Source organism: Triticum aestivum, chromosome 7B (assembly GCF_018294505.1).
Source record: "Triticum aestivum cultivar Chinese Spring chromosome 7B, IWGSC CS RefSeq v2.1, whole genome shotgun sequence".
NCBI classification, from domain to species: Eukaryota; Viridiplantae; Streptophyta; class Magnoliopsida; order Poales; family Poaceae; genus Triticum; species Triticum aestivum.
In genome coordinates this window covers 728,132,620-728,204,708 of record NC_057813.1, presented here as the reverse complement: position 1 = coordinate 728,204,708, position 72,089 = coordinate 728,132,620, and the positions used below count along the sequence as shown (strand labels likewise).

The 72,089-nt window shown below is 46.9% G+C and overlaps 2 protein-coding genes across 2 annotated transcripts; both read right to left on the bottom strand.

The window, feature by feature from the left end:
- Positions 1 to 24,996: 24,996 nt before the first annotated feature.
- Positions 24,997 to 30,595, bottom strand: LOC123160790 (cysteine-rich receptor-like protein kinase 6). Its single transcript, XM_044578622.1, has 7 exons — positions 30,447 to 30,595; positions 30,159 to 30,322; positions 29,797 to 30,061; positions 28,082 to 28,337; positions 27,822 to 27,972; positions 27,558 to 27,746; positions 24,997 to 25,194 (listed from the first exon to the last, which is right to left on the bottom strand). The coding sequence occupies exons 2-7, from the start codon at positions 30,300 to 30,302 to the stop codon at positions 25,132 to 25,134; spliced, it is 1,068 nt and encodes a 355-aa protein (XP_044434557.1). The 5' UTR covers positions 30,303 to 30,322; positions 30,447 to 30,595; the 3' UTR covers positions 24,997 to 25,131.
- A 15,099-nt stretch (positions 30,596 to 45,694) lies between these two features.
- LOC123157172 (mediator of RNA polymerase II transcription subunit 15a) lies at positions 45,695 to 57,003 on the bottom strand. Its single transcript, XM_044575420.1, has 10 exons — positions 56,706 to 57,003; positions 56,031 to 56,142; positions 54,699 to 54,801; positions 50,466 to 51,686; positions 49,626 to 49,696; positions 47,589 to 49,031; positions 46,660 to 47,001; positions 46,284 to 46,469; positions 46,120 to 46,208; positions 45,695 to 46,042 (listed from the first exon to the last, which is right to left on the bottom strand). The coding sequence occupies exons 1-10, from the start codon at positions 56,849 to 56,851 to the stop codon at positions 45,844 to 45,846; spliced, it is 3,912 nt and encodes a 1,303-aa protein (XP_044431355.1). The 5' UTR covers positions 56,852 to 57,003; the 3' UTR covers positions 45,695 to 45,843.
- Positions 57,004 to 72,089: the final 15,086 nt, after the last annotated feature.

Here is a 72,089-nt window from a genome sequence, read left to right as displayed (position 1 = left end):
CCGCTACAGGGCGCGGTCGCCATCGGACCCGCTCGCCGGCGTCGAGGTGGATAAGGACGCCGACGCCACGCCCCCTCAGTCTCTCCTCCCACTCGCCCCCACTCTCCCCTCAGTCCCTGCGCCTTCCCCCTCATATCCACCTCGCTCTCCCCCTCATTCCCCACCACGCCCGAACACCGCCATGGACCCGCCGCCGTGAATCACGCGGCCACAGTCATCGCCTCGCCGCGCCTGCGTGTCCGTCATCACCGCGGTCGTATTCCTCGTTGACCGGTGGCCACAGCTGGAGCTCGGAGGCGCTGCTGCAACGCCCCCCTTCTTCCACATCTCCGGTCGCCGCTGTTCTTCCCCAACTCCGGCGACACCCCTCTACTGCTACTAAGCTACCACGGGCCATCTTGCGTGTCGCACGGTGAGCTCCACCGCCTCCTACTCCTCCTCGTTAAGCCCCTCACGCCCCGCCGTGGATCTCGTCGCCGACGAGTCTCCGGTGACCAAATGCTCACGGGCGTGTTGCCATTGAACTCATCGCGTCGAGTAGGGCCCGACTAGCTCTCCCGTTTGCCCAATAACGCGCCGCAGCGCCATTTCCTCTCACGGCTGAACGCCGGCGTCCGCCACGCCGCTCGCCGTCGTGGCTACACGGCAACTCCGGCCGCGGTATCCCTACCGTTCGACGCGGCTTCGTCTCTGCATTCGAACGCACCCAACCGCACGTAGAACCACGCCCCACAGCCCCGTCATCGAACACGCCCGAACCCTGACGTCCGCCCCGCTCGTCGCCGGCAACGCTGCGGCCCTCCTCTGGCCAAGCCACCGCCCCTTCCAATGCGCCACGGCGCGGGCGTTCGAATGAGCCTAACCCCGCTCCTCCCCGAGCCCCGTAGAGCGCTTCCGGCCAACTCCGGCGTGGGGCCGCCATTATTTTGGTCGCCGGAGTTAGCTCCGGCGCGTCTCCGGCGGGTGCCGAGCTGGCACCCACGTGGCACCGCCTCGGGCCACTGACTGGTGGGGCCAGGTCCCCCTGTTGACCAGTTGACTGAGTCAACTGCTGACTGGGACGCCCCTGTCTCACTGACCTATGGGCCCCACCTTAATAACAAATAAAAATAAATAGATAATTTGCTAATTAATTAAATTAGTTAATTAAACACTAACCTCTCACTGACTACCGGGCCCCACCTGCTAATTAACCCATTTTGTTAGTTTAAACCCTTTGTTAATGCCCCTGACAATGACATGTGGGTCCTACTGGACCCACCTGTTTGTTTGACTTGTCAACCGACCTGTTGACCTGCTGACATCACTCTGATGGCATGCCTACGTCATCATTCACTGTTTTGGATAATGATAGAATTAAATAAATAATTAAAATCAGAAAATGATTTAAATCTTTGGAAAATCATATCTTTTAATCCGTAACTCGGATGAAAATACTTTCTACATGAAAGTTGCTCAGAACGACAAGACGAATCCGGCTTTGCAGCCCGTTCGTCCGCCACACACCCCTAGCATACCGAACACGCAACTTTCCCCCTCCGGTACCTCTGCCCGAAAACGCGAAACACTGGCGATACTTTCCCGGATGTTTTCCCCCTTCATCGGTATCACCTACTACCGCGATACGGCACACCTAGCATCGTTACTTGTCATGTCATGCATTCATATGCATCTGTTTGCATTGTATTCATTGTTTCTTCCCCCTCTTCTTTCCAGTAGACTACGAGATCGACGCTGCTGCTGCCCAGTTCGACTACGGAGTTGACGACCCCTCCTTCTTGCCAGAGCAACCAGGCAAGCCCCCCCCCCTTGATCACCAGATATCGCCTATTCTTCTCTATACTGCTTGCATTAGAGTAGTGTAGCATGTTACTGCTTTCCGTTAATCATATTCTTTTGCATAGCATGTCATTGTTGCTACAGTCATTGATACCTTACCCGCAATCCTATATGCTTAGTATAGGATGCTAGTTTATCATCATTGGCCCTACATTCTTGTCAGTCTGCCTTGCTATACTATTGGGTCATGATCACTCGAGAGGTGATCACGGGTATATACTATATATATATATACATACTATAGATGGTGACTAAAGTCGGGTCGGCTCGAGGAGTACCCGCGAGTGATTCACGGATTGGGGGCTGAAAGGACCTTTATCCCGACGGCCCTCTGTGTGGATCTTTGTGGCGGAGCGACAGGGCGGGTTGAGACCACCTGGGAGACAGGTGGGCCTGGCCCTGTCGGCGTCCGCGGTTATTTCATAATAACACGCTTAACGAGATCTTGGTATTTGATCTGAGTCTAGCCACTGGCCTATACGCACTAACCAACTACGCGGGAAAGTTATGGTCACTCGACATCATGGTATCAGCCGAAGCCTTCGTGACGTCAGCGACTAAGCGGCGCGCGCCAGATTGGACCGCGTAACGTGACTTCCTTTGTAATGGAGGTTGCTAGGTCTGCTTCCGGCCGCCCACGCAACGTGCAGGTGTTCAATGGGTGATGGGCCCAGACCCCTGCGCGTATAGGATTTAGACCAGCATGCTGACCTCTCTTTTGTGCCTAGGTGGGGCTGCGACGTGTTGATCTTCCGAGGCCGGGCATGTCCCAGGAAAGTGTGTCCGGCCAAATGGGATCGAGTGTGTTGGGTTATGTGGTGCACCCCTGCAGGGAAGTTAATTTATTCGAATAGCCGTGTCCCTCGGTAAAAGGACGACCCGGAGTTGTACCTTGACCTTATGACAACTAGAACCGGATACTTAATAAAACACACCCAGATAAGTTCCACAGACAACTCGGTGATCGCTTTTCCACAGGGCGACAAGGGGAGGATCGCCGGGTAGGATTATGCTATGTGATGCTACTTGGAGGACTTCAATCTACTCTCTTCTACATGCTGCAAGACGGAGGCTGCCAGAAGCGTAGTCTTCGACAGGATTAGCTATCCCCCTCTTATTCTGGCATTCTGCAGTTCAGTCCACTGATATGGCCCTTTACACATATACCCATGCATATGTAGTGTAGCTCCTTGCTTGCGAGTACTTTGGATGAGTACTCACGGTTGCTTTGCTCCCTCTTTTCCCCCGTTTTCCTCTTCTTCTTGGATGCCGCAACCAGACATTGGAGCGCAGGAGCCAGACGCCACCGTCGACGACTACTACTACTCTGGAGGTGCCTACTACTACATGTAGGCCGCTGACGATGACCAGGAGTAGTTAAGAGGATCCCAGGTAGGAGGCATGCGCCTCTTTCGATCCGTATCCCAGTTTTTGCTAGCCATCTTATGGCAACTTGTTTACTTATGTCTGTACTCAAATATTGTTGCTTCCGTTGACTCGTCTATGATCGAGCACTTGTATTCGAGCCCTCGAGGCCCCTGGCTTGTATTATGATGCTTGTATGACTTCTTTATGTTTTAGAGTTGTGTTGTCATATCTTCCTGTGAGTCCCTGATCTTGATCGTACACGTTTGCGTGCATGATTAGTGTACGATTGAATCGGGGGCGTCACAAGTTGGTATCAGAGCCGACTGCCTGTAGGAATCCCCCTTCCACACTCCTTGGCCAAAGTCGAGTCTAGTCACTACAAAACTTTTACTAACATGGCTGTGTGCCTTACGGGCCCACGTCGCCCTTGGGGGGTATTAGGATCTTTTACTCCTCGACCTTTACTCGGGGGCTCTAAACTCTCTCCTACTCGGGTTAAACGAATTTTACTAACTCTGACATTAGGATCCCGTTACCACGTTCACCCCAAAGTTGGATAAGCTATAGTTATTCTGTAGGATAGTATTTTGAATAGTGCCCATATTGTCATTTGACTCCATTGAAACATCTTTGTTTTCAGATGGAACCCACGAGGCAGGTCGTGCGCCACACGGCGGCCATTGGTGCCTCAGGATCACCTGTTGTGCTAGCTGAGATGATGACCTATTTGGGTTATTGCTGGCACCCTGAGTACACCATCTACGAGGAGTACCAGGACTTTCACCAGGAGCAGTACCGTGCCATCGTCCACCTCTACTCTCGGGAGTATGAGTCCACTACCGTGCTGCACACCGCTCATGGTGTTGGAGTGACCATCGAGATGGCAGTCCACGATGTTGCTCATGCTGCTCTAACACGTCTTCGTGGAGAGTATCGGGCATTGGACACTTCCCCTTTCACGCACATTCCTATCGCATCTGGCGTTGGTGCGGAGGGATACTACACTGCTGCCTACTCCACCGTCACCCGAGAGCCCTTCCACCATCAGCACCTGGTTCTGCATGCTGATGGGCTGGACCGAGCTAACAGAGCTCTTCGCCATGAGTTGTACACCACTAGTCAGCACCTTTCCAGGGCTCTGATGCTGTTGCACCCCTTTGTCCGGTCTGGACAGTTGCCGCATTCTACGATCTACCCAGCCAGGACCGTGATGCCCCACGGTGTCGGTTGGCCAGAGGTGGGAGGCTACTCTCCTGCACTTGGTCCTCTTCTGCCACCTGAGCGTTGGGTTCTACACCAGAGTATCCGCGGCCCCCAGGCCACTGACGTGGAGGACTATCCGTTGCCTCACTACCAGCTATCAGGCTACAGCTACCTTCACAATACCTCCTTGGACTGATGTAGTCTTGCTTATTAGTATTAGATGCATTCGCGAGCCTGCGTGCCGCCTATGATGACTTAGTCTATGTACTGAACTCTGTGTACTGAACTCTATGTCCGACCCCTTTTGTAAGTTATGCCGACTACTATGTGGTATCTGTCGTGCTCCTTTCATTATGCATGTTTCATCATGAATGATTCTTTTCTATGCAAATTTCTCAATGCTGAACTACCCCTGTTATATATTAGCAGGATGGTTAGACCAGCTGGTCGTGGTCGTGGCGGCAGCGCCCCACCACCGCCTGAGTACATGGCTGGTATGGTCCAACAGCTCAAGATGAATCGCCAGTTCATGGAGAATATGATGGCTCAGTTCCCTCGCCCCCAATATGAACGAGCAGCAAGCCCAAGTGACTCTGCAGGATTTTATGCGCCTCAACCCAACAGTGTACCGCAGCTCAACTCAGCCGCTGGATGCTGATGACTGGCTCCTTGACATCACCTATGAGATGGAGTCTGCTGAAGTAGCCCCTGCCCGCTATGTCACATTTGCTTCCTTCTTTCTGAAGGGACCCGCAACTCAATGGTGGGACAGCCACAGGTGTACTCTGCCAGTAGGGACAATCGTCACCTGGCCAGACTTTCAAGCTGCCTTCCATGCCCGCTTCATTCCTCAGGGGATCATGGACAGGAAGAAGTGTGAGTTCCGCAACCTCACCCAGGGCAACAAAACTGTGGAAGCTTATCAGCGGGAGTTTCTGGACTTATCCCGCTATGCTGAAGAAGACATTGCAACTGATGCTCGCAGACAGGAGAAGTTCTGTGACGGCCTTCAAGCAGACATCAAGCTAGCACTTCTAGTGCATGACTTTGCCGATTTCGCCACCTTGGTGAATAAGGCCATCAATGTCGAGACTGGTCTGCAGGAACACCCGAGCTCTCAAAGGTGCAACCATGACACGGGCTCATCTTCGGGCCCGCCCTCGCAGAAGCGTAAGATATGGATCTCGAACAGCATGTACCGTCCAAATGCACCTGCCCCAAGGCAGACCTATGCTGCACCTCGGCTGCCTCCTCCACCATCTAGGCAGCCAAGGCTTCCAGCTCCACCACCCGGAGCACCTATTCCCACTCCCAATAATGGTTTGTGCTACAAGTGTGGTCAACCAGGTCACCTTGCCAGGAACTGCTATCAGAATCAGAACCAGAATCAACTGGCCCTTCCAGCAGCTGGCCGTGGAAACAACCAGGCCCGCAACAACAATGCCAAGTCCTATGGTCGTGTTCATGCCAACCACGTTGACCTCAATGAAGCTCAAGACCAGCCTGCTACTGTGATGGGTACACTCCTCGTAAATTCAGTACCAGCATCCGTTTTATTTGATACTCGTGCATCGCATTCATTCATGTCAGAAGATTTTGCATACTTGCACGACATTAAATGTGAGGACATGAACACTTCTCTATTAGTGCACACCCCTGCGGGCCAATGTCGGACCTCCATGATTTGCAACGACGTCCCCGTTGAAATCGAAGGACTGGAATTCCTTGTCTCTCCCATCGTACTGAAGTCCTGTAGCATTGACCTCATTCTGGGAATGAATTGGTTAAAAGCGCATACTTCTTCTATAGTTTGCGCCACTAAGACCGTCCATCTGCTACACCCTTCTGATGAAATAATTAGCTACAATGCTCATCTGGTTCAGAATGCTGAGGCAAGGATTTATGCCTTGAACGCATTGAACGTTTCACCCCTCGAGGGCATTGAAAACATTCCTGTTGTTCGCGAATTCCAAGACGTATTTCCTGAAGAACTTCTAGGGATTCCCCCTGCTAGAGCTGTCGAATTCATCATCGACTTGAAACCAGGCACCACTCCTATAGCCAAATAGCCCTACAAGATGCCGCCGCATGAACTCATTGAGCTTAAGGAGGAAATCGACAAATCTCTTCGAAGTGGTTTAATTTGCCCAAGTTGCTCTCCTTGGGGAGCACCTTCTCTCTTTGTCAAGAAGAAGGATGGGACAAACCGATTGGTCCAGGACTACCGCCCTATTAACCAGGCTACCATTCAGAACAAATATCCTCTTCCTCGGGTCAATGATCTATATGATCAACTGGCTGGTTCGTCGGTGTTCTCTAAACTCGACTTGAGGTTGGGTTACCACCAGATCCGTGTTCGTGAAGAAGATATCCCGAAGACCGCATTTGTGACCTGCTATGGTTCATACGAGTACACCGTCATGTCTTTTGGAATAACCAATGCTCCAGCCACCTTCTCTTGTTTGATGAACTATATCTTTATGGAATACCTTGACAAGTTTGTCGTGGTTTATCTGGATGATATCCTTGTATATTCCAAGAATGAAGAAGAACATGCTGAACATCTTCGTCTTGTTCTGGAAAAGCTTAGAGAGCATCAACTCTATGCCAAGTTCTCCAAGTGTGAGTTCTGGCTTCCCGAAGTAACCTATCTTGGGCATGTCATTTCCAAGGATGGTATTGCCGTCAACCCCGAGCGGGTTCAGGCTATCCTCGATTGGACTCCTCCGAAGAACCTTAAGCAAGTCAGAAGTTTTCTCGGTCTCGCCAGCTATTGCCGTCGATTCATCGAGAACTTCTCCAAGATCGCCAGACCTCTGACTAACCTGTTGCATAAGGGCGTCAAGTTCCAATGGACAGACAAATGTCGGGAAAGCTTCCAGGCACTCAAAGACAAGTTGACTTCTGCCCCAGTACTAGCTCCACCTGATACTAAGAAGGACTTCGTCATTTACTGCGACGCTTCTCGTCAAGGATTAGGTTGTGTCCTAATGCAGGAGCGCAAAGTGGTTGCTTATGCCTCTCGGAAATTGCACCCTCACGAAGAGAACTACCCAGTTCACGACCTCGAACTTGCTGCTGTCATTCATGCACTGAAGCAGTGGCGACATTACCTTCTCGGTAATCGTTGCGAGATCTTCACCGACCACCAAAGTCTGAAGTATCTGTTTACTCAGCCAGACCTGAACCTCCGTCAGCAGAGATGGATGGAGATTGTTGCAGACTTTGACTTGGGTATTTCCTATACCCCAGGCAAGGCTAATGTAATGGCTGATGACTTGAGCCGCAAGTCTTACTGCAACCACCTCCAGATTCACAAAGTTCAGCCCTCACTTGTTGAAGAATTCAGAAAGCTGAACCTCCATATAGTTCCTCCGGGTGCACTCGCTCCCCCTCCTGAGGAGTTTCGCACGATGAATCTCCGTGTTGTTTCCCAGGGTTCCCTCTATACCCTGGCTGTCGAACCCGATCTCGTGAGCTCCATCAAGACAATACAGGGTTATGACTCTGAAGCCCACAAGATTAAGCGCGACCTCAAAGAAGGAAAGCCCTCATTCTTCACTATTGCTGATGATGGCGCCTTGTACTTCAAAGGCCGCCTAGTGGTGCCGTGTAAGGAGAAGAACCTGATTATGACTCAGAAAGTTATGAAAGAATCTCATGATACGCCTCTATGTATCCATCCTGGTAGTACAAAGATGTACCAGGACATTCGTCAAAGATTCTGGTGGTCTAACATGAAGCAAGACATTGCTCGCTATGTTGCTGAGTGTGACGTTTGCCGTCGTATCAAAGCAGAACATCAAAGGCCTGCTGGAACTCTGCAACCTATCTCTATTCCTGAATGGAAATGGGACCATGTTGAAATGGACTTCGTCATCGGTTTTCCCAAATCGCAGAAAGGTAATGATGCTATTCTTGTCGTCATTGACTGGCTTTCTAAGGTTGCACATTTTCTGGCTATCAAAGAGACTATCACTGCTGGTCAGCTGGCAACCCTCTACATGTCCAGAATTGTCTCATTACATGGTATTCCACTGGTAATCAGTTCAGACCGTGGCAGCTTATTCACTTCAAGATTCTGGGCAAGTTTCCAAGAAGCTATGGGAACTCATTTGTCATTCAGTACTGCGTTTCATCCGCAGTCGCAAGGGCAAGTTGAACGTGTCAACCAAATTCTCGAAGACATGCTTCGAGCTTGTGTTATTTCCTTCGGCAAGAAATGGGAGGAATCTCTCCCGTATGCTGAGTTCTCTTATAATAATAGCTATCAAGCTAGTCTGAAGATGGCCCCCTTCGAAGTGTTATATGGATGAAAGTGTCGAACCCCTCTGAACTGGTCAAAAACTGGGGAACGTCCACTCTTTGGTCCGGATATTATCCAACATGTCGAAGAACAAGTCCGCATTATTCGCGAAAATCTCAAGGCTGCTCAGTCGCGTCAGAAGAGTCAGTATGACCGTAAACATAAGGACATGGTCTATCAGCCTGGCGAAAAGGCCTATCTTCGAGTTACACCAATGAAGGGTGCTCACCGCTTCGGGATCAAGGGCAAGCTAGCTCCTCGCTATATTGGCCCATTCACTATTCTGGAAAGGCGTGGAAAAGTGGCTTATCAACTGGAGCTTCTGTCGAACCTTTCTCAGGTTCACGATGTGTTCCATGTGTCACAGCTCCGCCGTTGCTTCAAGGACCCAATCCGAGGAGTGGATCATGAAGTGCTCGAATTGCAACAGGACCTATCCTATAAAGAGCATCCGGTCCGCATTCTCGACCAAGCTGAACGCCGCACACGCCAGAAGGCGATCAAGTTCCTCAAAGTCCAGTGGTCGCACCATTCTGAAGATGAAGCCACTTGGGAACGCGAGGATCGCCTGTGTGATGAATACCCCGCACTGTTTCCTTCTACCTCCTAAATCTCGGGACGAGATTTCTTGTAGTGGAGGAGATTTGTAACGCCCAGATAATTAGGCTATAGTAAAACTCTCATGATGATGCCATGTCATCTATGTTACTGTTGCTAATTAAGTCGTAGTTCAAAAACATTGCAAATTCAAAAATGGATTAGTGACAAACACCCAATGTTTTCAAAAGCCAAAACAAAAATGTTCGGTGGGTGCCAAATATTGCAATGGTAATTATGGTGAAGTAAACACATTTTTAAAAAATGCCTAAATACTTTAAAATGAAATAAAACAGAATAGGAAATAAATAAAAAGAAAAGTGAAAATAAAACAAAGGAGAACCCCCCCCCCCTCCCTACTGGGCCAATCGGCCCAGCTGCTAGCTAGGCCGGTCCCAAACCGGCCAACCCACCCGCACGGCCACAGCCCCTGCCCCCCTGGCCCGCAACCAGCCTGGTCGGCCCAGCCGGTCCCGCTCCCCGCACCGCACCCCCTTCATGTTCCTCGGTCGCGTGCCGCTACAGGGCGCGGTCGCCACCGGACCCGCTCGCCGGCGTCGAGGTGGATAAGGGCGCCGACGCCGCGCCCCCTCGGTCTCTCCTCCCACTCGCCCCCACTCTCCCCTCGGTCCCTGCGCCTTCCCCCCTCAGATCCACCTCGCTCTCCCCCTCATTCCCCACCACGCCCAAACACCTCCATGGACCCGCCGCCGTGAATCGCGCGGCCACAGTCATCGCCTCGCCGCGCCTGCGTGTCCGTCATCACCGCCGTCGTCTTCCTCGTCGACCGGTGGCCACAGCTGGAGCTCGGAGGCGTTGCTGCAACGCCCCCCTTCTTCCACATATCCGGTCGCCACTGTTCTTCCCCAACTCCGGCGACACCCCTCTGCTGCTACTAAGCTACCACGAGCCATCTTGCGTGCCGCACGGTGAGCTCCCCCGCCTCCTACTCCTCCTTGTTAAGCCCCTCACGCCCCGTAGCTAGCTGCCGCCGTAGCACCCGAGCGCCCCGCCGTGGATCTCGTCGCCGACGAGTCTCTGGTGACCAAATGCTCACGGGCGTGTTTCCATTGAACTCACCGCGTCGAGTAGGGCCCGACTAGCTCTCCCATTTGCCCAATAACGCGGCGCAGTGCCATTTCCTCTCACCACTAAACATCGGCGTCCACCGCGCCGCACGCCGTCGTCGCTACAAGGCAACTCCGGCCGCGGTACACCTACCGTTCGACGGGGCTTCGTCTCTGCATTTGAACGCACCCAACCGCACGTAGAACCACGCCCCACAGCCCCGTCGTCGAACTCGCCCAAACCCCAACGTCCACCCCGCTCATCGCCGGCGACGCTGCAGCCCTCCTCCGGCCAAGCCACCGCCCCCTTCCAATGCGCCACGGCGTGGGCATTCGAATGAGCCTAACCCCGCTCCTCCCCGAGCCCCGTAGAGCGCTTCCAGCCAACTCCGGCGTGGGGCCGCCATTATTTTGGTCACCGGAGTTAGCTCCGGCGCGTCTCCGGCGGGTGCCGAGCTGGCACCCACGTGGCACCGCCTCAGGCCACTGACTGGTGGGCCCAGGTCCCCCTATTGACCAGTTGACTGAGTCAACTGCTGACTGGGCCGCCCCTGTCTCACTGACCTATGGGCCCCACCTTAATAACAAACAAAAATAAATAGATAATTTGCTAATTAATTAAATTAGTTAATTAAACACTAACCTCTCACTGACTACCATGCCCCACCTGCTAATTAACCCATTTTGTTAATTTAAACCCTCTGTTAATGCCCCTGACAATGACATGTGGGTCCCACTGGACCCACCTGTCTGTTTGACTTGTCAACCGACCAGTTGACCTGCTGACATCACTCTGATGTCATGCCTACGTCATCATTCACTGTTTTGGAAAATGATAGAATTAAATAAATAATTAAAATTAGAAAATGATTTAAATCTTTGGAAAATCATATCTTTTAATCCGTAACTCGGATGAAAATACTTTCTACATGAAAGTTGCTCAGAACGACGAGATGAATCCAGATACGCAACCCGTTCGTCCGCCACACACCCCTAGCATACCGAACACGCAACTATCCCCCTCCGGTGCCTTTGCCCGAAAACGCGAAACACCGGGGATACTTTCCCGGATGTTTTCCCCCTTCGTCGGTATCACCTACTACCACGATTGGGCACACCTAGCATCGTTACTTGTCATGTCATGCATTTATATGCATCTGTTTGCATTGTATTCATTGTTTCTTCCCCCTCTTCACTTCGGTAGACTACGAGACCGACGCTGCTGCTGCCCAGTCCGACTACGGAGTTGACGACCTCTCCTTCTTGCCAGAGCAACCAGGCAAGCCCCCCCCCCCCTTGATCACCAGATATCGCCTATTCTTCTCTATACTGCTTGCATTAGAGTAGTGTAGCATGTTACTGCTTTCCGTTAATCCTATTCTTTTGCATAGCCTGTCATTGTTGCTATAGTCATTGATACCTTACCCGCAATCCTATATGCTTAGTATAGGATGCTAGTTTATCATCATTGGCCCTACATTCTTGTCAGTCTGCCTTGCTATACTATTGGGCCGTGATCACACGGGAGGTGATCACGGGTATATACTATACATATATACATACTACAGATGGTGACTAAAGTCGGGTCGGCTCGAGGAGTACCCGCGAGTGATTCACGGATTGGGGGCTGAAAGGACCTTTGTCCCGACGGCCCTCTGTGTGGATCTTTGTGGCGGAGCGACAGGGCGGGTTGAGACCACCTGGGAGACAGGTGGGCCTGGCCCTGGTCGGTCCGCGGTTATTTCATAATAACACGCTTAACGAGATGTTGGTATTTGATCTGAGTCTGGCCACTGGCCTATACGCACTAACCAACTACGCGGGAAAGTTATGGGCACTCGACGTCGTGGTATCAGCCGAAGCCTTCGTGACGTCAGCGACTGAGCGGCGCGCGCCAGATTGGACCGCGTAACGTGACTTCCTTTGTAATGGAGGTTGCTAGGTCTGCTTCCGGCCGCCCACACAATGTGCAGGTGTGCAATGGGCGATGGGCACAGACCCATGCGCGTATAGGATTTAGACCGGCGTGCTGACCTCTCTGTTGTGCCTAGGTGGGGCTGCGACGTGTTGATCTTCCGAGGCCGGGCATGACCCAGGAAAGTGTGTCCGGCCAAATGGGATCGAGCATGTTGGGTTATGTGGTGCACCCCTGCAGGGAAGTTAATCTATTCGAATAGCCGTGTCCCTCGGTAAAAGGACGACCCGGAGTTGTACCTTGACCTTATGACAACTAGAACCGGATACTTAATAAAACACACCTAGATAAAATCCATAGACAACCCGGTGATCGCTTTTCCACAGGGCGACGAGGGGAGGATCGCCAGGTAGGATTATGCTATCGATGCTACTTGGAGGACTTCAATCTACTCTCTTCTACATGCTGCAAGATGGAGGCTGCCAGAAGCGTAGTCTTCGACAGGATTAGCTATCCCCCTCTTATTCTGGCATTCTGCAGTTCAGTCCACTGATATGGCCTGAGGGAGTCCTGGATTAGGGGGTGTCCGGATAGCCGGACTACCATCATCAGCCGAACTATCATCGGCCGGACTATCATCATCGACCGGACTCCAAGACTATGAAGATACAAGATTGAAGACTTCGCCCCGTGTCCGGATGGGACTTTCCTTGGCATGGAAGGCAAGCTTGGTGATACGGATATGTAGATCTCCTACCATTGTAACCGACTCTATGTAACCCTAGCCCTCTCCGGTGTCTATATAAACCGGATGGCTCTAGTCCGTAGAACAACAACAACCATTACAATCATACCATAGGCTAGCTTCTAGGGTTTAGCCTCCTTGATCTCGTGGTAGATCCACTCTTGTAAACATCCACAATATCAATATCAATCAAGCAGGACGTAGGGTTTTACCTCCATCAAGAGGGCCCGAACCTGGGTAAAACATCGTGTCCCTTGTCTCCTGTTACCATCCGCCTAGACGCACAGTTCGGGACCCCCTACCCGAGATCCGCCGGTTTTGACACCGACATTGGTGCTTTCATTGAGAGTTCCTCTGTGTCGTCACCGATAGGCTTGATGGCCTCTTCAATCGACAACGACGCAGTCCTGGGTGAGACTTTTCTCCCCGGACAGATCTTCGTATTCGGCGGCTTCGCACTGCGGGCCAACTCACTTGGCCATCTGGAGCAGATCGAAAGCTACGCCCCTGGCCGTCAGGTCAGGTTTGGAAGCCTAAACTTCACGGCCGATATCCGCGGGGACTTGATCTTCGATGGATCTGAGCCACAGCCGAGCGTGCCGCGCTGTCACGATGGGCATGACCTAACTCTGCCGCCGGACAGCACCTTGGAGGCCGCACACGAATCCGCTCCGACCCATAGTCCGGAGCCGATCGCTCAGATCGAGGACGGATGGCTGGACACCGCCTCGGGAGCTGCAACTTCTACGGCGATGGAGCCGAACACTTACCTTGTCCCGCATAAAGCTCATGACTCCGAGGTGCCGGACTCTCTGCCGGACTCCGAACCTCCTGCGCCCCTGCCAGTCGAATCCGATTGGGCGCCGATCATGGAATTCACCGCTGCGGACACCTTTCAGCACTCACCCTTCGGCGATATCTTAAATTCGCTGAAGCATCTCTCACTATCCGGAGAGCCCTGGCCGAACTACGGCCAGGATGGTCGGGACGCGGACAATGAAGAAATTCAGAGCCCACCCACCACCCACTTCGTAGCCACCGTCGACGATCTAACCGACGTGCTAAACTACGACTCCGAAGACATCAACGGTATGGACGACGATGCCGGAGACGATCAAGAACCAGCGCCTACAGGGCACTGGAAGGCCACCTCGTCACATGACATACATATGGTGGACACCCCAAAGGGAAGCGATACCGAGGAACAACGGGACGCGGCAGAGGATAATCCCGCCGATAAACAACCAAAACGGCGACGTAGACGCCGCCCTAAGTCCCGCCTCGATCAAAGCAGCATTCCTAACAATCCAGCGATAGAGCAGGGCAAACCAGCGGACGACGAACAGGACGAACCGGATAATCAACCCCTTCACGGAGCAACTAACAGTCCGGACACACCACCGGAGCATAAGAACCTTCACAGAAGACTCGTCGCCACTGCAAGAAGTTTGAAGAAGGAAAAACGGAAGCTCAAAACAGCGGAAGACATACTCAGAATGAAGTGGAGCAAAATACTCAAGACCGCAGACAAATATGGCAATGGCCATCAAACAAAGAGCTACCCGAAGCGCAAGCTGCTGCCAGAATTTGACGAGGAAGCCATAGAGCCCTCACAGTCAAAAAATAAAGAGGCCGCCTGGCCGGATAGACGGCCAGATGACAGGCCAAAAGCGACAAGCGGCGCCGCACACAAGCCGACTTATGATCCTGGGAAAACGGACGGCCCAACTAGGTCCATCTACGGGCCAAAAAGGAGGGCCCCAGGAAGTAACACAACACGACAAGTGTTCGAAGACAGCGGCACACCCAAATACAGGGGCGCCGCACACCCGCTATGTTTTACCGATGAGGTGCTGGATCATGAATTTCCAGCAGGGTTCAAACCCATAAACATAGAGGCATACGACGGCACAACAGACCCAGGAGTCTGGATAGAAGATTACATACTACACATACACATGGCTAGAGGAGATGATCTCCACGCCATAAAATACCTACCCCTCAAGCTCAAAGGGCCAGCTCGGCATTGGCTCAAAAGCCTCCCAGAAAACACTGTTGGAAGTTGGGAAGAGCTTGAGGACGCGTTTAGAGCAAATTTTCAAGGGACTTATGTCCGCCCTCCGGATGCAGACGATCTGAGTCATATAACCCAACAGCCCGGAGAGTCAGCGCGCAAATTCTGGAACAGGTTCCTTACCAAAAAGAACCAAATAGTCGACTGTCCGGACGCGGAAGCCTTAGCAGCTTTTAAACACAACGTCCGAGACGAATGGCTCGCCAGACACCTCGGCCAAGAGAAGCCAAGAACAATGGCCGCGCTAACAAGCCTCATGACGCGCTTTTGCGCAGGAGAAGACAGCTGGCTAGCAAGATGCAGCACCAGCGACCCGAGTACATCCGAGATCAGAGATGGAAACGGAAAATCACGGCGCAGGAAAGATCAGCGCCGGAATAAAGAAAAAAGCCCAAAGGGCACGGCGGTCAACGCCGGATTCAAAAGCTCGCGGCCAAACAATAAAACACTGCCTCTTAAGGACAACAGCGACGAGCTATCAAATTTAAACAAAATTTTAGATCGGATATGTCAAATCCACAGTACCTCCGGAAGGCCTGCAAACCATACCAACCGAAATTGTTGGGTTTTTAAACAGTCCGGCAGACTCAACGCCGGACACAAGGGGCTCGATGCGCCAAGCGAGGACGATGACGAACCCCACCAGCAGAGCACCGGAAGTCAAAAGACTTTCCCACAAGAAGTCAAAACAGTAAACTCACTTCATGTGATAGTACGGAAAACCAACAAGGCACTCGCTAAGACAAGTGTCGCACGGTCCACCCCAGCGGAACACCGAGATTGGATGTCAAAACCAATCACTTTCGACCATCTGGATTAGTCCAGAAGTATCCGGAACGCAGGATAGACTGCCCTGATATTGGATCCCATAATAGACGGACTGCAATTCACGCAGGTTTTGATGGACGGCGGCAGTGACTTAAACCTGCTATATCCGGACACAATCCGCAAGTTGGGATAGACCCTACTACAATTCGGCATAGCCGCACTTCCTTCAAAGGAGTGGCGCCAGGCCCTTACGCCAGGTGCACAGGTTCATTATTACTAGAAGTTGTGTTCGGGTCACCTGACAACTTCCGACGAGAAAAGCTAACCTTTCATGTCGCCCCATTTAAAAGTAGCTATCAAGCATCACTGGGACGGGAAGCTTTCGTCCGCTTCAATGCAATACCACATTACGCGTCTCTTACGCTTAAAATGCCCGGTCCACGTGGCATCATTTCATTAAAAGGTCGCCTGAGACCCCGGACACGGCTGGACGAGTCCGGAATAAATAAGCTAGGGGCTACCTAGCCGCACACCCCTTCACAAGGGTTTGTACATATAAGCCATAATGAGCTAGCATAGGCTCAGCTTTATTAATCTATATTTCAATTTTTTATGCACTTTCTCGCACGATTTCTTTTCCAAACTAAGTTCCTCTCTTTTTACAGATGAACAGCGTGCACACCCGTCCAGGATACGGCACAACGGAGACACAGGCGCAGACGTGCAGTAGGGACCCGTTGCAAGGACTCTTTTCAGACTAAGACCCTACGTAAACCTTTCTTACTGTCTCTTGTTGCTATAATCCCCTGGTTTCTCATTATAACCAGAGTGGAGACTGGCGTTTTGGCATCGGCCGCGCCAGAAGAACTTGCCCGTACCTGGACACAAGGGGCTTAGGGCATTGTTTTGCCCGCTATTGTAAAGACCGAACACCTTCGGGAGTGTTCGGCGTCTCGAGTTAGGCCTTATATGCATCAGCTCCGAATCATGTCTTTGGTCAAATGTTGGGTTTGCCCGGCTCCTGTGTTTTGCTGCCTTACGTTCCGTATCATCGGCTAACGCGGCACCAGGAGAACTACTGCGATTGTGCCCCAGTTCGGCTGGGCGAGCACCTCAGTAGAGAAAGCCGAAAACTGACTGTCATGATACAGCGAGAGACTGGTCAACCACTCGATCGACCATGGGAATGTTTAGAATTCCTCCGCTTTGACGAAGGGCCGTTTCCCGGTCAGGCACATACGCGCCCCAAATTCGGAGAGCGCGGTGCCCCCAGGGGCTATGTCGTAGCCCCACCCTCGAACTCCATGGCTAAGTGAAAGTGATAAAGCATTATAGTCCGGTTGCCTCGTTTGCTACGCTACCACCTCCTTTACAGGACCGAGACGTCGGATTAAGTGTGAAAACGCGCTATTTTTTGCGAACACCCCCGCACCTTGTGCGTGGGGGCTGAAGCCGACGACTGCCATCTTTCAGGTTATACACACGTATACATGAACGGCCGCATAGGAGATATTCTATTACTTGAACGCACAAGTATAAAAGGCGCTTACATCATAAATATTGTTTTACATCATAAAACGTTCATCGAAACATTTTTTGAGCACTGCGACTCTATTACACGAGCACCACGCAGCACTTCGCCAAAATAGTGCTCGGCGGGTAACCGGTTATCATCCGAACCCGGGGTCGCAACAGCGGTGGCATCCATCTCTGTCCAATGTGTCTTCACACGGGCGAGTGCCATCCGCGCACCCTCTATGCAGGCCGACCGCTTCATCGCCTTGATATGCGGCACCGCCCCAAGAAATTGCTGCAATAAGCCAAAGTAACTCTTCGGCTCGGGCCTATCCGGCCAGACATGGGTCACTATATCCGTCATAGCAAGCCCGGACAACCTATTTAGCTCAGCCCACTCGGCCAAACGGATCGGTCAGCGGAAGTGAACGCTCCGGACTATGGAATTGAGACCAAAACAGCTCTTCCGTCTTGTGATCCTTCTGGCTTCGAAAATGCACAACGGCATCCGCCGCACTCGCTGCTAAGTCCATATAAGGGTCCTCTGGACCCCACAGTTGGCCCAGCTGAGCATACTTTGGATCCGTAAACCTTCGGCGCAGCAGAAAAGGCTTGCCAGCTACAATTTCTCCGGCCTGGCGCAGCTCTTCCTTTATAGCCCGCATTGCAGAGCGGGCATCCTTGGCTTCGGCGGTGGCCTTCTCCAGGTCTTCTTGCCCCGCTAGGCGCTCCTTCCCAAGAGCCTCATTGCGGTCGGTAGCATCTTTTAACTTCACGGCCATTTCGGCCATCTCTTCCCTGCTCCGGCAGTGTGCGGCCCTTTCGGCCGCTAACTCCTCGGCCGCCCTCGAGGCTGCCGCATTACTCCTTCTGGCCTGCTCCTTGGCTTGAGCAAGTTCGGCCCGAAGGCTCTCCACAGCAGCGGCACTATCTGCATTTCACACACATGTTGTAAGGAGCTGGCTTCGGCTCCCTTACCAAGTGACCGCACAGAAACACTTACCTTGCGACTCATCAAGTCGCCTGTTGACCAGCGTGATGTCCGCATCCGCAACAGCGAGTTGCCGCTTTAGTTCAGCAACTCCATCAGTCCGGCTGGCCCCCGGACGACCCGCCACCTGCATCGGCACGGCGGAAATTTAAACCTGCGATTTTGATCCTCGGCACGCTGTCGATTTCGACAACCTACCGAGTCTCAGGGGCTACTATCTATACAGGGCGCATTCTATATGCAAAACTGTTAAAAGGTGTGTCATTTTTACGTACCTCAAACCCCGCCAGCAAACTCCTGACGGCATTATGCAACCCGCCTTCGGCGGACGAAATCCTTTCAATCACCATGCTCATCAATGCGTGGTGATCTTCTGAGATAGACGCCTTCTCAAGCAGATCCTTCAGCCGTACACCAGTTGGCGCCGAACTATCCGGCTTTGCCAAACCAGGGGGCTCCCTCCGTGACGACACTTCAGGCTCGTCCGCCCTATCCGACGGCGCCCCGGACGGAGGCGTCTCGCTCTCCATCATCTCCGGACGAAGGTCCCCCGAAGACGAGCTCATTTGCGAAGGACGGAGATCCGAACTACAAGGTAAAAACTTTAGTTATCCTCAGAAGCACAAATAGGGATGTCCCTTATTATAAAACTCCTTTCTTTCTACTTACGGCTCGTTGGAGGGCTGATTCTTTAAGGGAGATTGTGCGGCCGGGGCCTCCCCGGACGCAGGACCCTCTGGCGAAGATTTCTTCCCCCGTTTAGGGGCTTTTGCCCCCGGGTCCTCGGAGGCAGTCCTCTTCTCCCCTTGGAGGGAGGGATTCTCGATCCCCCCTCTTTCAAGAGCCTCCTTAGGCGAGGCAGTAGCTTTCCTGCTTTCCCCTTCGCCTTCCTCTGGAGGCGCAACCTCAAGCATCCGAACCAGCACGGAATCCGGCGCGGTCTCGGGGAGGGGGGCCGGACACCATATCAATTTTGCTTCCGCTATCCACTCCTGTTTAGAAGGAAGTTGGTCATAAGGCGAATTATCGAAAGGCAAACAAACGGTATGTCCGGACTTGGAACTACTTACTTGAGTATCCGGGCGATTGCAGCTTAGGCCAGCATCCTCGGTCAATTCCGGACGCGCCTCTTGCGATCCGAAGAATAATTTGTACATCTCCAGGGGTGTCATACCCATGAAGTGTTGAAGAATCCGTGGGCCCTCCGGATTGAACTCCCACAGCCGGAGAGGGCGGCGTTTGCAGGGCGGGAGACGCCTAATCAGCATAACCTGCATTACCACCACCATATCGACCTCCCTCGTTTGGAGATCTCGAATCCGGCCCTGCAGTAGGGGCACGTCCTTTGACGGCCCCCAGTTGAGCCCTTGGTTGACCCACGACATCAACCGTCGTGGAGGTCCCGGGCGGAATAAGGGCGGCGGCTTTTGTCTGCGGCCCCTCGGAACGGTAATATAGAACCACTCTTGCTGCCACGGGCCGAGCTCCTCTTGGAAGGAGCCAGCGGGCCACGGGGCATCGGCCCTCCTACTTATGGCCGCCCCACCGCACTCCGCTTGACGCCCCCCGATCATCTTCGGCGCCACATTAAAGGTCTTCAGCCACAGCCCGAAGTGAGGGGCGACGCGGAGGAAGGCTTCGCAGACAACAATAAATGCGGAAATATGGAGGATGGACTCCGGAGCCAAATCGTGGAATTCCAACCCATAGTAAAACATGAGCCCTCTCACAAAAGGATCCATCGGGAAGCCTAAACCCCGACGGAGGTGGGATACAAAACGACATACTCGCCGGGCTCAGGGGTGGGGATGGCCTGCCCTTCGGCAGGCAACCTGTGCGAAATCTCATAAGCCAGGTACTTGGCCTCCCGCAGCTTTAGCACGTCCTCCTCTGGCATCCACCGGCCCTGGAGGTCGGAACCGGACATTGTTGAAGGTCCGAAGCGCTCGAATCTGGAGCTCTAGGTGCTGGAACTTGGAGCGGGGAGAGGATTCGATGGAGGATTGAAGAAAAGAAACGAGCCTTGGCCCCGTTATAAAGAGGGAGAATACCAAGAGCCGTCTCCGTGGCCGTTTGGGACTCGCCTTCGATAGAGGGGGTGGGGCGACGGGCGCGGTTGGGTTACCCATGTTTGTATTGATGAGAATCCCGGATTAAGGGGGAACACGATCTCTGCTTCGACAAGACGTGCCAAGGAAACCGCTTCGCTAAATGCGCTGAGGTGGTAGAGTAAAAAACGATTCAAGTAATGGCTTGGTAGTGGCGTGACGTCATGCCGCAAAAAACGTCAGCAGATTGAACTTGTGTATATATTATTCTCTCTACGGTGGAATGTGGAATTTATTTTGCAGAGCCGGACACTATCCTGGTGGTCACAATCTTCTATCATTTGAAGGAGGAACCCGCCTTGCAATGCCAAGCAATATACGCGCCGGACTTATCGTCATTGAAGCCTGGTTCAGGGGCTACTGAGGGAGTCCTGGGTTAGGGGGTGTCGGGATAGCCGGACTACCATCATCAGCCGAACTATCATCAGCCGGACTAACATCATCGACCGGACTCCAAGACTATGAAGATACAAGATTGAAGACTTCACCCCGTGTCCGGATGGGACTTTCCTTGGCGTGGAAGGCAAGCTTGGTGATACGGATATGTAGATCTCCTACCATTGTAACCGACTCTATGTAACCCTAGCCCTCTCCGGTGTCTATATAAACCGGATGGCTCTAGTCTGTAGAACAACAACAACCATTACAATCATACCATAGGCTAGCTTCTAGGTTTTAGCCTCCTTGATCTCGTGGTAGATCCACTCTTGTAAACATCCACAATATCAATATCAATCAAGCAGGACGTAGGGTTTTACCTCCATCAAGAGGGCCCGAACCTGGGTAAAACATCGTGTCCCTTATCTCCTGTTACCATCCGCCTAGACGCACAGTTCGGGACCCCCTACCCAAGATCCGCCGGTTTTGACACCGACATGGCCCTTTACACATATACCCATGCATATGTAGTGTAGCTCCTTGCTTGCGAGTACTTTGGATGAGTACTCACGGTTGCTTTGCTCCCTCTTTTCCCCCATTTTCCTCTTCTTCTCGGATGCCGCAACCAGACGTTGGAGCCCAGGAGCCAGACGCCACTGTCGACGACGACTACTACTCTGGAGGTGCCTACTACTACGTGCAGGCCGCTGACGACGACCAGGAGTAGTTAGGAGGATCCCAGGCAGGAGGCCTGCGCCTCTTTCGATCTGTATCCCAGTTTGTGCTAGCCATCTTATGGCAACTTGTTTACTTATGTCTGTACTCAGATATTGTTGCTTCCGCTGACTCGTCTATGATCGAGCACTTGTATTCGAGCCCTCGAGGCCCCTGGCTTGTATTATGATGCTTGTATGACTTCTTTATGTTTTAGAGTTGTGTTGTGATATCTTCCCGTGAGTCCCTGATCTTGATCGTACACGTTTGCGTGCATGATTAGTGTATGATTGAATCGGGGGTGTCACAATCGATACCTTGGTTCTCAAAAACTAAGGGAAATACTTATGCTACTATTGCTGCATCACCCTTTCCTCTTCAAGGAAAACCAACGCAAGCTCAAGACGTAGCAATAGTGCATATCAGAACATTAGTCTGTTAGCAAGCCTTCCTTAGCCATCGTCAACCTAAACCACATCTCTTCGTTCATTCCTATCTCTTACCTCCATATCATGCTACATCACTTCAGAATCTACATCTTGATCAATATCTTGTTACCCATCCATTCTGAATTTGTTTTGGATGTTGTTTGGATTTGCTATTGCTTTGGTATTTATTGTTTGTCTTCTTCTACTGTTGCAACGAGTAGGGAGTGACGATGTTTGACGTGGACACATCCAATTTACTGAAGAATGACTCAAACAACAAAGCCATGCCTCCTTCTTTGATCATACGTATCCTATGTTTTACAAAATTGCATTGTGTTTTATGGTTACTATATGCACGCTATTTTAATCCTCATAGCTAGTGTGTTGATTGACACATTACCTTGATTTGTTTGTCGCCTATTTACTTGACACCAAAGTAGAAGTATATAGTATTTTGGTAGAGTAGAAATGTTGAGCCATGCTTATTATCCCATAGATCCATTCTTGAATGACCTTTGGTTCATTGACACTTGAAACTTATCGCTAAGCTAGGCCAGTTGGCCCTTGTTGATCTCATCTCTCCTCTTATACTCTAGGTGAAACTTACCATCTAAATACAGGCATGGGTGACAATTGAATCAAGGATTGAAGGAGCGATTGGCTGCCCTTCATAAGCTGAAGGGAGCAATCAGTCGTCCGTGCCGCATGAGGCCTAATAAGTCTTGATTTTGAAGATTGTCATAACAATACATCCACATGCTATACGGGCACTAGCTTGGTTGAGTAGTTAGTTCACCCTTATTTTCATCATTGTCGTACCGCAGATGGAATAGCTGCCTTGTGAGGAGTATCCTCGGCACAAAAGGGGGGCAGGTTGTGAAGAACGGTTACTTCCGTGTAGAAACCTAGTGGTTTGGCATAGTAAGTGTGGACAAATGAAAAACCTTGTCACAATCTCCCTGTCAATATACCGAATAGTATACTACGCTAGCGATGGCTTGTGGCAACAAGTCGGGATTGTGTCGTGTGGGTAAAGTATGCAACCTCTGTAGAGTGTGAAATTGTTCGAATAGCCGTGTCCACGGTCATGGACGGCACATGAATCTTTCTTGACATATGGGACTTGTCTTGCTTATTGCCTCTTTGCCCCTATTCTTGGAACCTATGAAGAGTGTGAGTTGGTTGAGGATCCTCACTTTGATGAAAGTTATTCTAGAGATAAAACATGTTTTCATGTAAAATTGCTTTTATCCAACTACTATATTTTTCAACCAAAAACTAGTTTTTATGCAAATGAGCCATATAGCCTTCCTTTGAAGCTACATGTAGCTAATAGGACCTTCTCCGACGGAGGCATGTTGAGTATGTAATGTACTCATGGCAATACTTTTGTTAAACGACAGAGCTCCATGAAGATGAAGGTGATTACTACGAATACTATGGAGATCCGTAGGAGTGAGGTCATGTGGACTACATCGACTGCCTGTGGCTAAGATTGAGTCACTACACAATTTACTTTCCACTGTTTTCAGAATATAATAAATGTCATGACACATTTCTCTATGTATGCCTTATGGCAAGATTTATTAAACTTGTAATACGTTTATGTATTGTGCAATGATACCATTTCACTGTGTTGTCAACAATGATCCTAGGGTTAACAAATATACATAGGAGGGTCTGCAACTTAATTCTGGGTTCTGACATCAGGCGATAAATTAACCACTTATAACCTATATAAAATTAACATTGAGCATAATTTACCTAGAAACCATGCTTTATTGTGGAATTTCTCTGGATGTATGTTGGATAACCGAAAAACAAAGAAATTGCATAGAAAAGACATTTTCAATATTATTTTTTGATGTATAAAGGTTAGAATGAGAAGGGGGCCAGGGGAGAGGCCCAAGTAGGATCTTAGATGAGCACTTTACATGATGTATGTTATGCTAAATTGCTCTCAAAAACAAAGCAGTTGTGGTGTCAGCATAACATAACATTTTGCAATGGCATAGTTCTAAAATTCATTTGGGACAATTACACTTTTGCCGTAGTTATGCCAGCCTGCTGGTTTTTTCTCCGTACATTTGGGATCGCGTCAGTTTTGCTCTTAGATTTGCTCTGAGGTCGTCAGAGTGCCCTTTAACCGTTTGAGCAATACTTTACAAATTCATAACAAATTCATATGTACTCATAAAAATGCAAATAAGATATCAAATGTTCACAAAAACTTTACCTATATGTACATGCCATTTGCATTCCGAAAATGTACTGTATAAATTACCCAAGGTTATTAATGTTATTAACATTATTAAAATTAAACATAAAAGGTATAAACAATGATATTTCGTGAATAAAAAGCACACACAAATATAGGTGATATTTTTGAACACTCTAATACCTTATTTGCATTTTTCTAAGTTCATATCAACTTGTTATTGAATTTCAAAGTTGTTTAAAATTTATAACAAGTTGATATGAACCGAGAAAAATGCAAATAATATATCATAATGTTCAAGTAATATCACCTCAAGCTACATGTCATTTTTATTCATGAAATAAAGTTATGTTGATACCTTATTATGTTTAATAATGCTAATAACATTAATAACCACCATAGTTTGAACATTACTATTTTCCTAAATGCAAATAACATGCACACAGACGTAATGTTCTTATGAACATTTTCATATCTTATTTGCATTTTTATGAGTTCATATGAAATTGTTATGAATTTTCAAAATATAGATCAATCGGTCAAAGGGCACTTGGACGGCAAAGAAAAATCTAAGGGCAAAACTGAGCAGAGCCGAAAAGTAAGGGCAAAACCCGTGTGTAATTCCAAGTAAGGGAAAAATGCATTTGCCCCTCCATTTGGGACAATTGCACTTTTTCCCTTAGTTGTGTCAGCCCATGGGTTTTGCCCTTCCTTTTCGGCTCACGTAGGTACATCTAGTTGTAGGGAAGAAATTCAAGGAAATAACATGGAAAACAGTTGCAGCATTGTATTATAAAAAATGAAATAACATTATTTAAATGTTTCCATATACACTAACATGACATCAAAGGGTCTTCCAAAATAGAATAATGATGTTCTAGCAACAATAGAGTACATTTATTTCTTCTTGTGGCCTGAAGTGAACCTAGGCTTGCTGCTCGATGAAGACACACGAGAGACCTAAAATTTCATATAACTTGTTAGAACCATCTGAAATGCCTACCATAAACTACATGATCATGGAGAGGTTTGACTTTTAGAAACCTAGACGAAATTATTTATAGTTGATAGCCTTTTGGTGGACGGGATTCTAAAAACATAGCTATAGAAGAAGAAAACAGGGTTGAGATCTCATGCCTAGCCTATTGAATCATAAATGACTGGAGAACATAGGAATGTGCATTAGAAGTTGTTTGGTTGTAACATGAAAAACAAATGAACTTATCCAAAGGACTATGTGCATGACACAATTGTCATATGAACAAAGGAGAATACACGTGAGATCCGAATCACTGAAAAACTGCATGCAAAGTAGACCATACGAAGCAACTCTATCATTTGAAATCCAACATACCAAACAATCCATATATGAAATACTGCTAATGGATGAAATCCTCGAAAATTCCTAGGGAAGTCTTTTGACCCAAAGAGCCCTTGAAGTATGTATCCTATATATGATTAAGAAGGTGTTATTTATGATAAATCCACTCTTAAATACCTTATGCAACTTAAGGGTCTCTTTTGTTTAATGGATTTCGAAAGGAAAGGGTTGGATTCTAGTCAATGGGAATTTGTCCTTTGGAGTTCATTTGATATATAGCAACAAAACCTCCAACGTTCATATGGGTTCATTTCCTACTCTATAATTCCATAGGGTTTCTAGCAAGAGGTTACATCGTTTGGAATAACAAGTCATCAATGCGTGTGCCTGGACCGGCAAGCTATTTTCCATTGAAACTAGAAAATCATAGGATATACATAAATATAAACCCTGGAATATTTTCCAGTTGGGCCTATGTGGTACATATTTCATTATGATCTAGTTGTACCACAATAACGTCTACTCCTACATACTTACTGGCTGGATTGCTTTTTTAATATGATTATAATTATACAATATATTAAAGGATCATCATTCAACGTTTGAGTCATATATACCGCAAAAAATGGTAGTGCCTCTTTCAATAAGATCGGAACATGAAAATGTAGAATAATATTATGTGACCTTAAACTGGAAATCTATATAATTTATTGCATTAGATTATTGTATACTTGTAAAATATTTATTGAATATACATAAGTGGCATAATTGTTTTCCTATGCATAGTTGTATGTTGAGGTGTTTTTTTCATGCATGGTTACATATTGAGGTGGGTGCTTTCCCATGCATAGTTGCATCTTCAGGTGGCATGTTTGCATTTGAGAGAAATAGGTTAGTATTGGTCACCTATGTAGTTGCATAGGTAAAATATTTATTGAATAAAACTAGCATGATAGCTTTACCAATTATGGTTGTAAGTGGAGGTGCCTCTTTTTACTTGCATGGTTACATGTTGAGTTGACTCTTTTCCCATCCATAGTTGCATGATTAGGTGGCATGTTCACATGTCGAAAGAAAAAGGTTGGTGGGGTTCACGTATTTAGTTATATATGATTTCTTTGAGTCTACCACAGCTATGACATCAACTACTCAATCTCTATTGGGAATTCCTATTTTCTTTCTATGGTGTAGTTTAACAAAACAACATCAGTTACCAATTTGTATGTTTTTGTTTCATGTAGGATTTTCATATGCCATTACAACATATTTATATGGATTTCCAATTCCTATGTTTCCCAACTGATAAGGCTATCCTAATTTTTAAGGACATCCCTACGCCACCTTCTATATAAGGCGTTTGTGCTCATCTGAACTAGCTAAAATAACCATTATGATTCGCTTCGTAGGGAAAATTGCAACAACAACAACAAAAGGACTCCCAGTATTCCTTTCATCATCTGGATTACTTTTTACAATAACATTATTCACTATTTACTTTAAAAATCATATACTAGCCCATAGAAATTACACAATGGTATGTATAATTGCAGAAGTTTTCAACTCGTGGTAATTTCACATCCAGGAAAGCAATTTTATCCACTCAGAAAATTCTACATTTCTGAGAGGTCCAATATACTCAAGCATGTCATTAATCTTAGATGGTTGTATGCATTGCTCGATGCATAGGCCAGGGTTATCCTCCTTTTTGGAAAAAAAATCCATTAATCTTATCCTAGAAGTGAAAATATAGAAACCCTTTCCTAATAAATGTTCAAGTGTATGATGTCCAATAGTTTGCTTAGAAATTTAACTATTTGACGTTTGAAAAAATAGCCATATGGCTTAAAAATTGATATACTTGAATGCGAGTCTAAATTTTCCAAAGATGTGTGCAACAACCATGATAAACCAGACTTTCAAAAACTAAATTTAGTTACTTTACATTTTCATAAAATTAATGAAACAACTCAGTGGAGGATTGCTTTGTCCCTATTTATGTTACCTCATCTGACGTTCGGCTGGAACCAAATGATAGCTTCTCAACAATTTCGAGTATGGAAGGTCTGCGCCTCCGATCTATCTCAACACAAGTCAGCCCAATATCAATGCATGCTTTTATCTGCCGCAGGCATTCTGCATCTAACGACCCATACATGGACGCTATGTGCTGCATTGTCCAATCTTTGCGTACCTACAGAAACAGAATCAAGACGCTTAATATGCTTCCATTTGAATCTTGTAATAATCAAGTGATATTGCCTCTTACTTTTTCAATAAATTTTCTTGCGGATGGCTGATTGTCTTCGGGACAATTCTGCTCTCTTGTGGTGATCTCGATTATCAGCAAGCCTAAACTATATATGTCCGATTGGGCGGAGATTTCACCTCTGTATAAGTATTCTGGAGCCATGTACCCACTGGATCCATTATGATCGAAAGTTAAATAGGCAATACCAGATTGAAAAATTGGAATTTACAATATTATAAGGAACGGATTAATGTTATCAAATTTCATGATGAGCTTACTACGATCCCACGACTTTTTGTGTGCACAATCGGGTTTGCTGTTCACCAAAGACTCTCGACATTGCAAAATCAGCAATCTTCGGTATCATGTTTTCATCCAACAGTATATTTTCAGGCTTTAGATTCATGTGGATAAGGGGAATATCCAAGTTGTGCAGAAAACATAAACCCTGGCAAATCCCGTTGATTATTTTGAACCGCGTGCCCCAGTCGATACAGGGTCCAGGTGAAGAGACAGACTCGCCTTCTTTGGTCCCTGTACAGAAGTATGAAGGACAAAGAATCTCAAACATGGATAATGTAAACATACATTAAGAAATAGATGACATGTCAAAACTGCAAACATCCAGAAAGGGGTACCCCTAGCTCCAAATCTTCCGCTATATACTTAAATAGTTGAACCCCGCTACTTATATTTTCAATATACACATATGTCATGTCACCACACATGCCACCTCATCAACGCCACTACTTTCATGTCTCTAAACATGGATGAGAAATGCTACTTAGATTATTTCTCTCAACATATGCACACACCCCACATCAACCCCACTACTTACGTTTCTCTCAACACGCATGAGAAATAATACTTTTGCTCCATAAATATATTTAAACTAAATAATAATATCATATATCATATATATGTATATATGCTTTATTATCATATGAAAATTCCATACAACCAAATCCCGTCAAAATAAGATATTCCAACTGATTCACGCAGCAACACGCAGGACATCATGTATAACTAAGTTCGTGATCCTCACTAACATATTTGTCTCAACATGCAACCATGCATGGGGAAAAGCCTACCTCTACATGCAACCATGGATGCAAAAAGGCTCAAATGCTTTAATTAATTATATTATGCTACTTATATTAACTAGATGTTATGTAATTAGAAAATAATATTATGTATTTTCAGTTTTAGTTCTTATAATTTTAATCCAAATAGTCACGTTCATATTACCAAATCTCATTAAAAATATATTGCAAGCAATTCTAGTAACAACATACGGGGTATCATCACTACTGGAATCACACCCTACGCCGAGAACCAAGAACACTCGGCAAAGCACCGAAAACCCTTGGCAAAGGCTTTGCCGAGCTTTGTTCTCGGCAAAGGCCACACGGCGTACACCTCTCAGGCAAACAGAAATTTGCCGAGATCCAAAACACGGGCACTTGACAAATTCTTTGCTGAGCGCCAAACAGTGCATCTCGGTAAAATAATGTGACTCACGGACGACGGACGGAAATGGAGTTTGCCACGTGGGGTATCTTTGCCTACAGCCCCTCTCGGCAAAGCTAGCGAATGGGAAACTGCCACGTGGCAACCACCTGACAGGCGGGTCCTACAAAATACGCCAAGCGTACTCGTTGCCGAGAGTCGCTCTCGGCAAATATAGCCAACAGGAAACAGCCACGTGGCACGCACCTGACAGGCAGGTCCCACGCCATACGCCGAAAGGACACTTTGTCGAGAACCACGCTCGGCAAAGATAGACAATAGGAAAGAGCCACGTGGCAAGCACCTGACAGACAGGTCCCACACATATGCCGAGAGGACTCTTTGCAGAGAGCCACGCTCGGCAAATGCAGCTAATAGGAAACAGCCAGATGCATCTAGTTATATATACGCCGAATCATTTTTCCTACAACCAAGAGGAACTAGCAGAGAATGCAAAATATATGGGAGATAATGTTTCACATACCAAAAAGATTCTGGTTTAGGCTCCCATTAGGTAAATACTCGTAGCAGAGTAAACTTTCAGTAATGTCTGCATGAATATATCTTCCATTGAACTGCACCAATTTTTTCTGTGCTTCACTGCAGAATCCGATCAGCTCTACTATGTTAATATGCTTTAGCGCCATAACGTTCTGAACCACTGTATTGAATGTCTTGCCAGCCAGTATTGGTGCGTTTTCCTGAAGTTTCTTCACGGCAATCACTTTTCCTCCTTCTGGCACTGTTCCCTGTTTAATCTCATAGATATATTAGATCTAGGATCATCTTTCTGAAACTTAACTGAAATTAAGGACAGACAGTTAATTATAATGGGAAAAGTAGTACCTTATAAAGCGTTCCAAATGGACTTACACCAAGTATGTGCTTATCCGAGAAGTCATCCGTAATGTTCTTCAAAAAGTCATATGGTAGTTCCGACGGTAGTTCGGGGCTTGGCTGCTTGCTCTCTTGGGTACTTCCGCTGGCCATTCCTGATGATTTGTGAGGACCTACAGGTTGTGGATAAATTGTGCAACTTCTCATTTCACCAAAGGAGTACAGTTTAAATGCAAAAAATTAACAGGGTGGTTCTAAGAACATCTGAATATAACGAGCTGTACAAGAGGCACTAACCAATTGAGAGGAGCACTTGAGGGATCCTTGCAGCGAAGAGAGGAAGCAGATGAAGTTCTCCTTGCTAGCTAGTTGCAGGTGTACATATAAATGAAGCTACCCAGAGGAAGATGGGTAATTAAGTTGACTTGACGGAGCCTAAGCTGAGTCTTTGGTAGAGATAACAAAACATATATGCCCACTGGGTCCATGTGATTAGATGCATTGCTACCCTAAAAAAAACATGCATTGCTAATATACTCCCTCCGTTCCTAAATATAAGTCTTTTTAGACATTTCAAATGGACTATAATATACGGATGTATGTAGACATACTTTAGAGTGTAGATTCACTCATTTTACTCTGTATGTAGTCATTTGTTGGAAATTCTAAAAAGACTTACATTTAGAAACGGAGGGAGTACATAAGAAAACGTGTGTGTTACCTAACTCTTTTTTTTTTGGCGTGGTGCGTTACCTAACTAGCTAAACCACCTTCATCACCGTGCGGCGTAGTGCCGTAGTAGTCGTACAAATCTCGCTTCATGTGTGGCGTAACTTTTTTTTTGCGGGAAAAGTCTAGCGTAACTTGTGAGGAGTAGATCAAGAAACCATGGATTTGAACCCCTGGACCGTATAGTTGACGTGTCTCTAGTAGCAAGTTTTCAATAGCGTTGCCTTTAAATAGTATCCAATAGCGAGTGATACCTATGTGTTGTGCAATGGTAGTTACAGCATTGGATTCCGATGAAATGACTAACTACACGAGGACCGAGGAGTTGAACGGCACATGAAGTTCTTTCTCGGGGCATCAAGATCGATCGGCAAACACGCTCAACATATCATATTAAGCAGCAATTAGTATTTTTAAAGTAATGCCTAGCTGTTAGCTAGTCGGCCTCAAGTGACAACAAGCATATATTATTCTTAAAAAACAGGAGAGGCCGTGCTGTGCACCTTACTGCTTGCACTCAAGTGGGTTTAAAATACACCAGGACATTAAGAAAAAGACAGTAGCTGTTAGCCAGTCTTGCAATTTTGTGTCTTCGCAACCCACTAAATTTGTACTTTCTTTTTTGGCGGAGGACCAGCGACTTGGCCATCGGTGTTGCTCTTGTCAGGTCATAACTAATAAAGCGAACCTGATCAGAGGAGAAATGAATTTTGGGTCTCAAAGTTCCCATGAGTCCTTCATTTAATTTCTCTAAGACTAAGTTCTTGTTGCCAGCTAGTCGCGGGTGTACATATGAATGAAGCTACCCAGAGGAAGAAGGGTAACTAAGTTGACTTGACGAAGCCTAAGCTGAGTCTTCGGTCGAGATAACAAAACGTATATGCCCACTAGATCCATGTGATTAGATGCATTGCGAACATACATAGGAAAACGCGTGGTTACCTAACTAGCCAAACCCCTTCATCACCGCGCCTGCAAGGCCGTAGTATATTTATTTCTTGAAAATTGACTGAAAATGAAGCATCAAATGGATCAAACACAATTAGCATACACACTATCAACACCAACGCACAAATTTATAAAAAAACGCTGCCAAATAGCAAAGTCATATAAGATCAAAGATATGCCTAAGTAGGCCCGGGCATGGGCAGCCCGGCCCGACAACCCAGCCTGAAAAAACCTGGCCAGGCTGGGGCCTTGTTTTGCAACGAGGAATGTAGTTTGCCCCAGGCTCGGGCTTCTCTTTTTATGTGTTTTGCACCGGTCTTTCAGGTTTCGGGCTGGGCTTGCACCTGTGTACACTAAAAGAGAGTCTTCGGCTTCGGGCTTGACTTCGGGCTGGGCTCATGTTTGAAAACAAAGTATATATTAGGCTTTGGGTTGGGCTCGGGCTTGTGAAAGGAAGGTCGGGCTTTTACAAGCCCGGCCCGGCTCGATTTTTGCCGAGGTTTATGCCTAAGCCAAGAAAAAGAAAAACCTTGAACCGATCAAATCCATGATCGACAAACTACAACAGAGACCGTATCTGCAGCAACCATCTTGACACCACAATGACAACGAGGTTCTTCAACACAAATGCCTTCATTAAGGGAGTGAGGCTCAACTGCCGCCGTCACTGGATCCAACCACCAAAGGCTAGAATCTAGGATTTCACCCTGAAGAACTTGTCCGAGCATATCCAAGCAATGACTTCAACAAGGTAACGACGCAGAAACATCGCCATTGTCAGGTATAACCAACTCCGGTCAAACAAAGGTTTTCACCCGAGAACTCGAGACCGGGTACTCGACAAGCACCATCGTCGAAGTTAATGATGTGTTGTCACCATCACTTTTCAACGATCCTAGTAACTGCATGCGCTGGGTTAGAAAATCGATTGCCGCTGCTGCACAATCATATTCTCTGCGTCAAGCCGTCATCCATAGATTGCATCTCACACTAGTAGAAACCCCCCCCCCCCCCCTTATAGGAATTTTGCATCAACAGCGTGTCTACAACAGCAAACGCCAGACTATTACAGCTAAGTAGCCACTACTTAGAAAAGGCCTATAGGTGAACTATAATTAGTGGCCGGCAAGGGGTCACCCGCCACTGTTATTATTCGAAATTAGTTGTGGCGGGCACCAGGATCCACCGGCCATAGCTAACCGCATCCCAACGGTGAGCTCTAGCAAGCGCCCGTCATAGGTTAGCTCTTCCAAATAATCCCACGGGATGGAGAGTGTAGTGGCGGGCTTCTACTCACCGTCCGCCACGGTTTCTCACATAGTTGTGGCGGGCTTCTAGCATCGCCCGCCACAACTCTGTTTGGCAAAACACAGCAAATAAATCCAAATTTTGAAAATTTTGCCGTGTCGGGCTCGTTTACCTGCCCGCTGCAGCTCTCCATGCACAATCACCCCTAGGCGCCAATCGAACCGTCGCCAAACTATTTTCCATTTCCCCTACCTCCATTTCATTTCTTTTCGTCAGTTCCTCCCCCCCCCCCCTCCCCCCCTCTCCCTTCCGCGTCGTCCTGTGCTCGGTAGCCGCCATCGTTCCTCAGACCCGCACAGCCGCCAGATCTGCTAGCCGCCCTGTCCACCTCCACGGGCGCCATCGGATCTACTCATCGTCTCGCCGTTCGCCTACAACCCGCGCCGCCGCCGGATTTGCTTGTCGTCTCATCGTCCGCCTCGACCACCCCCGCCGTCGTCCGCCTTGACCACCACTGTCGTCATTCGCCATCGTCGTCCGACTGGACCTTCACCTCCTCCCCACCGCCGCGTCCGCGGCCGGAAAAGCCGCCATCGGTATACTATTTTAGTGTCTTTGGTGTTACCTTCTTTATTTGAAGGGATGGGGTTGCATTATGATGCTCGGGAACAATTTAGGAAAAATGTAAGAACCTTGCGGATAAGGAATAAGGTAATGGAATTGATAGAGAAATTCATAGACCTAGGTAGGATAAGCAAATTGATAAAGTGGATAATTCCGTGCGGGTACAACTCTTATTTGAACGAAGTGCGAAAAATGCGATTTTTTTCCTCTAATAGAAAAAAAACTAATACTTTAATTGAGTTGGTAAAGATCAAATGTATTATCAAAGTGCTTTACGATCCGTTAGCCTCTACATATGACAAGTGGCGATGATGTTTGCATTTTCTTACGTATGACGAGTGCATGGGCTTATCATGTTATTCACAGAGATTTGATAAGGAGTGACAAAATTTTGGCGAAACATTGATTTATTTCGTTTCGCTAATTTTCTATCTCTCAATGTGTTAACTTTTAAAGCAAAGGTCATGCCAAATTTCATTTTTATCACTCAATATAAGTGGAATTGAGTCAATTTTTCTTACGTATGAGAAGTGCATGCGCTTATCATGTTATTCACAGGGATTTGAAAAAGAGTGACAAAGTTTTGCCGAAACGTTGATTCATTTCTGTTTCGCCCAATTTTTGTCTCAATATGTAACTTTTAAAGCAAACTTCATGCCGAATTTCATTTTTGTCACTCAATATAAGTGGAATTGAATCGAATTTTCTTACATATAACAATTGCATGCGCTTACCATGTTATTCACAGAGATTTGAAAATGAGTGCCAACGTTTTGGTGAAACATTGATTAACTTTCATTTCATCAAATTTCTGGTACTCAATATGTTCAATTTTAAGCAAAGGTCATGCCGAATTTTCTCGGACCCTTCTTAGCCGGTTCCTCGTCTCACTATTACTTTCATAATTTAGTATCCATGTCAACCATTTAAATTAATAAGTGCTTCAAAATGATTATTAGGGATCATGAGGCGTAAGATCTACCGGCTCTGCAAAAATCCATGTATGGGCAGTATTGAAACTGCAGTGCAGTTCGGGGTCTTCTTGAAGAAGGGATTTAAAAATCAGTGGTAACGGTCTTTAACTTCAACTTGTATTCAATTCTAATCATTTGTTTAATTGTTTTGCTGACTTCAACAATTTATGTGGTACATTATGTACTTTTAGGATGATAAGGGGCGCACATTCGAATTGGATGTGCGTAAACGAATGGATGGAACCATCATATATTGCAATGGATGGGAGCAGTACATTTCACAAAATAATTTTAGAGGAGGAGAATACAAAGCCTTTTCCTTAAAAGGAGAGGTCGATAGGTTAAGGACATTCTATTTCAACAACGATGACGATGACGAAGATGACCAGGATAACCAGGATGACCAGGATGATTGAAACAGCCAAGATGACAAGGACAACCAAGATGACTAGGATGATGGAAACAGCCAAGATGGAGATAAGGACAGCAAAGATGAAGATGAGGACAACCAGGATGAAGATGAGGACAACCAAGATGAAGATGATGGTCCATTCCTTTCTACAATTTTCTCTCAAAGAATGAAGAAGCTTACTCGGGATGAGACCATGAATGGCACCGCGATGTTACCATCCAGTTTGGCCTTCTTGGGGAAGCCTTTCGTGCAACGTTTAACTAAAACCAACGTCGTCAAAAAAGTCATGGTGAGATGTTTTGTATTATTTCATCTTATTTCTCTAAATGTCGTCACATAAGCAAGTATGGTGAGATGTCTATCATCGTGTGCTCTCTATTTTCTCTTAATGATGTGGAGTTCAGAAGTTACCTATGAGTCGACATCCCCGCCGTCGGCACCGCTGGAATACGCCATGGACCAATAGGGTGTGTCACCGACGTCCAATACAAGACAAAATCCGACAGGCGCATATCATTCTACGAGTCCGGCTAGCGGGAGTTCATGACGGGAAAGAGAGAACTAGGGCTGGACACCCTTGCGATAATCACCATACGAAAGAGCAACCGCAACGACTTTCAAATGATGGTTGTCGTTGGCCATGTTTAGAACTAAGGTCTAAGTCATCAATATATCAGCCGGTAAACTCCTTGTTAATTAATTAGTATGTTAAGATGGATGTGATACACTGATGTTTGTTTCTTAAGTAGAACAACTTTGTAGTGTTACTGAATTATTTGAGCGGTTTGTTTTCAAAATGACTTCATTCTGCTTCAGTTACATTAAGAATCATATGAGTACGCCTTTTGTGCGTGGTGCCAACAGTTCGTGCTCATCCATTTCCCTCGGAATAGCCACCACTAAGGCCAACTCCAACACACGACCCCAAACGGACGTATGTTTCGTCCGCTTTTTGACCACTTGGGGGTGGCAATGGGGTCGTGTCTGGCAGGATTTGTGGATGCGCCAGCCGTGTGCCCAACGCACAGCCGCATCTCATTCGCTGTGCATGCAAACAAAAAGACATAGCTCATACTTCACGCCAGCCAGCAGCCGCGTTCACGCTAGATCATACCAGCTGGCAAAAAAGCCAGCGACCTACAGAATGGTCACCCCAAGTTTGGTGCCGGCGACAAAGCCAGCGGCCGGCACACAAGCCAACCTTCAAAATGGACAAGTTTTTAGGCTGTCAACAAAGCCAGCGGCCGGCACACGATCCAGCCTTCAAAATGAACAAGTTTTTGTCGCCGGCAACAAAGCCAGCGGCTGGCACACCAAGCTAGCCTTCAAAACGGACCGCCATCGCGGCCGAGATCTCACCTAGTTTAGACCGTCGCGGGCAAACATCTCCTTCTACCGGTTTGTGAACCAAGCCTTCCTCTCCGGTGACATGTGTTGTCGACGCTCATCAACGCTAGTGCTACCTCCTTGGCTTTTGTGTCGGCATTGGTGGCCTCGATCTCTAGCTTCTTGAGTTGAGCGGCCTCCTCGATGTGAAGGTTCCTCCTCTTCACGACCTCCTCCATGTCAAGCTTCTTCGTTTTAAGATCTAGGTATATCTTCATTTGCTCCTCCTTCCCTTAGCTCCTCCTCTCCTCCCGCACTTCTTTTTGGCTCATCATGTTCTCCAAAGTTCCTTGCAAGGCTATAGAAGACGCATCACGCTTCTCGTCGGCCTTCGAGCTTGTCTTGCCCCTCAGCCTCTTGATCACGTCTCCCTCATCAGCCATGGCCGCCTTCTCTCCTCTCTTCTTAAGAGCGGTGTATTGGTCTTTGAACTTGGAGAAATATTTGATGAGCACCCAATAATGTGTGAGAGTGAATGGCTTGTCTTTGTGCCAAAACTTGAACGCTTCCAAAGGTTGGAATGCCTACACAATCAAACATGCGGCCACAATTGTAACATGAAAGGGCATACAATGCATAAAACTTAAATGGCATGCCAACATGAATGGACCAATGATGAAAAAGCGAGAGGTTCAAACCAAGTCACCAAGGCCTAGGCCGCTTATCATATGGTCTTTGACGCTCTCAAGCGCGGAACAATATTTATTGCACTCTTGTTGGATGAATCCCACCTTTTTTGGATTGAATTCATGTCATGGGTGCTTGTGAATTGGTAGGGGGCAAACTTTCTTCTCTCATGAAAGTTCTTGTGAACTCTTGTCCAAAAGATGGCTCCTTTTTGCTCAACACCTTTGATTGGATCTTGGCGATTTCCGTCCAACTCTCGCAAATCATAGTGTCCTCAACTTGGCTATATGATCCCATGCGAATACTTTTCTTCATCTTTTGTCCTTGGGCCTTTCAGGTGAGCTCGTCGATAAACAACAATGGCTTCGCGGAAATGTGGACCTCTTCTTCTTCATCATCTTCACAATACAAGTCACAATCTTCATGCAACGAATTGCCATGGTCGTCCTTATCACCATCATCATGGTTGGTGAACTGAGTGTCATCATAGGTACCGCGGGCGTCCTGGCTTTGGGTCGCGTCGGGATCAAAAGCTTGCTCTTGGCCGTCGACGTGGACCGCCTCACCACGAAGATGACATTCTGCATGAACGAGGCGTCGGCGATGGCATTTCATTGAATAGCTTGTGGGCGCCGGCCACATGAGCCGAAGTGAACGAACGGGGCTGCTTCCTTTGCGCCTCGTCTTCACAATGGCCAGCGCCACTGTACCATGTCCGCGGGCGTGGTCGGATCGACCACGACGCGCTCCGACAACGTAGAGAATTGCGTCTGCCCATGGCCGTGTGGCGGCAGAGCACGAACATCCGGCGTCTCATGTGTGACATATGAGCTCGGGGAACGGTGTTGCGGTGAACGATGGGCCGAGGAGCCTGTGTTGGCCGCGGTCATGGCAGCCGCCGAGAGATTGGCCGGCGTGGGGCAGTCCATACCAACATGAGGGTGTGTGCCTTGGAGATGGTGGACTCCTTGTCGTTGAGGTCGGCCTGATGCTGCAACGCACGCCGCAGGGCACACTCAGTAGCATACTTGGTGGCGGCCTTCTTCTCTGCCGCGACAGTTCGCCGATTTCTCCTCTTGGCCGATTCGGCATCGAGCTTGGTAGCCTCCGCCGGCGTGAGATCCGGCTGGCGCTTCTTCACAGGCTTCTAATTCATCGCCATGGGGACGACGGCCGGTGGTGGGTCGCCGAGATGCGCCTCGTCGGTCATGGTGGATGGTGGGAAGGGGAAGGCTAGGGCGCGGGAGAGTGGAGGGCGAGGCGCAGGAGCATTTTGGAGGAACGAGAGGTAAAGTGGGAGCCTGTGCCACCAACGGGCGGGCCAGGAGAGGACAAGGGCGCGCGTCCCGCCTGTCCGCGCGTTGTCCGTTCGGCCACAAACTCGGCCCAAATTTGGGTCAGGAATGGATCGAAAGCGGACAGGAAATGAACGACGGCCTGTTTGCAGCCACGCATTGGAGGGCCTGCTTTGTCTGTTTACCCCCAAACGGACGAGCGGGCGGACCATTTGGGGTTGTGCGTTGGAGTTAGCCTAACATGGCATGTGTGATGGGCAACAAAAACAAGTTGTGGTGGGCAGGTACAGGCGCCCGCCACTGGAAGCAACATACCAGTGGCGAGCGTGCGCCCGCCACTGATGTGGTAATATCAGTGTCGGGAGGTCGGTGGCCGGCGTCCCAGGCTGGGAGGCTGGCCCGCCACTGCTGGCCTTTTTGTGCCCGCCACTGCTAGGCATTCCTGCAGCAGTGAGTAGCTAGCTGCGTTCACGAAAATTGTGGACACTGCTAATCAGGTGGGCGAACTCTGCTAGTGTAGGTTGCCCATAAGATTCCCCGGTTGAAATTAGTTGAATGTTCAATTTTGTATCCGGATAGAATCCAGTTAGACTCCTCATCGAATTAACCAACCACGACCATAACCGATTATTTTCCTAGTCAAATTCCTTCTTATCCCTAAGCGCATACATATGAGATATATGCCACATTTAAATGGTTTGATTTCTATTTAAATGTGTAGGCTTCATCAATCTACAGAGCTGAACCTGTAAATAGCCTAGTCAATTTCCAAACATATATTGTGCCAGGCAAATAATTCCAATGTATATATACACATTGTATTCCAGTATAGTTTGTACCCAGCGCCTTGAGTATATTTCCTCAAGTTCAATTGCAAATATTTGTACCAATCATTCATACACCAATTCCGTATGATTTCATTCATCAACCAAATATATGTAGTATATAATGTTTTGGAAGAACCAAAAATTACTACATCTCTCACTTGTCTGAAAACATTCAATCAAAAATCCTAATGCCCATGTTCCTGACATGTTTGCAAAACAATTCCTGACTAAGGGGTTTAGTCAGGGGATCTTCCAACATATAAGTACCAGGCAAAAACTCAAGCCAGACAGTTTTCAACCTATTTATTATATCTCTAATATAATGTATTCCAGTATAGTTTTCTTAACAGCCTTACAGCAATGGAAATCAATGCACACTATGTTAGTAAGCAAATATATATCTCGTTCGTAACTACCAAGCTACTTAAGAAGTCGTGTTCCATCTGTTTTTCAAATCCCAAATTTTCTTGATAGAATTCAAAATTAGGCTGGTTAATGGTTATGAAGAGTATTGACAATCGCCACCAAACACAAAAAAAAAGGTATTTCACAAGTAAAGAGCTGGAGCACTAACCTGGACGGGAAGCTCCATCTGCTGGGCTGCGGCTAGCTAGCTACTCAAGAAGACGAGATTGGATCCACCTACCAGCAACTGGTTGGGGTTGCATAGAGATGAAGGGAGGGGCATGAAGAGGCATTAAGTATGCGCAATGTCAGGTGACTAAGTATACATTTTTATATACTTAAGAAGACCAAAACGACAAAAACACTTCACATTTAACAACTTGATATCAGGCTGGATCCAGCAACCAGCTGGTTGGCACTCCATCGGGCGGGGGGTTGCATATATAGAAATGAAGAGAAATGAGTTATGTAAGGGTGAGACTATTGATTTTCTAATTTGAATACGATTGAGCAGGACAAGCAGACTATAATAGGTCTGATTTGGGGAACTTTCAGATGGAACAACTAAATACTACTGACATACAATACTCCAGAGTGTGAACTTTCAGCTGAAACAACTAATTGAAACCTTGATTCTTTCTTTAGATCTTAATGTACTAGCTTTCTTGGACTCTTCACAGAGTTTGTGCCTCTCCTGGTCATGCTCTTTAGAAAGCCATGCCCGTCATGCGATGGAAAATCCTGTTGCTGGCAAAATGTCCAGAGGTGGTCATGCTGCTGTTGCTCTCTAAGATCCAAAACCTGCTATGACTTACCAATCAGCTCGATCGAATGGGTGTTGTTTGCGGATGGATATCGGTTCAGAAAACACTCCCTTGTTTAACGTGGATCATACAGTAGAATGTACATTTTACACTCCCTTGTTTTGATTTGCTTTTGCTTGGTAATTGTTACTCCCTCCGTCCCATAATATAAGAGCTTTTTTGACACTATACTAGTGTAAAAAACGCTCTTATATTATGGGACGGAGGGAGTACTACTTATGTTAAACTTCTCTATAAAACTGGACAGAAAATCCTCTTTTCTAAATAAAACTTGACATGAGCACCTTTTAGAAAGAAATTTGTTACTCGAACAGTAAGGTAGTAAGGTACTGCATTATTTCCTCTAAGAATATCACATACTGGCAGCGGAAGTTTGTGTACATGTTGGTAAAGAAATATATATCCTGTTAATAATTAAAAGGCTACTTCTCAAGTCATGTTACATCTATTTTCCAAATCTCAAAACGTGAATATAGAATACAAAAAAACATATATAAACTGTAATAGCGAAGGCTGGTGAATTGTTACAAAGAGAATTTGACAAGTGGAGAACTGGAGCACTAAACTGGAAGATCAATCTGCGGGGATGCACAGCTAGCTCGTCAAGAAAGATCCAAGTAGAAGAGAGGCGCAAGAAGATAAGATTGGATCCACCTGCAGCAGCTGATTGGGGTTGCAGAGAGAAGAAGAGAGGTGGCAAGAAGAGGCATTAAGTATGCGCAATGTCACGTGGCCAAGTACAAATTTGGAGTATATACGTACTTAAGAAGACCAAAGAGACAAAACTTCACATTTAACAAGTTAATATCAGACTGGATCCAGCTACCGGCTGGTTGGGCACTCCATCGGGCCGTGGTTGCATATATATATAGAAATGAAGAGAGGTGCGTTATGTATGGGCGAGACCATTGAGTTTCAAGTTTGAATACAATCAAGTAGGCCAAGCAGACAATAATTCACCGTTAACAATGGTCAGATTATGGTGATGCATGTGGTGGCTGACATGTGGATAACAAGTACATATGGTAGGTGAGAGCGGCAAGCAAGCAGAGACGTTGGGCGAGATCGGTAAGTTTCACAGGTAGTACTAATTAGGAAGACCAAGGAGACCTGACTTCACAATCAGCAAACTGAGATTAGGATGAGACGGATATGCATGCGTCTGATAGCTAACATGACAGTGTCAGGCTGTCAGCTAGGCTATATACGTGAGCAGTAAAATATGGGTTGAGAACTTGAGATTTTTTTTTTTTTTGAAACGAGGCAAAAGACTTGCCATTTTCATTGATTAAGGAGTGAGAATTGCCCGGTTAATAGACGGAAAACCGGGCTAAAACCGATACAATCCAACCCACATAACATGGGTACCACCAGCCAACTTGGCCACCAACATGGGATCACAGAGCTACAAACAGCTGCACAGAAACCATGACGGCACATGCCAACAGAAGGCCACACCACGAACAACCGACAGCTCCGACTCTGACGATGATCATCACAAGGAAAATATGCAGGACTTGAGATTGTATCTGATTATAATTAACATACCCCTCGATATTCCCTGCTAATCGATTGGTGTAAAATCGTTAAATGGGCACGACGAAGACGCTGATCTAGTGCACAATAGAGTAATAAAGCATAGAAAACATAGAGGCGACGGGGGCGAGGCGATGAACAGGAGCGCTACCTACACTCGGCGCAGCCGGGCCATCGCGCGCCCGCCCGGCAGCGCAGCCACGTGCGCCCGACACGCGGTGGGGTCCCTGAACCCAACCTTGGCGCACGGAAAAACCTATTCGACGCATTCTGCGTCAAATTGCCGGCGCGTCGCACAGAGGATCGCGATCAACCCGACACGGGCTGGCCCAATTAGTAGCGAGACGGGCATCTCCCATATCCCGGTTTTGGGAACGTTCTCGAAGGTTCCCCAGCAGGTTTTTTCGGTTTGGGGAACCTTCTAGAAGGTTCCTGGCTATCTTTTTTCTGTTTCTTTTTTCCTTTTCCGTTTCTTTTTTCTTTTTTCTGTTTCTCTTCTTCTATTCTTTGAATTTTTTTCTCTTCTTTTTCTCTCTTTCATCAAATGTTCAGGAATTTAGAAAATGTCATTCTTAATTTCTTTATCATTTTTCCAGAAAAGTTCCTGATTTTAAATTTAGTTCAGAAATTCCAAAAAAGTTTAGAATTACAAATATTGTTAGATTCTTTAACAAAACAGTTCAAAATTCAAATCTGTTTCCAAATTTAATAAATGTTTTGTATTTTTTGTTCAAAAGTTCATAAAATGTTCCTAATTTCAAAAAAAAATTCACAAATCTCATTAATAGTTCATGCTTTCATTAATTTGTTCGCAAATTTAAAAAATGTTTGGAGCATTTCAAAAAAATGTTTGTACTTTTTAGTTGTAATCATAAATTCAAAAAATGTTCTGGAATCTCCAAAAATGTTCCAGCATTTCCAAATTTGTTCACATACTATGAAAATGTTCGTATTCAATTTGTTTGCAAATTGAAAGAATTTTGTTCTTTGTCATTTTACAAAACTGTTTACATTTTTAAACAATTGTATATAATTATGAAAAATGTTCATGTTTTGAAAAAAAATCTCACAAATTTTAAAATATTTCAGAGTTTCAAAAAATGTTCCAACTTTTACAAGTTCTTTCACATATTTGAAAAATGTTCATGTTTTTAAAGTTTGATCCTAAATCTGAAATGTACAGGGAATTTTCGGAAAATGATTCCATTTTTGAAAACTTATACATAATTTCGAAAAATGTTCACATTTTCAAATGATATTCCTTTTTAAGAAAATGTTTCTGTTTTTTTTGAAATATTGTTTGTAATGTCAAAAATTGTTCTCGTTTTCAATTTTGTTCCTTTTTTCAAGAAATGGTTGAGAACTTGAAAAAATGTTCACGTTTTTTCATGAAATGTTTGTGTTTTGAAAATTTTGTTCTTAAATTTGAAAAGGTTCACTTTTGAAAAATATTTACATATTTCAAAAAATAACTTTTGAAATTTCAAAGAAGATTTTAGTCTGGTGCGGCTTATAGTTCATAAGCACTGGGTTGCTATTTTTTAGTTACAATGCCTAGCGATTTGGTTCACTCGCAGCATGCCTCGATTATTTATGTTTAGATTTCGCCACTGCCGTTTCCTTCTTTAAGAGCCGCACTGCATATATAGAACAAAAGTTCGATGGAAGGAGCGGCTAGCACAGCTCGTTACTATCTGCCAAGTCTAGGTGCGAATCACAGGACTACACCCGAATTTTTTTGGCGTTTTTTCCACCACGCGAAGTGCCAACGCGTGCTACTCTGGACCGGCCCAGGTGAGGCGCGCCCTGTGCGAAACCTCGACACTCTGACGCAGAGAGCGTCACATAGGAAGTCCCCCGGCGCACTGGGCGCCCGATGCATTGCTCCGGCCGGTAGCTAGTTAGAATGGCTTGCTGAGATAACGACGTGGGCCTGATGGCCGATCAGCCCAACTAAAAATGGATAAAAAGATGGCAGCACTTACCCGCCCAGTCCGGCCTTCCAGAAACCGCTCAAGTCTAGGTAGGTTTCGGCTTTCTACTACCCTAAGCCCTAATTCCTAAAAAAAACTACCCTAAGCCCTAATCCCATGCCATCTTTCTTATTTTTTGAGGAAAAATCCCATGCCAATCTTAACTCTAGCTAGGTTTCTACTGTTTTTTTAGGTTGCTTACCACATACACCATGTGTCGTTGCCGCTTCACGCTAGTGGCTTCATTAGCACCCGGGCCTTACAATGCAAAGGGCTTAGTGATGTGCTTAGAAAAATGAGCTAGTTTTTCTAAAGCATCAATGCTTTTTTATACATGGTAGACGCTTAACTAAGTATCCATTCTATAGAAATAAGCATCGTAGTTTAAGAAAACATGGTTTATTTTGCTAAGCACCTTGCATTGTACAAGGCATGATCACTCTGGGTTGTGGTCCTTCTTTATTTGTGTTTTTCCTTAGCACGTTTGATTGGTGGAAATTAGTGGTAGGGAGTGAGAATTTGAGGGGTACCAAACTCCCATTCATTTTCCCTATTGTAGTCAAACACGCTGTTGAGGTTTGATGTCAACTCGTACTAAGAAGTGTCCATATGTAACATATGAAGGCGCGCTTCCATTTCTTTGAGTTCAAACACCAACTTCTACCTTTCACGCAACCTCAGAAGTTCTACTCGTATTTACCCCGGGCTCCTTTCGGGGTACCAAAATGTAGGTAAAATCTTACCTAGCTCGATTTGGTGGCTCAAAGATCAACAAACATGTCAGGAGACAATGGGATAGAAAAAAGGGCGGCAAAGAATGGAAATAAAAAATATAGAAGAGAAGAATGCAAAGAAAAGTAAAGAGAATAAAGGAGAAGAAATGAAATCAAAGGAAATAAAAGAGAGAAAAATAAAAGAAAATGAAATACAGCTTGTGGAGTGTTGCATATCGGCAAAGCATAGACATCAATAAAAAGAGGAAATAAATAATGTTTGTCAAGTGCCTCCCCTCCATCAACCATGGCTAACAGGGACACGTGTCCTGATTTCTTGAGCGACGGTCAATGTTTTCTTGGCCTACACTCTGCCAGGTGTCCTAGTTTTGCCGAATATTTTTTCGGCGCTCGATTTAGGAGGTCCTTGATACTCACGGGCCACTAACTCCATCGGTTCCGGCAAGCCAACCTATGGTTGGATTTCTGGCGATGTGTTTCAATAGAAGGAGCTGTTCCCGTCAAGTACGAGACACCGTCAAGTACGAGACACCTGGTGACTTTGTCAATGTAAGATGATATGTCAGCACGAGACACCTGGTGACTTCGTCAATGTAAGATGATATGTCAGCTCAATCTCTTGAAGGTGCTCATATGGGTATGGCATGCGCGTGTGTTCATAAGTATGAGTATATGCACATATAATTTGAACACCTACGTCCATACTGTGTTCTAAAAAAAACTCAAACGGTTCCGGTAGTAGCTAGTTGCAAGCTTAGTTGCCCTTCAAAAAAAACTGAGACATATTATTTTTCCTGAAACAATACATTTCTCCCTAAAATATACTTCTATTAACAAAGATAACTTTTTAAAATTTTGGGTTGTGCTGCATGTCCCTGATAATTAATTTTTTGTTTGTCACCACATTTGCACATTTCGATGGAAAAGAAATCCAATCTTCAAATTCAACAATGTGAATCTTCCATAAGGCATCAGTCTGTAAGAACATCTAACCAAAGTTTCGTTCATACAACGTTTATTTATTTTGATCAGGTCATCAATTTTTTTATTTTGGTGAAAGTTGCCGTCTGAGCATCTTCATGTCTCCAGTCGGGACGGGACATATATAATTTACATAACTCCAGAACAAACCATAAGAGACGGATCAAGCACCTACACTACACAGGTCTCCCAGCGACCATAACTAGAACTGAAGCTTCCTCCACCACTCTTCTGGGCATACTCCGCAATGGCTCCGCGCGCGCAAGCGTCCCACGTCCTTGCGATTTCTCGCAGCGACATGGGCTCGTCTAGGCCCCGCAGCAATACGCCAAACTTCGACTTCGCTTTGCTCGACAGGTCGTCCGAGTTTCTGATGCACAACACAGTTAGTTCAATTTCACCTAAACAAACTTTGGTAACTAATGAATGAGCAGAGTGGCTACGGACCTTTGTTCGTCCAGAAACTTGTCGAGGAGCACCGGGGAGCATTTAGGGTAGCCAGCAGGGACAAGCAACCTCAACGGCATAATCGGACTCTGCCACATTCCAACAAGACGAAATAAGCAGATGTCCACAACATAGTGTGCGCGTGCTTTCTTTCGAAAACTTACCGTCTGTGCAGACGCCAACATGGACTTCAAGCTCGGACTAACAGCCACAGCAGTATATGTGCATTTGATGACTGTCCCTTCAGAAGTGGCAGCGAGTGACTCATCATCATCCTCACATACACGGAGCTCCGTGTCTATGAGCCCTTGGTTTATCTCCTCAATCTCCTCCAAGAGAGCATGATTTACCTGCACAAAGATGGATCAAATGCCAGTGCAAATGCAAGGTAGCCAACAATTAACAACATCTGAGTCAATGGAACTAGTACATTCCCTTCCATGGAAAGGGTAAATAAATAAATAAATAGCCACTACTTGAAGTATAACTACTGGTTAGAATAATCTTCTCTTCATTTCTCAACAGATTATCTTAACATACCTCAGTTTTTCGCCGCTTGGCACGCGAGGTTGCGGTTGACTGTAGATCAGGGGTATCTACACCAAATGTTTGCTTGAAGCTATCGTCGACACTTCCAGCTGATGACACGTTGAGAGGCATGGCACTTATATCACGCTTCATTTTCTTTGATGCACCACTTCCATCATTTGTTATGAAATTCCTGGCTTGTAGCCGGCACTTTGTCATAGCAACTAAATCTTCACCAACAGCAGTTCTCGAACCATTACCGGGTGCTGACCCAGCAATCCTGTCCATCATGCTGACAACAGATCGAATGTCGCTAACTGCAGCATTAAGAGACTCGCGCTGTGTTGTTCGCAACTGCATGTGACATGACATTGAACATAAAATAGGCAAACAAATACTCATTGAACATAAAATAGACATAACCAGAAGACCATGTATGAACTAATTTAAAGCATTAAACTGAATCATGTAAATGGCTTCTTATATACTACCACAACAGCAGGACAGACTGCCAGACAACAAATCTGGATTCTCTAATAATGAAACCAGTTGAATTCTTTGTTACACGTGCTTTCAAATATTAGGATAGCAAGAATGGACATGCATAGGCAGCATTGCTATCATCTGAAATACTAATTGACCAAAGTGAAGTGTATTTTTCGTGTTACACATGCTTTAGAACCTTCAGATGGTAAGGACGAAAATGATTATGCACCATTCTTATCATGTGAACTAATTAATTGAAGTGGACCAGAAAAGAGCATGATATATCTAACTACTATAATCAAATTCCCATTCTTGGCCATCATTTTTTTATGCCAGTATGCTTCAGAACAGTCTGGCTAAATTTGAAAATAGTCAAGTTCTACAATACATTCAGAACAACACTGATTAAGAACAAAAAATTACAGACAGTAAACATAAAATGGCAAGACACTTACTGCTTTAAGTAAGCGGTCCATAGGCCTTTCTGCTGCATTTGATTTGGTTGGAACTTGAGTTGGCATGTTAGCCTGACTTCCATCCCCACTTGTAAATTCTGCTAGTAAGGGTGATGCTGATATCCCTGGTGTATTCACAGCAATCGATTGTGTCTGGGGCGCTAGGGAGGTTTGCTGATGTCCAGTCTGCCCAGTATTAGTAAGTGATGATATATTGGAGTGTTGTTTGTCTGAATCCACTGGTATAGGAGAGGGGGCGACAGATGGGGATGGCGATGGAACATATGGTGAGTTTGCTGAATTCAATGGTGTCCCAGTCTTGACTTGAGATGGCAACAGGTTGTGCTGATCAACCTGAGGAGAATGGTGTGAAATTTGTGGAGATGATGCTTGGAGGTTTTGTGGTGACGAAATTGGGAAAGGAACACCCTGTTTCAACTGCTGATTGTAGTAGTTACTGCGTTGGCCCAAGTGCTGTTGATAAATTCCAGATTTCACTGCAGTTCCTTGTCTAGCCTTTGACTCGTTAACATCATTTCCAGCATGAAGCTGTGGAACCTGCATCTGCACTTGCTGCTGTTTCTGTAATTGTTGCTGTATTGGGAACTGCTGTTGAAGCATTTGTTGCTTTTGCTGGTACTGCTGAAACATCTGACGCTTCATTTGCTGACTCTGCATCATATGATGATCCTGCTGTTGCTGCTTCAGCTGCTGTAATGAACTTGCATTTGCTTGCATGGAGTTACCATTAGGTTGCATCGTGCTCATTGAGTTATGAGATAGCATGCTACTACTTGTCTGCAGTTGTGTATTCATTGTTCCCTGCATCGGCCCAGCGTTGCCCTGTTGTAATGCGCCACTCGCTGAACCATGCTGCAAAGAATTCAAATTGCCTCCTTGAGCAGCCTCCAAGTTAGAGACAGCCTGATGCTGCATGTTTGCACCATTTTGCTGTGTGGGGGCACTGAAGTTTGTTGTTGGAGGCACAGGGACATGCTGAATACCAGCTACACCAGAGGACTGTAATCCAGTGCTCATACTTGACAAACTTGCTTGAGGATTAGTATGACTATCATGCTGCTGCAAATTCTGGGAAGTCTGTTGCTGCTGTAAAATGCTAGAATTAGGAGCTTGTCCTGCAGGTGGCTGGAACTGTTGCTGTATTTGTGGCTGCACTGGCTTCCTTCTTTGCGAATTTAAGATGCTGATAATCTGTTTCTCGTATTGAGGAACTTTGTCCCTCATAGCAGGTTGGATAGTACTCTTGCTAATTTGCAGCAGTTGTAATATACGGTCCAACATAGTTTTAAAGTTCTTCATTCTATCATACTGCTCAGATGGCTTTTGAGGTGGTATAATGCTGTCAACATGCTGTAGCTTCATAGATATCTTATTTGACAAATCACTGAGTTCTGCAAAGTATTGGTCCTTCAAGTTCTTAATCTGTCAATAACAAAGACCACATACATATAAACTTGGTGCAAAAGCTATATAGAGATGAAAAAAGAACAGCTAATAGACCATTGTTTGTCATTAAGTCAGCAAATATGGCACTGGCAAGATATTTCAAGTAGCTTTCGAAGTATACAAATCTAAAACAAAATAAGAAACTATGGTGCCCATTAAATAAAATCATTTAATAAAGATTGCTAACTGCCTTGAGGCTTTGCTACATCTAGATACTCTGTATGGTTGTATGCTCCATACTCCACATTCACACAGAATACGGTATATATATACATATAATATATACTCCCTTCGTCCCAAAATAAGTGTCACTTACTAACTTTGTACTAAATCAGTGACACTTATTTTGGGATGGATGGAATATCTTATAAGAAGAATGCCAGAATGTAGTGCATCTACACACTAGACTATTGTGCTGTATGAATTTGTTGGAACACAGACCAAAAGTAAAAGGCCCCAACATCCAACGGCGTGCTCAAGCTCTTTGTTCTAGGGGGGCGCTCTCTATGAATTTTAGGATGTTCCAAAAAGGGAGTTGCTAAAAAGGATTATATCCGTGTCATGTCTTACCATTTGATAGATCTCCTCTTGCCAATCACCTGCACCTGCAAGGCCTGTTTGAGTGGTAGAGTCCGCAGATGCTGCATAAAAAGCAAGGTTGTCAAAGAGTACTAGGATACAATGAACAAGCCACCAAATAACAAGCTAAAAGCACATTGTAGGATGGAATGCAGGGGCAATTGGGGAACTTTTGAACCAAATCAAACAATCACAGAAGATCCATATGGCCAGCTTAGTCATCATGAATATTGCACAGTAGCATTTCCAGAAAAAAATCAACAAATAAGAAAACCCAATGTGGTGAACAAAAGTAACAGAAGATCAACATGGTCAGTTTAGTCAACATGATGATTAGAGGGTACTTGATCACAAAACATCACAATTAGAGAGCTTGGATACACTTCTTATCTGGTAAGGCAAGATGATTATTCTTTTTCTGTCACAGAATATATTAAATCGAAGCTCCATTAGATACACCACTAAGATATAGGTAATGCATATGATACAACACAAGATACAATGCACTGGAGTGCCCTTATGCTTCAATAAGGGTTAGGATACAAGAATCCAGGTTGTAGTCTAATAAAGACATTGTATTATCTATTATGGTCCACAATGTAACTGTTGGCAAGATAAGTACGGGCATGGAGGGTCTTGATGGGCAACACACATTTTCCCCTAAACTTTTCTATGTATGTATTATGAGTCCAGATCGATTAGTTAGTTTAGACTGCGCAAGGAAAGTAAGGCCACAATAGGAAGATAAACATAAGAACACGGAGACAAAGAAGAGGGAAAACAATAAGAGCATACGATGGATCTACAATGAAAGTATATGTGAAAACTTACTACTAGAGGAAACTTCTTGAAGGCCCCTCTGTGCCTGAATAAATTGCTTTTGTTGACCCATGTTATTTTGTTGCAAGAGCATGCCTCCTGAAGTTTGAAGTCTTTGCTGCATGGAGGGTTGCTGCTGCATCCCTAATTGCTGTTGTAGTTGATTAGGCTGGGACTGGAACTGCGACATAAGATGTTGCTGCGATTGCTGAAGTTGGTTGTGTTGGGACTGAGGTTGCATCAAACCCATTGGTGGTTGTTGAGCATGCTGTTGTTGCTGCGTTTGCTGAGCTTTCATTTGTAGCATATGCATCCGCTGCTGCTGTTGATTTTGTTGCTGCTGCTGTAAACTTGACATGTTTGTCTGAGAGCCCAATTGTTGTGGCTGATGCAGAGGCATAGACTGCTGGTTCAACATCTGCTGCTGTGTTTGCTGCACATTCAAAAGATTATTTGACTGAGCTGGCAGCCTCTGTTGCTGCTGCATCTCCACAGCACCATTCTGTTGACCAATTAGCTGATTTCGTTCTAAATTTGGTTGTTGTCCCATCAACTGTTGCTGCTGCTGCTGCTGCTGCTGCTGTAAAGGAATATTGGGCTGCTGACGCTGCAGAGAAGGCTGTTGATGCATGGACGGCTGTGCTTGTTGCTGCTGCCTCCCAACAGATTGCTGAGGTTGCTGGAGTAATGATGGCACAGATTGTTGTACAGAATTCAATTGATTTTGTTGAATACCACTCTGAGTAACTGACTGCCTGGACATTGGCTGTGTCTGTGGAACGGTAGACTGCACAGGGTGAAGGCCAGATGACATCTGCATCATGGATTGCTGTGTAGATTGCATCTGTGTTGGCTGCAACAAAGATTGCTGCTGCTGAATATGCGGTTGCATGAGTGAATTCTGCTGCAATTTCTGCTTCATCAGCATTTGCTGCTGCTGATAAATTAATTGCTGTGATTGTTGCTGTTGCTGCCTTCCTGCCATTTGCCTCTGTGCAGCATAAATATCTTGTGAAGTACCTTGCGCCAAGCCATTATTCATTGTGTTCTGTGGCATGACAGACACATTCTGCATCGTTGATGTTTGGTTGACACCTGGCAAGTTCTGTCCAATATTAGTGAGTGAAGAAGCTTGTACAGATGTAGTATTTGGTTGCCTGGCCTGTTGCTGAGACATCAAGGGAATTGCTGATGGCTGTGCTTGATTACTGCCTTCTGAAGGAAGTCCAGGGGCTGTTTCAGAAAATGTACCATACGTTATGAAAATATCTTGTGAACAAATACTTCTTGCGGAACAACAGGCACACTAAAGCAATTAAAGGGCAGGCAACGTGATTTGCTTTAGAGAGGATGCAAATAAGTGTTGGCATATCTTTTCATTAAGACGAGAGTCAATGTAAGTACAGCTGAGAGCTGACCAACTGATTTAACAGCTACTGCCTCCATCCGGGTTTATTAGGCCCCTTCGTATTTCGGGCTAGACTTTGACCATCTATAGACTAGTAAAATATAAAGTATATGCTATAAAATTTATACTGTTGAATTTGCTTTTGAAAGAACTTTCCGACAATATAATTTTTGTGACATATAGTTTACATTTTCTTAGTTAATTTATAGGTGAAATTTTAGCCCAAAATAAGAGGGGGCCTAATAAACCCGGACGGAGGGAGTAACGGTTAGTTCTTTTAGGCAAGCTGAGAAGAAGATCGCGTCTGAGCAGTTGCATAAGTTCACTTGCCAACCTTCTTCTCTGAAGCCAGTTGTTTTTAACCTCGAATGATGAATCCATTCATTTTTACCCCTTGGTCCTATCACATGTGGTATTCTGCTTACTCAGAAGGTACATGGTAGACTTATGGCATCACTATATACCTCAGCAACTTAACTAAAAAAGGTTATCCTTGAAATTAAAAAAAAGAAATTAAAACATATATTTTGGTAAAATCTTAATTATTTTGAAAATTCAGAAGGATTCAATAGTCAAATGATGACATTGTTGCTAAGTTGTTTAATAGACAGTCCAGATAAACTTTTTTGAGTTCCCTAAAAAATATATAAACGTTTTTTCAAATATTCAGCCTGAAAAAAAGTTTCCCTAAATTCCCTTTAAACCCATTATTATTTTATCCTAATGTTCTCAATTTTTTATATTTTCTTTCTTCAATTGCTGCTTTGGTGTGCAAGATGATGCCACATCAGCATCTCCAACAGCTCCCCTTTTCCATCCCCATTCTCTATATCAAGGGAGTTGGGCCAAAAATACAGCTCCAACAGCCCCTCTCCCAATACCCTCCCCTATAGTGGGCTGCAATAAACTGCTCCTTTCCCACCCGAGCTGCGACACCCTGATCCACAGTGGCGATGCCATCTCAGCCGCGAGCCATCGGACCCTGGCGCCCCTCTCCTTCCTCCTCCGACAACCCTCGCCTGAACACCGCCCCCGCCCCGTGCACCCTCAGCCGGCCAGGAGCACGGCTAAGCACGTGTCCCGTCCCCGCCGGCGTCGTGCGGGAGAATGGAGGCGGCATGCCGGGTGGCAGCGAACAACCGAGGGTGACAATGGCCATGCCACCACCAGCCTCCTTCACTGCGACCCCGCCGATGTTCTTCATTAGTTTTTGACTATACACCCGAAATGTATATTTTTTATTTTTTATTTTTCATTTTTATTTCTCTTGTTTTTGCTATATGAATAAAATTCAATGCAAAGTTTGAGAATATGAATCATGGTGTCGATCCAATGCTCATTAGTTTTATGTTTGCGTATATGTAGTGAGCAATCATATCTCAACGTGATGAACGAGTCAGTCGGCATAGATAGCATTTCACTGTCGACTCAGCTTGAGGTTGATGAAGCTCCCATTGGGGTTGCCCCACCAAACTCCGAGCTTGTCGACGACCACCAACAAATTCCCATTGGAGGAGCTGGATTTGTGTTGAAGACGGCAGTCAAAGAGATAATAGCAATAAAGAAAGAGTTGGAGGCAAAGAAAAAACAAGAGGAAGCAAGGTTGTTGGAGGTCAAGGCCACGTAGGAGCACAAGGTGACATGTGAGGAGCGCAAGGAAGCAATTGAAGAAGAGAAGTTGAGGGTCCTTGGAGAGGAAGTGAATGCAAAGATGGAGAAGAATACAAGATCATGTTCATGAACACCACTAGGCTTGATCCAAACCAAATCAAGTACCTTGAGTTGATGAAAGCACAAATTCTAGCATCAAAGATGAGAGGGGATGCGAGTGGGAGTGCAAATGGGAGCGAGTGATGCTCTATGTTCAATTTTCATGTTTATGTGAATCGTATGTTGCACTTTGATTTTGAATTTGTCTTTGAATTTTGAACTTGGGAAGTGTGGATTTGAAATGATGCGACTTGTTGAAAACTGAAACATAATGTTTCAAATTATGGTGCTGTGGTATTTAAGTATTCATAGTGTTCGCACAAGTATGTAGAGACATAGAGACAGAATATTAGGGGAGATTTATTGGTGATCTGCGAAAGCATCCATCCCCAATAACCTGAAGCTGTTGTTGGGGATCCATTGGTAGTTCACAGTTACACACAACCAGTTTCAAAAGTTCAAGGTTGAAAAGTTAACTTTTGCAATAGCTCAACTTAAAAAATAAACCTTTTCAATACTACTGCTGACACGTGCATCATTATTAAAACCGACCAGACCACTAGTTTAACCAGAATAAACGAGAACCAAGCCCTGTTCCAATCTAGTTCACGGTGAAGGCTGTTCCCCCTGTTCCAATCTTGATCACGGTTACGGCTGTTTAGCCGAGCAACCTGATGTGAACCAGGGAAAACCCGGTTGAACAAACCAAACAAGCACGGGACCAGGGGTTAATAAAATATTCTGTATGTGCAAAGAATCGGACTGTCAGCAAGGCCGACTACCTCAGTCGAATAACTAACTAGGCAGTTCGTTTGTTTTCTTCATACTTAACATTCTTTCTACCATACTAAAAAACTGCGCAATACTATTTTATTTGAACCAACACAGTGGGCCGCCGAACCGGCGGTCTGACCACTGAACCAAGGCACTTACCGTGTCGCTCTGCGTTCAATAAATGCACACATGACACAAGCTAGATGTGAAATTCTTATAAATTATGCTGGAGAGGGGAGGGTGATTTAATGCAATGAAGCACATAATCTCAGCACTTGATGGAATAAAATATTGACAATCAAGCAAAGATGACAAATTGTGCAACACTCAGTTTATTGTATATGACACCTTACTGGAGTTATTTTGATTTGGAATCACTTGAGCACTTCCAGCAGCCTGTTGTGTCTTCGTCTCCATAGAGAGCATTTTCAGAGAGATCTTCCGCAAATAATCAGACTGAGTAATAGAAAAGAAAATGATGTAAAGTTCTATACCAAATCAGTAATAGTGGCTTGCAATCAACAGTTCTGATGCAAGCAGTTTAGCATGGTAGTGAAGGTGTTTCAGCTCTTAACAATTGAATTCAATAAATGACATCTAAGCAGCAAAACACATCGCCTCAAATAAGTGATATGAACAGTAAATCCAAATGAAGATAGTGACACTGTACAGCAACTTTATCAATTAAACAAATATTCACTATAACTGAGTTAGGAAATATGATGAAGAGTTGTAGATTGCTCCAACGTTTGTAACAAATAAGCCAGATGAACAGAAATTCGAAATGGAAATGGTGATGTGGTACGCCCCAACCAAATAAATACAATTGGTTTTGTTTTACCAGACTGGAGTAGATGCAACTCGGATGAAGCCCGTTCAAATGGAGGGAAAGAGGGAGTAAGGTCTTGTTTAATTTTTAGTCCGAGAAAAATGATTCTATACCACTGTGAATCCCATGGTCTTGGGTAGTACTATCCTTCCAACATAAGATACTTTTATTTCATCTATAACAAATTCAGATGCATGGAAATGTGGCATAGAAACATGAATTGGAAGAGCAACTAACTGCAGACGCTGAAGGTACAGTACGAGATTCAACATGTGAAAATGATAACCAAGATTAGAATTAGCGTTTTGGCCTATCATTGATGTAACATATAACATTAAAAAATAAGCCGCCCCCTCCCCAGCTTTTCCCATAAGCCGCCTCTCTTGTTCATTGGGGCTTCTAAACTAGTTATGAAATAGCTAATTTAGAAGTCCCAACAAACTTAGAGGACGGATTATTTTTTAAGCTAGGGAGAGGCAGCTTAATTTTTAAGCTGCCCAAAAGAACCTGCCCTAACTTACATTATGTATGTATATACTAAATGTGAAAAATAACTTGGATGTCCAACAAATGGTTCCCGGCAGCACATAATTTTTTTTTCTCAAGCATGAGAAAAATCAGGATATATTCCCAAGAGTAGGTGAAGAAAACTTTAGCACTTTGAGAACAAAAAATTCACCCAGGGTGGAACTGCTAAAGGTACTCAAACATGATATAATTAAAAATCTTCTACAACAATTGGAGACAGTTCTGCTGTATTATTACTATACCATAAACTATGTTTGAATAGAAGAAAACCTCATAACTAATGTGCGCTCTGCTCCGAGAAGTAGCGAAGACAGGTAAAAAAAATTACCTGATTGGTTGCTGCAGTGTAGATCTTCTCTTCGAACCGCACGGCGATCTTTTGAAGTTCATTCACCCCGTCTGGCGCAGAAGCCGGCAGATGCTTCTTCAGAGTTTCCGTTCTGCACGCATAACGCAAGATTTGAATAAATTCAGGGGGACGCATTGCTTTCCAGCAGTTGTGCGCAATAAAACGCGTTGCGTCTGAGATGTAAAATGGAAGCATACGAGGAACTCTAGTTGAGGAACAAAACTGCGTCCCGGAACAGCACTGACAGAATGGTTTGCCCTAGCTACACGTGATGAAACAAACGCTATGATGTTCTGTGTCATACAAAGTCGCACCTCCTGGCCAATAAACTTGTGTTAAATCGGTTATTAGATATAATTCTAATCTGGTTGCTGAAGTAATTTGGCTGGATGGATTCGTAGCAGTTGCGCTACAGGTTGATTAGTGAATCCCCCGAGCGGGGAATTTCGACTAATCGAGAACAGAGGGGCGCATAAACTGGGCGCTCTGTGCGTAGATCGAGGGCGAATCTGCCGTTACCGCTGGCTAGATCGAGGCTCTATCAGATCGACCGACGACAAAATTGACGGATGAAGGATCGAATCGGCAGGATTGGAGGGAGGGGGGGAGCGAACCCAATCGGATCAGATCGATTTGGGGTCCCTGCTTACATACATCTTGCTGACGATCCGGGCGCGGGCGTCGGGCTGGAGCCCGGCGCGCCAGTCGCCCCCGGCGGGGGGCGGCGGCGCGCCCGGGTCAACGCCCCCGACCCCGGCAGCGGGATCCGAGCCCTGGGTGGGGCGCCAGTTGGCGTCCATGGCCCCGGATCGGCGGGCGGCGTGCGCTGCTGGCCTAGGGCTCGAGGGGGTGGATGGAGGTGGGGATGGAGGTGGGGATGGGTTGTGGAGGCGGAGGCGGTGCCGCTGGTTGGGTTCGTATATACAGTGCGGACCGGACGGCGGCGACGAGGTGGTCAAGCCTGGCCGCCGCGGTCCACGATAATATAATCCACCGACCTGATTATATTAATAAATAATCGGAAATACGACCCCGATAGCGCGTTTCAGTTTCGGTTCCCAGGCCGGGCCGCGTTGAGCAGTGGTCGGGTATTTCCTGCGAGTTGCTGCGCCAGTCCATTTTTTTAATAAAATCTTTATATCATATATATATTTCCTCCGTTTTTAAATATAAGTCTTCGTAGAGATTTCACTATAAACTACATACGGATGTATATAGATGCATTTTAAGTGTGGATTCATTCGTTTTGCTCCGTATGTAGTCTACCTGGTGGGATATCTACAAAGACTTACATTTAGGAGCGGAGGGAGTATTTACTAATTGAAGGCATCATTTATTTTTCTTAAAAACTATTATGACCGCCACACTTGTTCGATAAAATCGTAGAAATTTGTTAAGATGCTTGAAGAACGAAACATGCAATCCCAGTAAATACACGGGAAGATATGTTTTAGTACAATGATATGGCTATGACTCTACACCCTCCGTCCTTAAAAGAGTGTATTTTCAACTTTGTTGGAGGGTCAAGATATCTTAAAATTTGATCGAGTTTGTGCAAAAATATTTATCAATGCTTGTGGAACGAAATAGGTATATGCCAAAAATATATTTTTATCATGAATCTAATGCTATTAATTTGATGGCGTAAATGTTGGTCTATTATTGTATAAATACGGTCAAACATAAAAAAGTTTTAGTTTTCAAAAAAGTTAAAAGTACACACTTTCAAAGACGAATGGGGTAGATGGCTTGTCATGAGAATTTGTGAATAGCATTGTCCACTTTTTGGCAGTCTGGCCCCGAAAATGAGCCAACTTCCCGAATGAAAATACATGAGACTTATTCTAGTACTTACACGGATATTCGATTAGAGGACTCCAACGTTTTCTTCATCTCTCCGTCGGTTCAACATGCAGCAACACCTCTTTGTTTGCAGTCACTTATTGTTCTTGTGTTCTGACCACCTGAAACAATGTTGATAGTAAGGTGGGGCTTGATTCTCTGGCTAAGCCATCACTGCGGCCAAGGTGCTTGGTCCATCTCGATCTTGCTCGATCGGAACAGTCTCTTGCCCATTCGGGTTAGTGTTGGGAAGGACTAGAGCAGTCTCTGGTGAAACATACGTACATGGCAGTAGGACTTTGTCTAGGAGTTGGTTGGTTGGCTTCAGTATCACGAGCTTCATCAGTACTCGGATCATGTGTTGCTGCCGGAACATTAGCAGTCTCCTTTTTGCGGTAGTGGGAGTTGTGGTTGAAATGGTCGATATAGTTGACTAGAGGGGGGGGTGAATAGGCAACTAACAATTTTTAGCTTTTCTTTATCAGATTAAACTTTGCATCAAAGTAAGTTGTCTAGATATGCAACTAAGTGGACAACCTATACGATGCAACAAACACAACCACACAAGCAAACAATGAATAAAACACAAGTAAGTTTGCACAAGTAAAGGGATGAGATAACCAAGAGTGGAGCCGGTGGAGACGAGGATGTGTTACCGAAGTTCCTTCCTTTTAAAGGGAAGTACGTCTCCGTTAGAGCGGTGTGGAGGCACAATGCTCCCCAAGAAGCCACTAGGGCCACCGTATTCTTCTCACGCCCTCACACAATGCGAGATGTTGTGATTCCACTATTGGTGCCCTTGAAGGCGGCAACCAAACCTTTACAAACAAGGTTGGGGCAATCTCCATAACTTAATTGGAGGCTCACAACACCACCAGAAGCTTCACCATAATGGACATGGCTTCACGGTGACCTCAACTATCTAGGGTGCTCAAACACCCAAGAGTAACAAGATCCGCTAGAGATTAGTGGGGGAATCAAATTTCTCTTGGTGGAAGTGTAGATCGGGGCCTTCTCAACCAATCCCAAGCAAATTAACAAGTTTGATTGGCTAGGGAGAGAGATCGGGTGAAAATGGAGTTTGAAGCAACAATAGAGTTTAGGGTTGGAAGAGGTGAGTCTTCTTGGGGAAGAAGACCCCCTTTTATAGTGGGGGGACATTTCCAACCGTTACCCACCTCTCAGCCCGTGACCCACGAAACTACCGCACCACAGGCGCGGTACTACCGCACGGGCCTGCGGTACTACCGCGGCGGACCGTGATACTACCGTTGGCACAGCGGAGACCGGACCTAGCAAACAGGAGCACTAATAGGGCGCGGTAGATCCGCAGAAGCGGTACTACCGTGACCTCATACGGTACTTCCGCAAGACAGTCGCAGGTTAGGTCTGATAGGCACAGATGTAAAAAATTACATCCGTGACTACCTCCTCTTGAGAAATTGTCGTGCAAAAATCCGACACGGAACTACCGCGACCATGGGTGTGGTACTACCGTGAAAGGTGCGGATGTAAAAAATTACATCCGCCCTTACCTCCGCACTTGCTGTTGTACCTGGCCTGGCGTCACGGTACTACCGCGCCGCAGCACGGTACTACCGCGGGTAGCGCGGATGTAAAAAATTACATCTGTGCATACCACCGCTTGGGCAGCGGTGCCAGACCAGAGCTCGCGGTACTACCGCTCCGGGGAGCGGTACTACCGTGGGAGCCCACGGTAGTACCATGCAGGAGCCCGGTACTACCGCTGGCTCCTGCGATAGTACCGCTCAGAGGAGCAGTACTACCGCTAGCCTGAGAAGAGCAAGGCGGAGACCTTCAAATCGCAGAGACAAGGTGAGACGGAGGAACACTGCAAGGAGCTCAAGGAAAGGCGGTGCAAAAGGGAATGTGTACGTGAGATTCCACCCAAACCTTTCCAAAGCGGACCCCCACTTAATAGTACGGCTCTCCTACGACTCAACTCCACCGAACCAAACCGAACCGTAGACAAACGCCGTCTTCAATAATCTTCGAGGGGCATGAAATCGTCTTGTGTTTAGTCGTGATGAATCTGAAAAACTCAATACACACGATTAGTCCGCAAAGGCATTGTCATCAATCACCAAAACTACTTAAAAGTGCCCTTACAGTCTCCCCCTTTTTGGTGGATTGATGACAATACGGGATTTGCACAAAGGAGATGAATATAGCACAAGCAAACCCCACATCTCTAAAATATAGATGAGCTCCCCCTAGATTCGTGATAGAGAGTAAAGTGCTTTGGACTGCACGGCACGAATACTAGGATCACCACTCCCCCTATATTTTAGAAACAAAGCATATCTTGCAAAGGTAAGACTGACACTAAGCAAGATAGAAGATATGAGCATAACATGAATAGCATGATAAAGCACAAGCTCAATAAGATAATAAGGATGATAGAGTGCATATGTCTTAAACCATATGATAAACTTAGTCTCACACGCACAACCAAAACAAAGCAAGCAAGTTCAATGAAGGAAAGCAAAGCGAACGACGAAACACACGACATGCACGCAAATCCTACACTCTCTCCCCCTTTGGCATCGAGACACCAAAAAGGCAGAGAGGACACCTACAACAAAGGTGGTAGCTCAGGCGGAAAAGGACTCCTCGTCTTCAGACTCTGCAGCAGGAATGGACTCCTCCTCTGAATCGGTCCACTTGTAGCCCTGCTTCTCCATCCAGGCAGTCTCTGGGGTGATGTGCTTCTCAGAACCGCTGGCCACATCCTCCCCGCAAGCCCTCAAGATCCTGATGTCGCGACGGCGACTCTCCTTCTGAGCAACATGGGCCTTGTACTGACCCTGAACCTGCAAGTAGAACAGCCTCTTCATCTTGTTGTTCAGCTTCTTTGCCCAGGAGGGCTCATCAGAGGGAGGCGAGAAGGCATAACGGTCAGCAGCAGCTTCTTCCCCCCCAAGATCCTCCTCATCCACAACCTGCCTAGCAGCCTCAGCAGAAGTGGTGGTGTTAGCCCAATGTGGCTTGATGCGGAGCCTAACGGACTCTTGACGAATCCACCCTGGAGCTTCAAACTCATCCTGGGGAAACAGCCTCTCCCATGTCGTGGATATCAAGTGGAACAGGTAAGGCCCGTAGATGGGGACCTTACGGTTGAACACGGCGAACTGAAGCTCACACCACATGATATGTGAGACATCAAGTGGTTGAGTCTGAGCCTTACGGGCCTCCTCGCAGATAAGCATCATGTCAACGAGGTAAGCATGTACCTGGCCCATTTCCCCAATGCGTGGGAAGAGGGTGTTCCGAAAGAGCCGATGCATGATGCCAAGGAAGGGATTAAGCACCCACGCAGTCTTCTTGTTGGGAAGAGTCTTCGGAACAAGGAATGGCATGAGCTTGTTCTTGTTGGCAGAGTCAGAGTTGGCATGAGGGCGAACTCCAACTGGCGTGTCGAGCCCTTCATCTGGAACATTAAGCAACTCCATGAACTCCTTCCAAGTAGCAGACAGACGGCGACCATTTGTCATCCAAGTCATGGTCCTTGCATCATCAGTGCCGAAATGGACGGAAGCAAAGAACTGAGCGATGATCTCTGGATCAAAATCCTTGTGGAAGGTGAGCAAGTGCTCAATGGCAAACTGCTCGACTAGATCCAAGGCCTCTCCAAAGTACTCACGGTGCTTGTCCTGCCTCATATGATGCATGTCAATATAGTGAACTTCAACATAGTGATTCTGCTTGGCCTTGATCACATCCATGTAAATCAGATTCTGCTGCTTGTTCCAGAAGAGTTCATTGCCTCGCGAGCTAGCCCGGGGATTCACATAGGGATTGAGCTTCCTTCGAATGACAAACTCGGCCTGGGGCATCACATCCATGCCCATGACGGGCTCCTTCTGTTTGTTGGCGGTAGTCTTGGTCCTGCATTGGGGAGCAGAAGAGGACCCCTCTAGAACATCATTTGGGTTGCGCAGATGCTTGGACCCTGTGTCTCGGCTGGGATTCGAGCGACGAGCAAAACCGGAGCCACCACCTAGACACAAAGACAGAAAGACACGCACGGGAACAAAACGGATCAAAACCAAACCGAGAGAGACATAAAACATGCAAGTTGGACGAAACAAATGAGCGCGGGATGAATCTACGGTAGTACCGGGCAGCATTGCGGAAGTAATAAATTACATCTGCTCCAGCCGCGGTAGTACCATGCTGGGATAGCACGGTAGTACCGCGCTTGGGGCGGAAGTAATTTTTTATTTCCGGACGCTAAGCGGTAGTACCGCACCGAGGTGCGGAAGTACCGCTGAGCACCAGATCCAGGTGAGGCTGCGGTAGTACCGCTCCAGGAGGAGCGGTAGTACCGCACGGTTTGAAAACCACCACAAAGGACGCGGATCTGGATCTGGAACCTCCGCACGACAACTTCGGTACTACCGTTGATCAAACTGAACTAATTTGACTATCCAAAGAGCATGGGACTACACTGCCACTCTACAACGAATCCCACTTGCACATATTTAGCCAAAAATCTCAAGAACACCACATGCATCTCCCCAAAACCTAAAAGCACAAGGAAGGATAAAAAGAAGAGGCACTTGGGGAAAAACTTGGGTCCATGGCAAGAGGGCGAGGTGGGGAGCGATCCCACCGGTCGGAATCCGTGGAGAGCGGCCGGAGACGGAGATCCGGCGAAGGCCTCCGGCGCTGTTCTTGGTCAGGAGAGAGAGAGACGGGGTGGGGAATAGAGATGAATGGGTATGGGGGAGTTAGAACTCCCCATGTCCTGCTCTTAACTCCGACCCGCTCGCGGGGGCGTGGAAGTACCGCGGGTCATCGCGGTAGTACCGCCCGGGCGGAAGTACCGCTCATTCAGCGGCAGTAAAAAATTACTGCCGCGGAGGTAGCGGTAGTACCGTGCCCCTGGAGGGCCACGCACAAAACGTAGAGCCACCAACTCCTGCGGTAGTACCGTAAAACCAAGAAAGTGTAAGAACACACAAGAGAGAAGAGAGAAAAGGCAAGAATAAACTCCATAAGAGACACCAACCAACTAAGAGACGAACACACACGACGAACGAGACCAACTACGAGACACAACATCTCCGTGAGGAGAGCGGTGGCCGGAGCCACCTATGTTTGAGTCAATTGGTATGGCACCGCGAAGAATTATCCTTGGGCCCATGACCAAAACTCGTCTTTGAAGCACAAGTACCATCAAAAAATGGCTAATGTGAAAGAGATGATTGATTTATGCATAATGGGGGGAGGGAGAGTTCATTGAGAGAACAACACTCCCCCTATGTCCATGCCTACACCTAAACTAGATAACAAGTTGAGTATGGTGGGGTGTGCAAGGGTTCAAGCAACATTGCTCGAATCAATGATATTTAGCTCATGCCTTAACTCGTGAAATCTTGCTTCATCCAAGGGCTTCGTGAAAATATCTGCACGGTTATCATGAGTGTTGACGTACTTGAGCTTGATCTCCCCTCGCCTAATATGATCACGGATGAAATGATACCGGATCTCAATATGCTTTGTCTTGAAGTGTTGCACCGTATTGAGAGAAATCTTGATGGCACTTTCATTATCACACCAAAGAGGCACTTTGTCACAAATGACACCGTAATCCTTTAAAGTTTGCCTCATCCATAAGAGTTGTGCACAACAACTACCGGCCGCCACATACTCCACTTCGGTGGACGAGAGAGACACACAACTTTGCTTTTTGGAAGACCAACCTACCAAAGAGCAGCCAAGGAATTGGCACCCTCCGGAAGTAGACTTCCTATCCACTTTGTCTCCCGCCCAATCGGAATCCGAATATCCTTCAAGCTTGAAGTTGGCTCCTCTTGGGTACCATAGGCCAAAGTTTTGGGTATGAGCCAAATATCGAAAGATTCGCTTGACCGCCACATAGTGGCTTTCCTTAGGTGCGGCTTGAAACCGTGCACAAATTCCCACACTCAACATGATATCCGGTCTAGATGCACAAAGGTAAAGCAAGGATCCAATCATGGATCGATATACCTTTTGATCCACCACTTTACCATTGGGATCGATGTCAAGTTGGCACTTCGTGGGCATTGGAGTGGAAGCCGACTTGACATCACTTAGCTTGAATCTCTTGAGCATGTCTTGAGTGTATTTGGCTTGATTGATGAAGGTACCTTCTCTTCTTTGCTTCACTTCGAAACCTAGAAAACTTCAACTCTCCCATGGAAGACATCTTGAACTTTGAGGTCATTAGTGCGGCAAATTAATCATTGAAAGTTTTGTTAGGGGAACCAAATATAATGTCATCAACATATAGTTGGCACACAAACAACTCCCCATTGACCTTCTTAGTAAAAAGAGTGGGATCGATGAGCCCAACTTCAAACCCACGATCTTGTAGCAACTCGGTAAGGTGGTCATACCATGCACGTGGGGCTTGTTTAAGGCCATAGAGTGCCTTGTCGAGTTGGTACACATGATCGGGAAAGTTGGGATCCTCGAACCCGGGGGGTTGTTTGACGTAAACCAACTCATTAATAGGACCATTAAGAAAGGCACTCTTCACATCCATTTGTTGCAACTTAAAGTTATGATGAGAAGCATAAGCAATTAACAAACGAATGGATTCAAGACGAGCAACGGGAGCAAAGGTTTCACCGTAGTCGATACCCTTGACTTGGGAGTAACCTTGTGCCACCAATCTTGCCTTGTTGCGAACGATGGTTCCATGAGCATCTTGCTTGTTCTTGAAAATCCACTTGGTCCCAATGACATTGTGGTTCTCCGTTGGCCTTGGCACCAACCTCCACACCTTGTTATGCTCGAAGTTGTTGAGTTCTTCATGCATGGCATTAAGCCAATCCGGATCCTCGAGAGCTTCATATACCTTTTGGGGTTCGACACAAGAAACAAACGCGTGATGTTCACAATAGTTTGCCAATTGTCTACGAGTGCTTACCCCCTTTTGGATGCTTCCAAGTACATTCTTCATGAGATGACCCTTGGTGGTGAGCTTGGAAGCAATCTTGGCGGCACGACGCTCTAGTTCCTCCTCAGAGGTGAGTTGAGGAGGGGTGTCGATGTCAAAACCGGCGGATCTCGGGTAGGGGGTCCCGAACTGTGCGTCTAGGTGGATGGTAACAGGAGACAAGGGACACGATGTTTTTACCCAGGTTCGGGCCCTCTCGGTGGAGGTAAAACCCTACTCTTGCTTGATTAATATTGATGGTATGGGTATTACAAGAGTTGATCTACCGCGAGATCAGAGAGGCTAAACCCTAGAAGCTAGCCTACGGTATGATTGTTGTTCGTCCTATGGACTAAAACCCTCCGGTTTATATAGACAACGGAGAGGGCTAGGGTTACACAGAGTCGGTTACAATGGGAGGAGATCTTCATATCGTATCGCCAAGCTTGCCTTCCATGCCAAGAAAAGTCCCTATCCGGACACGGGACAGAGTCTTCAATCTTGTATATTCATAGTCCGGGAGTCCGGCCAAAGGTCATAGTCCGGCCATCCGGACACTCCCTAATCCAGGACTCCCTCAGTAGCCCCTGAACCAGGCTTCAATGACGACGAGTCTGGCGCGCAAATTGTCTTCGGCATTGCAAGGCGGGTTCCTCCTCCGAATACTTCATAGAATATGCTTGAACACAAGGACAGTGTCCGGCTCTACAAAATAAGTTTCACATGCCACCGTAGAGAGAATAATATTTACACAAATCTAATCTGCTGACGCATTCCGCGGCGTGACATCATGCCACGGCCTAGCCTTTATTCATTTTACCGTTCCACCTCAGCGCATTTAGCGAGGCGGTTTCCTTGGCACGTCTTGTCGAAGCAGGGATCGTGTCCCCTTATTCCGGGATTCTCATCAATACGGGCGTGGGTAACCCAGCCGCGCCATTAATCACGGCGCTTGGGAGATAAGCGAGTTTTATTAGGCCGGTGGGGGCTCGTAGTTTTGGCCGTCCATATAAGGGGATAAGAATCTACCCTTTCCATTCACGCCTTCTTCCTCCTTTGCTTATTTGTTCTCGCGCACTCGAGCTCCAACGCCCAAGCCCGCACATCTTGCCTCGACCTACTCCAACCATGTCCGGAGCGGGAGGCAAGTGGATGGCCTCCTCCGTCACGGAGGGACACATCAAAAGGTTGCGGAAAGCCGGATACCTGCACAACGACATTGCGCACCAGCTTCTAGACGAGGGGCAGCTCATCCCCACCCCTGGGCCCCATGAGAGGGTCGTGTTTCTTCCCCATTTCCTCCGCGGACTGGGCTTTCCTCTTCACCCGTTCGTCCGGGGGCTCATGTTCTATTACGGCCTGGACTTCCACGATCTGGCCCCGAACTTCATCCTCAACATCTCGGCGTTTATCGTCGTGTGCTAGGCCTTCCTCCGCATCGAGCCCCACTTCAGCCTATGGCTGAAGATTTTCAGCGTCAAGCCGAAGGTCGTGAGCGGACACCAAGCGGAGTGCAGAGGCGCCATGGTGGGCAAGATGCCCAACGTCACATGGCTCGAGGGCGCCTTCGTAGAGACCATCAAAGGGTGGCAATCGGGGTGGTTCTATATCACCGAGCCGCGTGACCCTGAATGGGCAGCGGCCCCCGAATTCCAATCTGGCATTCCCACACGGCTCACGTCTTGGAAAGAGACGGGCCTATTGTGGGGTAGTCCGGCAGAAGTGACTACACTTCAAACCTGCATCAAAGACCTGATTAGCAGGAAGGTTAAACTTGTCACCGTAGCCCAGGTCATGCTCTTCCGCCGGATTCTCCCGTGTCAACGACGGGCTTTCAACTTGTGGGAGTTCGACCCGGCCCAGCACCAGACTCTGTCCCGACTCTTCGACACAAAGCACGAGGATGCCTGGAAGGTGCTATTCAAGAGCTCCGAGGTCCCGCCTCCCGTCACCGAGGATCGCGGATTCTGCGCCAAGCGCCAAGCCAGCGCGGCGAGCTAATTTTCCCATTACGGGGTATCTGTTTTTCATAGATTTGATTTTATGCGGGATCTAAACCCCCATCCCTTTGCCAGGACTGGTAGACGAGGGTCGGACTGATTAGCTGTCCGGCCCCTTTGCCCGAAGGCCCAGCGGACGCTCGTTTAACGAAGCTGCTGGTTCCGGCACCTCACGTGGTGCCGGAGAAGAAGGCTAAGAAGAAGGCCACGGGGACTCGAAAGAGCTCCCGGCGCCTGGTGGTGTCGGATTCATCGCCCGACGACCCCGACGCACCCTCGGCCTCGGAAGACGAGGAGGAAGAAGAAGAAGAAGAGGCCTCTCCCCCTCCAACGGGGGGAGGAAATAAAAGGAAGGCTGCCCCAACCGGGGAGGCCGAGGGGGCCAAGAAGGGGAAGACCCTTCTGCCGGACTATGCCTCCGATGCCGAAGACAGCGGGGAGGAATGGCCATCCAGGGTCAAGCCCCTGGCAAAATTGTAAGTGTCCGGCTACCCGAATGACTCATGGCGCCCCTCTAGTATTTGATAGCTTCTGATGCCGAATTTTAATTATGCAGTCCACCCAGAGTCCAGCTCGGCGATTCGTCGAGTGGCTCTTTGAATTCGTCGGACGTGAATAGCGCTTCGCTTCCGACGTCTTCCTCCCCGCTCCCTGCGGACGACGCTGAGGCGGAGTCCCAAAAGGGACCGAACCAGGAGGAGGTGGTCCTGGAGGCGCCCCAAGGCGACCTCCCGGACTCCAGGCCCACAGGGGGCAAAGCCCCGGAGGGATCTAAGTCCGGCCCAGGGCCGGACACTGCTCCGGAACCACCAACGGTTCCAGAGTCTGATAGGCGGTGCCTTCATAAGAAGGGCGAGCCTACGCCGCTAGCGACCTCCGTCCATTCGGAGGCGCCGGACAATTTGCTGGAGGCGCTTAACGGTGCCTCCATTGATGAGAAACACCGTACTGTTATGAGTGCGGTGATTCAGAAGGTTCAGTCTGCTAAGAGCGGGCTGACAGAAGCCTGCACAAGTCTGTTAACAGGCTTCGAGGTATGTGTTTAAAACATATAAAAATGTTACCGCATGGATAGTAGCCCCTGATGCTCGGTTCGGCGTTCGGGAAAGAAAAGCCGAGCTGAGGATCTAAAAAGATATACGCAGGAGTCTAATAAAAACATGTCGATATGGGAATGCAGGCTGCGCTGCTGAGCTCTGCCGCACTGACTGCGGAGGTCAATGTATTGAAGGGAAGCCTCGAGCGGTCCAAGAGCGAGCTCGGCCGTGCTAAGAAGCAGCTCGAGGACAAGGAGGGTATGTAATACCGTATGTAAATGTATGTAAAAATACTTGTTTGCAAATAATGACAGGACCAACTTAAATGTTGCAGGGGCCACGGCCGAGGTGGCGGCCCTAAAGGGGGCGGTCTCCAAGGCCGAAAACAGTGCGGCCCTGGAGCGCACCGAGCGAGAGAAGCGGGAGGCGCGGGTGGCGGAGGTGCGGCAAGAGCTCCAGGCTCTCGTGGAAAAACACGAGAGTTTGGAGCGCGACTCGAAGACTTGAGAGTCCGAGCTCGCCTTGGCTCTTTAGAGTGCCAAAACTGCTAAGGCCGAAGCCCAGAAGGCCCTCCAGGAGATCGAGACGATGAAGAAGATAGCGGCGGGTAAGGCAGACTTTATGCAAAGCAAGAACATAAAAGTAAACTATCTGTTACTTACCCGGATCCGGAGCTCTCTAGGAGCGTTCGCTGATCTGCCCCGTAGTGTGTCTGATGCCGCCGCGTACTACCGAGCCGAAGAGGGGAGCTCGACGGAAAAGGTGTTCTGGTCTCAGTATGCTGAGGCCGAACATCTGGTGCCCCTGAGCGACCAGCTGAAGCAGCTGGTCGAGCTCCACAAGGTGGCCGAACAGGCCATGAAGGGCCTTATAGCTCGGCTGTGGCCTGGAGAAGCCATGCCTGGGAGCTACTTCGGTCTGGTGCGGCGGCTGGTGGACGCGTGTCCGTGGATTGAAGTTGTCAAGCGCTCCGTTTGTATCGAAGGTGCCCGTCGGGCTCTTGCCCATGCTAAAGTGCACTGGGGCAAGCTGGACGCTAAGAAGCTTTTGACGGACGCGCCACCGCCGGGCAAGGAGTATCGCACGCCCAAGATGTATTATAAGGGCATCCTGAAGGGTGCTCGCCGTATAGTGGACGAGTGCACGAAAGATGTAATGTTTGAGTAGTCTCACATCTGTTATCCTGTACGCTGAAAACTTTGTTCATATGCGTTAAGCAACGCTTATTCATTTAAAATATTACCTTCTGTGCGGCCGTTTATCAAATCTGAGAGATGTAAGTCGTTGGCTTCGACCCCCATGCCATGAGTGCTGGGGTATTCGGGATAAACCTGAGCGCTCTTGTTCCCATTCTTGGGTCCATCTAGGGAGGCGCTCAGCAAAACGAACCAGGCTGCCGGACTTATAATGCTTTATCACTCTCACTTGGCCATAGAATTCTATAATTTTAAATTTCGGAGAAACCCCTAGTATTCGGAAGACCGAGTTCGGGGCGCTATCCACGCCTAGGCCGGATAAGTCCGGTTCCTCGCTCTAAGTGGCGTAAGTCTTTAAGGACTCGAAAAAACCTCGCGAATAGCGACCGGTCTCTCGCACTATCATGACAGTCAGTTTTAGCTTTCTCTACTGAGGTGTTAACCCAGCTCAACTGGGGCACAATCGTAGTAGTTCTCCCAGCGCTACCTTAGCCAACATTGCGGAACGTAAGGTAGCAAAACATGGGAGCCGGGCAAACCCAACTATTGACCAAAGACATGATTCAGAGCCGATGCATATAGTGCTATAAGTTCGGGGTGCCGCACTCGTGAGAGTGTTCGGTCTTCTCACACCATGTTATGGGGTGCTTAAGCCCCTGGTGTATTGGCCGTACCAAAGTGTACGGTTGCATAATGTCGTGACTAAACATATTTGTATAAAAATAGATGAATGCAATAATAGATAAGAGCTATATATTGTTTATTAAAAAGAGCTGCTTTGAAAGCAGAACGATAACAATAGTGCGATAAGCCAGGGATGGGAATATTTGACATGTCCCCCTCCAAGGGCAAGCTGCATAAATTTAAGCGAAACAGGTATTTAGCTCATTATAGAGACCACCTGGACATATGACGCAGCTTGTTCGCGCCATGGCTGTTGCATCGTGTGTTCGGCGAGTTTATTGCTGGACAGGCCTTCCGAATAGTTGGGTCCTGAAAGTGTACAAAAAAAATGGCGAAATAGGGAGCCCCTATGTGCGGTTGAGCCGCATTCTGGGCGTGCCGTAGTTGTGCCCCTCCCCTTATGCCCATGGTATTTTCAAAGCGTAATTATGTGCGTGTGGTACCGATATCATCGTCTGGCGAGGGCTGGGGTTGGGGCCGCACTGCTATGCTCGCTCGGAACGTGCCAGCCGGCTTTGTTGGAGGTTGCTTCGGGCGCGCTTGACGTTGTCCGGTCGTTTAACACCCGGATTGGGGAGATGCCTTGAGAGGCTGCTCTGTACTTCCGCCGCCAGGGCTGCTGTGTGCTCCTCCGTTCGGAGAGAGCGTTCAGTGTTTCCATTTACCGTAGTGACTCCGCAAGGACCTGGCATCTTGAGCTTGAGATATGCGTAGTGCGGCACCGCATCAAATTTTGCAAATGCGGTTCGTCCGAGCAGGGCGTGATAGCCACTGTGGAATGGGACTATGTCGAAGATTAACTCTTCACTGCGGAAATTATCCGGGGATCCGAAGACCACTTTGAGTGTAACCGAGCCTGTACAGCTGGCTTCTACACCTGGTATGACACCTTTAAAGGTTGTCTTTGTGGGTTTAATCTGTGAGGGATCTATACCCATTTTTCGCACTGTATCCTGATAAAGCAGGTTCAGCCTGCTGCCGCCGTCCATGAGGACTCTAGTGAGGTGAAATCCGTCAATGATTGGGTCTAGGACCAATGCAGCGAATCCGCCGTGACGGATGCTAGTGGGGTGGTCTCGTCGATCGAAGGTGATCGAGCAGGAGGACCATGGGTTGAACTTTGGGGCGACTAGCTCCAACGCATAGACGTCCTTGAGGGCACGCTTCCACTCCCTTTTGGGGATGTGGGTTGCGTATATCATGTTCACCGTTCGCACTTGCGGGGGGAAACCCTTCTGTCCTCTGTTGTTCGGCGGCCGGGGCTCCTCCTCGTCATCGCTACGCAGCCCCTTGTCTCTGGTTTTGGCACTTAACTTGCCTGCCTGCTTGAACACCCAACAGTCCCTGTTGGTGTGGTTGGCTGGTTGTTCGGGGGTGCCGTGTATCTGGCACAGGCGATCAAGTATCCGGTCTAAGTTGGATGGGCCCGGAGGGTTTCTTTTGAATGGCTTCTTTCGCTGACCGGGTTTAGAGCCTCTGAATCCGGCATTGACTGCCGTATCCTCAGTAGTGTCGCCGTTAATGCGGCGCTTGTGCTTGTTGCGACGTGACCTGCCATTGTTGTCCTTGGTATCCGAATTACCAGGGCTTTTGGTTATGTTATTGCTATGAGCTAGCCAGCTGTCTTCGCCCGCGCAGAAGCGGGTCATGAGTGTCGTGAGGGCTGCCATAGATTTTGGCTTTTCCTGTCCTAGGTGCCGGGCCAGCCATTCGTCTCGGATGTTGTGTCTGAAAGCAGCAAGGGCCTCAGCGTCCGGACAGTCGACTATTTGATTTTTCTTGGTTAGGAACCGTGTCCAGAATTGTCTGGCCGATTCCGCTGGCTGCTGGATTATGTGGCTTAGGTCATCGGCGTCTGGTGGTCACACGTAAGTGCCCTGGAAGTTGTCAAGGAATGTGGATTCCAGGTCCTCCCAGCAACTAATTGACTCTGCTAGCAGGCTGTTAAGCCAATGTCGAGCTGGTCCTTTAAGCTTGAGCGGGAGGTATTTGATGGCGTGTAGATCATCACCACGGGCCATGTGGATGTAAAGGAGGTAATCCTCGATCCATACCGTGGGATCAGTTGTGCCGTCATATGATTCAATGTTTACGGGCTTGAAACCCTCGGGGATTTGATGATCCATTACTTCGTCTGTGAAGCATAGTGGGTGTGTGGCGCCCCTATACTAGGCTATATCACGGCGCAGCTCGGATGAGCTTGGTCTGTTGTATTCGGCCTGGCCGTATTTATCATATGCGGTGTGACAGTTATCATCACGTGATGTGGGGCGCCCACGCGATCCGTAGATTGATCTTGATTGCCTTGCCTTATCCTCCAGTATATC

Excerpts from the sequence above, each read along its gene's own strand:
- LOC123157172 (XM_044575420.1), bottom strand. The coding sequence starts at position 56,851 with ATGGACGCCAACTGGCGCCCCACCCAGGGCTCGGATCCCGCTGCCGGG. Across the intron at positions 49,697-50,465 it reads TCAAGAAGTTTCCTCTAGTA|CATCTGCGGACTCTACCACT; the intron begins GTAAGTTTTCAC and ends CTTTTTATGCAG. Across the intron at positions 47,002-47,588 it reads TGGACCGCTTACTTAAAGCA|TTGCGAACAACACAGCGCGA; the intron begins GTAAGTGTCTTG and ends TGTCACATGCAG.
- LOC123160790 (XM_044578622.1), bottom strand. The coding sequence starts at position 30,302 with ATGGCCAGCGGAAGTACCCAAGAGAGCAAGCAGCCAAGCCCCGAACTA. Across the intron at positions 30,062-30,158 it reads CATTTGGAACGCTTTATAAG|GGAACAGTGCCAGAAGGAGG; the intron begins GTACTACTTTTC and ends GAGATTAAACAG. Across the intron at positions 27,747-27,821 it reads CAAGAAAATTTATTGAAAAA|GTACGCAAAGATTGGACAAT; the intron begins GTAAGAGGCAAT and ends CTGTTTCTGTAG.